Source organism: Bufo bufo, chromosome 2 (genome assembly GCF_905171765.1).
Source record: "Bufo bufo chromosome 2, aBufBuf1.1, whole genome shotgun sequence".
Taxonomy (NCBI): domain Eukaryota; kingdom Metazoa; phylum Chordata; class Amphibia; order Anura; family Bufonidae; genus Bufo; species Bufo bufo.
Window position 1 is genome coordinate 188,085,247 of NC_053390.1, and position 63,875 is coordinate 188,149,121.

The 63,875-nt window shown below is 45.3% G+C and overlaps 1 protein-coding gene across 1 annotated transcript; it reads left to right on the top strand.

Annotated features, from left to right (window-relative positions):
* The first annotated feature begins 1,759 nt into the window (after positions 1-1,759).
* LOC120988480 lies at positions 1,760-25,280 on the top strand. The gene is made up of 2 exons (XM_040415974.1): positions 1,760-1,821; positions 22,881-25,280. Exon 2 carries the CDS (start codon positions 22,889-22,891, stop codon positions 25,028-25,030), a length of 2,142 nt encoding a protein of 713 aa, XP_040271908.1. The 5' UTR covers positions 1,760-1,821; positions 22,881-22,888; the 3' UTR covers positions 25,031-25,280.
* The last annotated feature ends 38,595 nt before the right edge of the window (positions 25,281-63,875 follow it).

Consider the following 63,875-nt stretch of genomic DNA (forward strand, 5'->3'; position numbering starts at 1 on the left):
CTCATCCTCTTCTTTGTTCTTCTTGAAGGACCTGCAAAAGGACCTTCGCTGACGTCATCGCGCTGGTGACGTCAGTGCAGGTCCTGCTGAATGAAGATAGAAGGTCCTTTTGCAGGTCCTTCAAGAAGAACAAAGAAGAGGATCCTGGTTGTGCGATCAAGAGGATGAGGTGAGTTATGTTTTTATTATTTTATTTATTATTTTTTCTACAGAACACCAAACCCAAAACCGAACTTCAGTGAAAAAGGCCCGGGTTCGGGTCTGGGTACTGCAATCATTTTTTTCTCACGCACGTGCAAAACGCATTGCACTCGCGCGGAAAAAACTGAACAACGGGATGCAATCGCAGTAAAAAGTGACTGAAATTGCGTGCCTACTCACACGATTTTCCCTGAACGCACCTGCATCGCATCCTGCCCTCACCCGCGACACCCCTCTCCCACAACCGTATTTTTGCTCTGCATCTGATCCACATTTTTTGCAGATTGGATGTGAACCCATTCATTTCAATGGAGCCGCAAAAAATGCGGATGGCACACCTGTATGTTCCGCAGTCCCACAAGATAGAACATGTCCTATTCTTGTCTGTTTGGCAGAAATAAATAGGCATTGTTACAAAGGGTCTGAAAAAAAAATCGGATGCAACACAGACCGGCCCTTTGTACACCGCATCACAGATGCAGGCCTATTCACTTGAATGGGTCCACAATCCAGAACGGAGGCACAGAAGCACTACGGAGTGCTTCCGTAGGGTTTCTGTCCGTGCCTCCACACCGCAAAAAAATAGAACTTGTTCTATTTTTTGCGGTGCGGACGGATTACAGACCCATTCAAGTTGAATGCGTCTGCATCCATCTGGGCCAGCTGCACGGAGAGTGCCCACGTATTAGGCCTCATTCAGACGGCCGTAGTGTTTTGTAGTCCGCAAATGGCATATCCGCAAAACACAGATACCGGCCGTGTGCGTTACGCATTTTGCGGATCGCTCATGGCCGGCACTATGATAGAAATGGCGATTGCGGACAAGAATAGGACTTACTCTATCTTTCTTGCGGTGCCACAGAACTGAACTACATAGTGTGCTGTCCACATCTTTTGAGGCCCCATTGAAATTAATAGGTCCGCAATTTTGTGGGACGGATGCAGAACCTTTCGTACGGTCATCTGAATGAGCCCTTACTCTGTGGATTTTCCAAATGAAAACCCATGCTCAATACACACCATTAGGGTGTACCTCAGGGTGCCAGAAACACAACAGATTATTATATGTGCCTGCCAGGTCAAAATCCTCATGTAAGATATGTAGATTCTGGTGTAGATTTGGCGAAGTCTGAATAAACTAGACCGCTGGATGCATGCATCATCCATAGCATGCGTTTTCCCAAAAGAGTATAAAAAAAAACATGTGGATTGTTGTTTTTCCAATAATCTCAGGCTTTTAGGGAACAATATACGTTGTGACAAAGGGCACTGGGGTTAGGTGGGGGCTAAGAATAGAACGTTATCAGAGAATCGCAATGGTCCAGGTTTTATGCAAAATGTGAATGGGACTTGTGCCATGCGATTATGAGCGTATGAACACTGTCGCATAAAAAAACCGCACCATGTCTCCAGCGTCAGTAGTGCGGCTCCCGCGGCCTGTCACACGTTTTCTAGGCGGCCGCACCGTGCAGTCACGTGACGTCGCCACCACGCCCCCTCCGGCCGGCGCTGCCGCGCGCTCCAGTCATCTTCTCCGCTTCCTGGCAGCCAGCGGAAGGGCCCGGCCGCCGAGTGCTCCTCAGCCTTGTGTGCAGGCGTACTGCTGGCATCTGCTGCACCGTGAGTACATGTAGGTGCAGGCCTAGGCTGTAGATGAGGGGAGATGCACTACAGGCAGATATCAAGTTGTTTAATAGTTAGTGTTCACATACCTCCTCCCACCCCAGCTTTTGGAAAAGACAAAGAGGAGCAATATGTACAGTACATTTTTTTTCCATACTAGGCCACGCCTCTGATTACGCCCAAAATAATGATACAGGCCTTAAAGGGGTATTCCCATCTCAGACAATGGGGGGCATATCGCTAGGATAGGCCCCCATTGTCTGATAGGTGCGGGTCCCACACCTATAACGAGAACGGAGCGGGGAGAGCTGTGGCTGGAGGACCCAAGATTTCCCGGGGTCCGTCCACCACCAAGCGCTGCTCCCATAGAAGTGAATGTGTGGTCCAGGCTCCCATTCATTTCTATGGGGCCAGTGCTCGGCTATTTTTGGCGGCTCCAAAGAAATGAATAGAGGGCGGCTGCGCATGGGCCCTCCTTCACTTCCGGGCCCCGTTCTCAATATAGGTGCGGGTCTCAGCGGTGGGACCTGCACCTATCAGACAATGGGGGCTTATCCTAACGATATGCCCCCATTGTCTGAGATGGGAATATCCCTTTAAGGCGTGTATCATTATTCCACCTTTGTGCCAGCATATAGTGGTAATGCCCACATGGTGCCCTCTCACAGTAGTTATGCTCACATATGTACCCCCCTCACAGTAATTATACCCAGATATGTGCCCAAGAAAGACTGAATTAGTGGTTGACTTAGGCCTCTTTCACACAAGCGTGTCCGGATGCGTTGCGGCAAACCTGCGCGAGTAGGTACACAATTGCAGTCAGTTTTGACTGCAATTGCGCTCCGTTGTTCAGTTTTTATCGCGCGGGTGCAATGTGTTTTGCAGGCGCGTGATAAAAAACTGACTGTGGTACGCAGACCCGAACTTCTTCACAGAAGTTCAGGTTTGGGTTCAAGGCTGTGTAGATTGTATTATTTCCCCTTATACCATGGTTATAATAGCATTCTGAATACAGAATGCTAAGTAAAATAGCGCTGGAGGGGTTAAAAAATAAATAATAATTTAACTCACCTTAATCCACTTGTTCGCGCAGCCGGCTTCTCTTCTGTCTTCATCTGTGAGGAAAAGGACCTTTGATGACGTCACTATGCTCATCACATGGTCCATCACATGATTCATCACCATGGTCCTATTCCTCACAGAAGAAGACAGAAGAAATGCCGGCTGCGCGAACAAGTGGATTAAGGTGAGTTAAATTATTATTATTTTATTTTTTTAACCCCTCCAGCCCTATTTTACTATGCATTCTGTATTCAGAATGCTATTATTTTCCCTTATAACCATGTTATAAGGGAAAATAATAATGATCGGGTCCCCATCCCGATCGTCTCCTAGCGACCGTGCGTGAAAGTCGCACCGCATCCGCACTTCACGCAGCCCCAATTTTCACGCAGCCCCATTCACTTCTATGGGTGAAAAACGCAGAATATAGAACATGCTGCAATTTTCACGCAACGCACAAGTGATGCGTGAAAATCACCGCTCATGTGCACAGCCCCATAGAAATGAATGGGTCTGGATTCAGTGCGGGTGCAATGCCTTCACCTCACGCATTGCACCCGAGCGGAAAACTCGTCCGTGTTAAAGGGGCCTTAGGGTTCTTTTCCGGCACTGAGTTCCGTCACAGGTGCTCAATACCGGAAAGGAACGGATCAGTTTTATCCTAATGCATTCTGAATGGAGAGTATTCCATTCAGGATGCATCAGTTCAGTCCCTCTTACGTTTTTTGGCCGGAGAAAATACTGCAGCATGCTGCAGTTTTCCCTCCGGCCAAAAATCCTGAACACATGCCAAATTTCAATTGTAATGCATTAAAGCGAACCTTTCACCTCATTTTCACTTTATAAACTAGCAACAGTACCTTATAGATTATCTTGAGTGTGTTGTTATCCATATTAGTGCCGCTTTCCTGGGCTCTTTATACTTCAAAAAATCGTCTTATAAACTTCACATTCGGTGCTCCAACAGTCATGCAACCAGTCAAGGGGGTAGCCCTTCCATCTCCTCTGGCCGTACCGCCCCTGCCCTAACCCCTCCTCTATGCTCCTTAACTGACAGCCGGCTCAGTCGCCGGGACGGCGCTTCCGAAACCTGCGCATGCGCCGTCCTCCTGATTCGCCGCGCGATCCCGTCCTTCTTGCTGACAATAGTGGAGCGCGCGCACGGGAGGGAGAGCAGACAGGAGAGCAGACAGGCCGGCATCGCGTAAGGCGCATGCGCGATTCTCTTACATGATCGCGCTTTTGTCAGCAAGAAAGACGGGATCGCGCGGCGAATCAGGAGGACGGCGCATGCGCAGGTTTCGGAAGCGCCGTCCCGGCGACTGAGCCGGCGGTCAGTTAAGGAGCATAGAGGAGGGGTTAGGGCAGGGGCGGTACGGCCAGAGGAGATGGAAGGGCTACCACCTTGACTGGTTGCATGACTGTTGGAGCACCGAATGTGAAGTTTATAAGACGATTTTTTGAAGTATAAAGAGCCCAGGAAAGCGGCACTAACATGGATAACAACACACTCAAGATAATCTATAAGGTACTGTTGCTAGTTTATAAAGTGAAAATGGGGTGAAAGGTTCGCTTTAATGCCGGATCCGGCCCCAAGTGTTCCGGCAAAACGGATCCGTTCTTCCGGTCCGCGCATGCAAATCTGTGAAAAAATAAATACCGGATCCGTTTTTCCGGAGAGACGGATCCGGTATTTCAATGCATTTGTCAGACGGATCCGGATCCGTCTGACAAATGCCATCTGTTTGCGTCCGGATTGCCGGATACGGCAGACAGTTCCGGCGACGGAACTGCCTGCCGGAATCCTCTGCCGCAAGTGTGAAAACCGAAGAGGAAGCGGAAGGCCGCCCGCCAGGGTATAACACACTTATCACAAATCACTCAGTGGTGAATAAATACAGTATTGTTATATTAGTGCCAGGGGACATAGAGGGGGTGGAGGGGAAGGGAAAACTGGGTCTCTTCCTCTTAGTAAGACCTCCTCTAATGATCCCCTACGCTGGGGATCAACAAGCTCACACTAGACAGGGCGATCCCACTGCGTGTCTCCTTCTTCCTAGTGTAACCCTTGATATCCCTATGCTGCGCCCATTGACTGCCCAGCTGCGTCGGGGAAAAGCAAGTGGAGGAACTGACACCTGGCACAATAAAAGGAAACACAAAGATATAGCTACATAAAGCAATTACGCAGGTATATGATGTCCTGCCCAGGCATAGACATGTACTTATGCACAAAAGATCGAGCAGTATATATGCCTAGATATGTGCCCCCTCACAGTAGTTATACCCAGATATGTACCCCCTCACAGTAGTTATGCCCACATATGTGCCCCTTCATAGTAATTATGCCAGATATGTACCCCCTCACAGTAGTTATGCCCACATATGTGCCCCTTCATAGTAATTATGCCAGATATGTTCCCCTCACAGTACTTATGCCCAGATATGTGCCCCCTCACACTGGTTACACCAGATATGTGCCCCTTCAGAAAACAAAACCAGTAAATACTCACCTAGTTCCTCTGATGCTCTCAGCTGGCGGCCCCCCCCCCCTGCAGGATACTGTCGCACACTGCGCGGCTGTGTAGGAGGATCACACAGGCCGTTCCCATCTCCTCCAGCAGTGCGATGTGTGAGGGCTGCCTGCTGCTGAATAGTGAAGCTTCACCATTACAATATAGACACAGCGGGGCACACCTCAGGACAGCCACTGAAATCCAGGACTGTCCTGTCAGATCTGGGACGGCTGGGCGGTATGGTTTTCTTCTTCAGAGAGAAGCCTGCAGCCATGATGGTGTCAGTGACCAGAGAAGCTCCTCAACTCTCCATCGTTTGTTTGTTTACTAGGCTCCTGCAAAATGTTTAAACCGCTTGCCGTCACGGTAACGCCGATAGGTGTCCGGACGGCAGCGCTCTCAGGTCTCAGTGACGACTATTGGCGTCATCTCGTGAGACCTGAGATTTCCTGTAAACGCGCGCTCACAGGATTGCGCAGTATTCAAGTTTAACTACAGCCTACCAGCACTGATCATTGGCTGGCAGGCTGTAGATTTTTAAAAGAACCAATCAAATGGGTATATCAGACGCTATATTGCTACCTGCTCCTCTGGTGGTCGCTTTTGCTTGGATCGACCACCAGAGGACACAGGCAGCTCTGTAAGTAGCACCAATCACCACACACGCACATTACACCCCCCCCCTGTCACTTATTAACCCCTTATTAACCACTGATCACCCCATATAGACTCCCTGATCACCCCCCTGTAAGGGTCCCTTATCACTAGGGCTGCAGTAAACGATTATTTTAGTAATCGAGTATTCTATCGATTATTTTTTACGAATAATCGAGTACTCTAAAAAGAAAAAAATAATAGTTTTCCTTTTATAAATAATGTTTTCCTTTATAAAAACTCAGACCCCCTGCCATTAGTCCCCAACACCCTTTGTTCCCCACTGTGCGATCAGCCCAAGTGCATCAGTTCCCCCCAGTGCCATCAGCTCTACTATCCCCCAGTGCCATCAGCTCTACTATCCCCCAGTGCCATCAGCTCTACTATCCCCCAGTGCCATCAGCTCCACTATCCCCCAGTGCCATCAGCTCCACTATCCCCCAGTGCCATCAGCTCCACTATCCCCCAGTGCCATCAGCTCCACTATCCCCCAGTGCCATCAGCTCCACTATCCCCCAGTGCCATCAGCTCCACTATCCCCCAGTGCCATCAGCTCCACTATCCCCCAGTGCCATCAGCTCCACTATCCCCCAGTGCCATCAGCTCCACTATCCCCCAGTGCCATCAGCTCCACTATCCCCCAGTGCCATCAGCTCCACTATCCCCCAGTGCCATCAGCTCCACTATCCCCCAGTGCCATCAGCTCCACTATCCCCCAGTGCCATCAGCTCCACTATCCCCCAGTGCCATCAGCTCCACTATCCCCCAGTGCCATCAGCTCCACTATCCCCCAGTGCCATCAGCTCTCCCTCACCCCAGTGCCATCAGCTCTCCCTCACCCCAGTGCCATCAGCTCTCCCTCACCCCAGTGCCATCAGCTCTCCCTCACCCCAGTGCCATCAGCTCTCCCTCACCCCAGTGCCATCAGCTCTCCCTCACCCCAGTGCCATCAGCTCTCCCTCACCCCAGTGCCATCAGCTCTCCCTCACCCCAGTGCCATCAGCTCTCCCTCACCCCAGTGCCATCAGCTCTCCCTCACCCCAGTGCCATCAGCTCTCCCTCACCCCAGTGCCATCAGCTCTCCCTCACCCCAGTGCCATCAGCTCTCCCTCACCCCAGTGCCATCAGCTCTCCCTCACCCCAGTGCCATCAGCTCTCCCTCACCCCAGTGCCATCAGCTCTCCCTCACCCCAGTGCCATCAGCTCTCCCTCACCCCAGTGCCATCAGCTCTCCCTCACCCCAGTGCCATCAGCTCTCCCTCACCCCAGTGCCATCAGCTCTCCCTCACCCCAGTGCCATCAGCTCTCCCTCACCCCAGTGCCATCAGCTCTCCCTCACCCCAGTGCCATCAGCTCTCCCTCACCCCAGTGCCATCAGCTCTCCCTCACCCCAGTGCCATCAGCTCTCCCTCACCCCAGTGCCATCAGCTCTCCCTCACCCCAGTGCCATCTGCTCTCCCTCACCCCAGTGCCATCAGCTCTCCCTCACCCCAGTGCCATCAGCTCTCCCTCACCCCAGTGCCATCAGCTCTCCCTCACCCCAGTGCCATCAGCTCTCCCTCACCCCAGTGCCATCAGCTCTCCCTCACCCCAGTGCCATCAGCCCTCCCTCACCCCAGTGCCATCAGCTCTCCCTCACCCCAGTGCCATCAGCTCTCCCTCACCCCAGTGCCATCAGCTCTCCCTCACCCCAGTGCCATCAGCTCTCCCTCACCCCAGTGCCATCAGCTCTCCCTCACCCCAGTGCCATCAGCTCTCCCTCACCCCAGTGCCATCAGCTCTCCCTCACCCCAGTGCCATCAGCTCTCCCTCACCCCAGTGCCATCAGCTCTCCCTCACCCCAGTGCCATCAGCTCTCCCTCACCCCAGTGCCATCTGCTCTCCCTCACCCCAGTGCCATCTGCTCACCCTCACCCCAGTGCCATCTGCTCACCCTCACCCCAGTGCCATCTGCTCACCCTCACCCCAGTGCCATCTGCTCACCCTCACCCCAGTGCCATCTGCTCACCCTCACCCCAGTGCCATCTGCTCACCCTCACCCCAGTGCCATCTGCTCACCCTCACCCCAGTGCCATCTGCTCACCCTCACCCCAGTGCCATCTGCTCACCCTCACCCCAGTGCCATCTGCTCACCCTCACCCCAGTGCCATCTGCTCTCCCTCACCCCAGTGCCATCTGCTCTCCCTCACCCCAGTGCCATCTGCTCTCCCTCACCCCAGTGCCATCAGCTCTCCCTGACCCCAGTGCCATCAGCTCTCCCTGACCCCAGTGCCATCAGCTCTCCCTGACCCCAGTGCCATCAGCTCTCCCTGACCCCAGTGCCATCTGCTCTCCCTGACCCCAGTGCCATCTGCTCTCCCTGACCCCAGTGCCATCTGCTCTCCCTCACCCCAGTGCCATCTGCTCTCCCTCACCCCAGTGCCATCTGCTCTCCCTCACCCCAGTGCCATCTGCTCTCCCTCACCCCAGTGCCATCTGCTCTCCCTCACCCCAGTGCCATCTGCTCTCCCTCACCCCAGTGCCATCTGCTCTCCCTCACCCCCAGTGCCATCTGCTCTCCCTCACCCCAGTGCCATCTGCTCTCCCTCACCCCAGTGCCATCTGCTCTCCCTCACCCCAGTGCCATCTGCTCTCCCTCACCCCAGTGCCATCTGCTCTCCCTCACCCCAGTGCCATCTGCTCTCCCTCACCCCAGTGCCATCTGCTCTCCCTCACCCCAGTGCCATCTGCTCTCCCTCACCCCAGTGCCATCTGCTCTCCCTCACCCCAGTGCCATCTGCTCTCCCTCACCCCAGTGCCATCTGCTCTCCCTCACCCCAGTGCCATCTGCTCTCCCTCACCCCAGTGCCATCTGCTCTCCCTCACCCCAGTGCCATCTGCTCTCCCTCACCCCAGTGCCATCTGCTCTCCCTCACCCCAGTGCCATCTGCTCTCCCTCACCCCAGTGCCATCTGCTCTCCCTCACCCCAGTGCCATCTGCTCTCCCTCACCCCAGTGCCATCTGCTCTCCCTCACCCCAGTGCCATCTGCTCTCCCTCACCCCAGTGCCATCTGCTCTCCCTCACCCCAGTGCCATCTGCTCTCCCTCACCCCAGTGCCATCTGCTCTCCCTCACCCCAGTGCCATCTGCTCTCCCTCACCCCAGTGCCATCTGCTCTCCCTCACCCCAGTGCCATCTGCTCTCCCTCACCCCAGTGCCATCTGCTCTCCCTCACCCCAGTGCCATCTGCTCTCCCTCACCCCAGTGCCATCTGCTCTCCCTCACCCCAGTGCCATCTGCTCTCCCTCACCCCAGTGCCATCTGCTCTCCCTCACCCCAGTGCCATCTGCTCTCCCTCACCCCAGTGCCATCTGCTCTCCCTCACCCCAGTGCCATCTGCTCTCCCTCACCCCAGTGCCATCTGCTCTCCCTCACCCCAGTGCCATCTGCTCTCCCTCACCCCAGTGCCATCTGCTCTCCCTCACCCCAGTGCCATCTGCTCTCCCTCACCCCAGTGCCATCTGCTCTCCCTCACCCCAGTGCCATCTGCTCTCCCTCACCCCAGTGCCATCTGCTCTCCCTCACCCCAGTGCCATCTGCTCTCCCTCACCCCAGTGCCATCTGCTCTCCCTCACCCCAGTGCCATCTGCTCTCCCTCACCCCAGTGCCATCTGCTCTCCCTCACCCCAGTGCCATCTGCTCTCCCTCACCCCAGTGCCATCTGCTCTCCCTCACCCCAGTGCCATCTGCTCTCCCTCACCCCAGTGCCATCTGCTCTCCCTCACCCCAGTGCCATCTGCTCTCCCTCACCCCAGTGCCATCTGCTCTCCCTCACCCCAGTGCCATCTGCTCTCCCTCACCCCAGTGCCATCTGCTCTCCCTCACCCCAGTGCCATCTGCTCTCCCTCACCCCAGTGCCATCTGCTCTCCCTCACCCCAGTGCCATCTGCTCTCCCTCACCCCAGTGCCATCTGCTCTCCCTCACCCCAGTGCCATCTGCTCTCCCTCACCCCAGTGCCATCTGCTCTCCCTCACCCCAGTGCCATCTGCTCTCCCTCACCCCAGTGCCATCTGCTCTCCCTCACCCCAGTGCCATCTGCTCTCCCTCACCCCAGTGCCATCTGCTCTCCCTCACCCCAGTGCCATCTGCTCTCCCTCACCCCAGTGCCATCTGCTCACCCTCACCCCAGTGCCATCTGCTCTCCCTCACCCCAGTGCCATCTGCTCTCCCTCACCCCAGTGCCATCTGCTCTCCCTCACCCCAGTGCCATCAGCTCTCCCTCACCCCAGTGCCATCTGCTCTCCCTCACCCCAGTGCCATCTGCTCTCCCTCACCCCAGTGCCATCTGCTCTCCCTCACCCCAGTGCCATCTGCTCACCCTCACCCCTTGTGCCATCTGCTCACCCTCACCCCAGTGCCATCTGCTCACCCCAGTGCCATCTGCTCACCCTCACCCCTTGTGCCATCTGCTCACCCTCACCCCTTGTGCCATCTGCTCACCCTCACCCCTTGTGCCATCTGCTCACCCTCACCCCTTGTGCCATCTGCTCACCCTCACCCCTTGTGCCATCTGCTCACCCCTTGTGCCATCTGCTCACCCTCACCCCTTGTGCCATCTGCTCACCCTCACCCCTTGTGCCATCTGCTCACCCTCACCCCTTGTGCCATCTGCTCACCCTCACCCCTTGTGCCATCTGCTCTGCCCCCATTGTGCCATCAGCTCTGCCCCCATTGTGCCATCAGCTCTGCTGCCATGCTCCTCCTGACACCCGGATTGCACAGCGTCACTGGTTTCTATGATGCTGTGCACTCCAGGCGCCTGGCCTTAGTTGCGCCCCCACCCCCTCGGTTTCACCAACTTACCTTTCCAGCAGGGGCGCTGCCCACACTCCATCGTTCTGCGCTGCTCTGCTCCTGACGTCACACAGTGCGTCAGGTCACGGCGTGCGTACGTCAGGAGGTCAGAGCAGCGCGGGACCATGGACGTACTGGGGAGTGTCCGAAGGCCGCCTGCTGGAAAGGTAAGTATTCCAAGCGCCGCGGGAGACCACGGAGCGGGAGTAATAGCAAGCATTTCACTCCCGCTCTGTGGTCACATGACAAACGAATCTTCGATGCAAAAAATTTGCATCGAGGATTTTTTGTGTCGAATTACTCGATTTAATCGAGTAATCGTTTCAGCCCTACTTATCACCGCCAGTTAGTTAGCTACTTGTTAGGTAGTTAGCGCCCAGCCCACCACACCGCAGTCACTGATTAGTCGCTGATTAGCGTCACTCCGGTCATCACATGGTCCATCACATGACCCATCACCATGGTAAAAGATCATGTGATGACCGGAGAGACGTCACCACAGGTCCTGGAATGAATGCTCACCACAGGTCCTGTTCCGCAAAGAAGCAGACAGACGAGATGCCGGAAACGCCAGCAAGTGGATTAAGGTGAGTTAAATTATTATTATTATTTTTTTTAACCCCTCCATCCCTATTGTACTATGCATTCTGTGTTCAGAATGCTATTATTTTCCCTTATAACCATGTTATAAGGGAAAATAATAATGATCGGGTCTCCATCCCGATTGTCTCCTAGCAACCGTGCGTGAAAATCGCACCGCATCCGCACTTGCTTGCGGATGCTTGCGATTTTCACGCAACCCCATTCACTTCTATGGGGCCTGCGTTGCGTGAAAAACGCTAAATATAAGGCATGCTGCGATTTTCACGCAACGCACAAGTGATGCGTGAAAATCACCGCTCATGTGAACAGCCCCATAGAAATGAATGGGTCGGTATACAGTGCGGGTGCAATGCGTTCAACTCGCGCATTGCATCCGTGCGGAATAGTCGCCCGTGTGAAAGGGGCCATAGGCTTTACAGGGTTGCTCACAATTTAGCCCCGCCCAAAATGCCAGAACAGTAAACATACCCCACAAATTACCCCATTTCGGAAAGTAGACACCCCAAGGTATTCACTGAGGGGCATAGTGAGTCCGTGGGAGATTTATTTATTTTTTTGCCAGAAGTTAGCAGAAATGGAAACTTTATTATTTATTATTATTATTTTTTTTTTCCTCAGAAAGTGTCATTTTCCGCTAACTTGTGAAAAAAAATTAAATCATACATGAACTCACCATGCCCCTCCGCGAATACTTTGGGGTGTCTTCTTTCTAAAATGGGGTCATTTGGGGGATATTTATTAGGGGTGCCCCGAAATTCCGGCGGCCGAAAATATCGGCCGAAAATGGGCCTAATCCATTTCGGCCGATATTGGTACATATCGGCAGAAAATATGATAGCCCCGCCCCGCCGCTCCGGTATACTAATATAAGATGTCATATTCATTTATTGGTTATTAAACATGCCCCCTCAGTCCTATTACTACCTTACATCCTAATCGCATCTGTAGAATTCAGGCAGGCCAGGCGGGCGGCAGCGTAACTCTTGTCATGTGCCTGAATGAAGCCGGCGGCGCAGGCAAGTGACGTCAGTGAGAGACGCGCCGGCCGCCCGGCTTGAGCTGCCTGAATTCTACAGAAGCGATTAGGATGTAAGGTAGTAATAGGACTGAGGGGGCATGTTTAATAACCAATAAATTAATATAACATCTTATATTTGTATACTGGCGGCAGCCGTGGGGGGGGGGGGAGGCGGGGGCGATCTGTGGATGGCACAGTTATGGGCTGGGGGGGTCTGTGGATGTCACTGTTATGGGCTGGGGGGGGGGTCTGTGGATGGCACTGTTATGGGCTGGGGGGTCTGTGGATGGCACATATATAACAGTGCCACCCACAGATCCCCCCAGCCCATAACAGTGCCATCCGCAGATCCCCTCCTGTAACAGTGCCAGCCACAGATCCCCCCCCCCCCCTGTAACAGTGCCAGCCACAGATCCCCCCCGTAACAGTGTCCGTCATCCACAGATCCCCCCCGTAACAGTGTCCGTCATCCACAGATCCCCCCCCGTAACAGTGTCCGTCATCCACAGATCCCCCCCGTAACAGTGTCCGTCATCCACAGATCCCCCCCGTAACAGTGTCCGTCATCCACAGATCCCCCCCGTAACAGTGTCCGTCATCCACAGATCCCCCCCCGTAACAGTGTCCGTCATCCACAGATCCCCCCCGTAACAGTGTCCGTCATCCACAGATCCCCCCCGTAACAGTGTCCGTCATCCACAGATCCCCCCGTAACAGTGTCCGTCATCCACAGATCCCCCCCGTAACAGTGTCCGTCATCCACAGATCCCCCCCGTAACAGTGTCCGTCATCCACAGATCCCCTCCGTAACAGTGTCCGTCATCCACAGATCCCCCCCATAACAGTGTCCGTCATCCACAGATCCCCCCCATAACAGTGTCCGTCATCCACAGATCCCCCCCATAACAGTGTCCGTCATCCACAGATCCCCCCCATAACAGTGTCCGTCATCCACAGATCCCCCCATAACAGTGTCCGTCATCCACAGATCCCCCCCATAACAGTGTCCGTCATCCACAGATCCCCCCCCATAACAGTGTCCGTCATCCACAGATCCCCCCCATAACAGTGTCCGTCATCCACAGATCCCCCCCATAACATGCGAGAAAGCTGAGCAACTTTTGTTCTTGAAAAGAAACCTGCCACTTTTACTTAAATAGAAAGCAGTCCAAGTTGTGTGTAGTTATTTTATTTACATTTAAAAAAAATTGTGTAGCCCAGCAAAAATTTGTTCTTGACCTGAGGCTACGTCTGTTTACAGTTTGAGGTTGGTTTTACAACTGTTTCTTGCACTGTTGTTTTGTACAATCACTTGTGTATGAGGAAGCACCATGTTATATAATATGATTTATTAAATTCATGAAAAAGAATTATTAATAAAATCATTAAAAAAAAAGTATTTTAAAAGTATTTGGGCAAAAAGGCAGTTTCGGTCAAGGGCATCCTGAATTTTCGGTTTCGGACCAGAATTTTCATTTCGGTGCACCCCTAATATTTATACTATCCTGGCATTCTAGCACCTCAAGAAACATGACAGGTGCTCAGAAAGTCAGAGCTGCTTCAAAATGCAGAAATTCACATTTTTGTACCATAGTTTGTAAACGCTATAACTTTTGCGCAAACCAACAAATATACACTTATTGGATTTTTTTTTTTATCAAAGACATGTAGCACAATAAATTCTGACACAAACTTGTATAGAAATGTAATTATATTTGAACAATTTTACCAGAAAAAGTTAAAAATACACTTTTTTTTAGAAAATTGCGGTCTTTTTTGATTAATATCAGAAAAACGAAAAATCTCAGCAGCAATCAAATACCACCAAAAGAAAGCTGTATTTGTGAGAAGAAAAGGAGGTAAGATTCATTTGGGTGCCAAGTTGCATGACCGAGCAATAAACCGTTAGGCCTCTTTCAGACGGGCGTTGCGGGAGCACGCGCGATTTTTCCGCGCGAGTGCAAAACATTGTAATGCGTTTTGCATTCGCGTGAGAAAAATTGCGCATGTTTGGTACCCAAACCCGAACCTCTTCACAGAAGTTCGGGCTTGGGATCGATGTTCTGTAGATTGTATTATTTTCCCTTATAACATGGTTATAAGGGAAAATAATAGCATTCTGAATACAGAATGCATAGTAAATTAGCACTGGAGGGGTTAAAAAAATAAAATAAAAAATTTACCTCACTTGATAGCGCAGCCCGGCTTCTCTTCTGCCGTCTTCTTTGCTGATTGCAGGAAAAGGACCTGTGGTGACGTAACTCCGGTCATCACATGGTCCATCACCATGGTAAAAGATCATGTGATGACCAGAGTGACGTCACCACAGGACCTGTTGCTCCACACAGCTAAGATGAAGACAGAACGAGATGCCGGCTCCGCGATCAAGTGGATTAAGGTGAGTTAAATTATTTATTTATTTATTTTAACCCCTCCAGCGCTATTTTACTATGCATTCTGTATTCAGAATGCTATTATTTTCCCTTATAACCATGTTATGAGGGAAAATAATAATGATCGGGTCTCCATCCCGATCGTCTCCTAGCAACCGTGCGTGAAAATCGCACCGCATCCGCACTTGCTTGCGGATGCTTGCGATTTTCACTCAATCCCATTCACTTCTATGGGGCCTGCGTTGCGCGAAAAACGCAGAATATAGAGCATGCTGCGATTTTCACGCAATGCACAAGTGATGCGTGAAAATCACCGCTCATGTGAACAGCCCCATAGAAATGAATGGGTCGGTATTCAGTGCGGGTGCAATGCGTTCAACTCAAGTATGGCATCCGCGCGGAATACTCGCCCGTGTGAAGTCAGCCTTAAAGTTGTGAAGTGCCGATTTGTAAAAAAAAGGGCCTGGTCACTAGGGGGGTATAAACCTGTCGTCCTTAAGTGGTTAAAAAATGCTGCTCAAAGTATACGCTGCAGATTGTGTGTGGAAAGTCCGCAGCGTTTACAGGAACAGCAGATTTCATCAAGAAAATCAGCACATTGCTTGGCTTGGGGTGTGGATGTCAGCCAAGTACACTACATGTGGCCCAGAAGCGTAACTGGGGGTCCAGAATGGGGCGGAGTGGGCTCCCAACCCAGGAACACCACACTATGACCAATGCCACATAATACTGATTTACAGTTGATGTAATCGTTTACTTTTCCTATCTTCTCCATCCAGGACTTTGGGAGAAATCTTTGGCTTCCCACTTTTCCAGTATCCACCCTACCTTTCCTGCTGATGCCCCCATTTATGTGCCTGATATTGGCCCATTTGCCCCTATTACTGCACCTGCGTTCTGGCATTGTGTTCTGGAGTCCTGTAGGCCACGGTCCACTTTAGGGTGTCACCCTTCAGAACGTTATAGTCTCCATGCAGGTGGCGCCGATGTCTTGTGGGTTTTCCCTGCTCTACCACACGCATCAACTGTACCTGACTCCTACCACTGAAACCCTGGGAAGTCCTACTGGCCCTGGGGCCACTGCCCCACCTGCACACCTGCTAGACAGGCCTCTGGCCATGTATAGACACGTGCACTGCTCTAGCCAATGACTGTCTTCAGCAGTGACATGTTGCCAAGTGGCACAAAACAACTGAAGCCACTCATTCGTTGCAGCAGCATAGGTGACCATGTACATACCTGGCCGGAAGAAAAGAAGATGGAGACTGGAAAATGGATGAGCAGGGGACAGTGCACAGGACCGGATAGGTGGGGAGAAGGTAAGTATAAGGCTGGGTTCACACGGGCGTTGCGGGTGACGTGCGGGTGCGTTGCGGGAAAATGCGCGATTTTTCCCCGCGAGTGCAAAGTGTTTTAATGCATTTTGCACGTGCGTGAGAAAAATCGGCATGTTTGGTACCCAGACCCGAACTTCTTCACAGAAGTTAGGGTTTGGGTTAGGTGTTGTATAGATTTTAATATTTTCCCTTATAACCTGGTTATAAGGGAAAATAATAGCATTCTTAATACAGAATGCATAGTAAAATAGGGATGAAGGGATTAAAAAAATTATAATTATTAACCCCTCATTTTCAACTTAAGGAAAAGGCCATCTTTTGCAAGTCTGACCAGTGTCACTTTAAGTGGTGATAACTTTAAAACGCTTTGACTTATCCAGGCCATTCTGAGATAGTTTTTTCGTCACATGTACTTCATTACACTGGTAAAATGGAGTAAAAAAAATTTTATTTAAAAAAAAATTCAAAATTTACCAATAATTTGGAAAAATTTGCAAATTTTTAAGTTTCAATTTCTCTACTTCTATAATACATAGTAATACCTCCAAAAAATTTTATTATTTTACATTCCCCATATGTCTACTTCATGTTTGGATCATTTTGGGAATGACATTTTATTTTTTGGGGATGTTACAAGGCTTAGAAGTTTAGAAGCAAATCTTGACATTTTCAAAAACCCACTTTTTAAGGACCAGTTCAGGTCTGAAGTCACTTTGTGAGGCTTACATAATAGAAACCACCCAAAAATGACCCCATTCTAGAAACTACACCCCTCAAGGTATTCAAAACTGATTTTACAAACATCGTTAACCCTTTAGCTGTTCCACAAGAGTTATTGGCAAATGGAGATGAAATTTAAGAATTTCAATTTTTTGTCAAATTTTCCATTTTAATCCATTTTTTCCAGGAACAAAGCAAGGGTTAACAGCCAAACAAAACAATATTTATTGCCCCGATTCTGTAGTTTGCAGAAACACCCCATATGTGGCCGTAAACTACTGTACGGGCACACGGTAGGGCGTGGGAGGGAAAGGTGCGCCGTGTGGGTTTTGGAAGGCAGATTTTGCTGGACTGGTTTATTTACACCATGTCCCATTTGAAGTTTCCCTGATGCACCCCAAGAGTGGAAACTCCATAAAAGTGACCCCATTTTGGAAACTACGGGATAAGGTGGCAGTTTTGTTGGGACTGTTTTTAGGGTACATATGATTTTTGGTTGCTCTATATTACATTTTTGTGAGGCAAGGTTACCAAAAATAGAAATTCTGAAATTTAATCTCCATTTGCCATAAACTGTTGAGGAACACCTAAAGGGTTAATAAAGTTTGTAAAATCAGTTTTGAATACCTTGAGGGGTGTAGTTTCTTAGATGGGGTCACTATTATGGAGTTTCTACTCTAGGGGTGCATCAGGGGTTCTTCAAATGGGACATGGTGCCAAAAAAAAAGGCCACCAAAATCTGCCTCGCAGAAACCATACGGCGTTCCTTTCATTCTGCGCCCTGCCGTTTGGTCATACAGCAGTTTACAACCACATATGGGGTGTTTCTGTAAACTGCAGAATCAGGGTAATAAATATTAAATTTTGTTTGGCTGTTAACCCTTGCTTTGTTACTGGAAAAAAAACGGTTTAAAATGGAAAATTTGCCAAAAAATTGCTGTTTTTCGCACCGTTTTTATTTTATTTTTTTGACCGTGTTCATCTGAGGGGTTAGGTCATGGGGTATTTTTATAGAGCAGATTCTTACGGACGCAGCGATACCTAATATATCTACTTTTTTTAAAATTTATTTAGGTTTTACACTATATTATCCTTTTATAAACAAAAATGTAATTTTTTTTTTAGCCGATTATCTTAGGTAGGGGCTCATTTTTTGCAGAATGAGAGGACGGTTTTATTGGCACTATTTTGGGGGGCATATGACTTTTTGATCGCTTGCTATTACACTATTTGTGATGTAAGGTGACCAAAAAATACCTTTTTTGCACCGTTTTTTTTACCGTGTTCATCTGAGGGGTTAGGTCATGGGGTATTTTTTATAGAGTAGATTCTTACGGACGCGGCGTTACCTAATATGTCTACTTTTTTATTTATTTTAGTTTTACAAAATAATATTTTTGAAAAAATAATTTGTTTTTGTTTTAGTGTCTCAAGTCTGAGAACCATAGTTTTTTTTCCGATTGTCAGTGGCTAAATTGGGGAAGGGGAATATAAATTTAGTACTCCATGGAAGTGTGGTACTCCCTGAAGCAACCAATAATGCAGAGGCCCGGATGATCGGGGCACGTGTCACACTGAGTGGTGGTGTCCTTCCGTATCCCCCTCCTGTGACCCACTCTGCACCTTTTTTGGGTCTATCCTTTCTTTCTAGTATGCGAGACCACACCTTGAAAGTGTTGGCCAGGGACGATCCGGGCGCCTCCAGTTCCCGAGGTACCCCGGCCTGCTCTTTTCCGTTCAGAAAAGATCAGGTCCTTGAGGACTGCCTCATAGAACTGAAGGAATTTCCCTGTGTTGCCAGCGCTCCGGGACAGCACAAAAGAGTTGTACAAGGCAACCTGTACCAAGTAGACCGCAACTTTTTTGTACCATGCGCGGGTTTTGCGCATGGCATTATATGGCTTGAGGACTTGATCAGAGAGATCAACTCCTCCCATATACCGATTGTAGTCGACGATACAATCGGGCTTGAGGACCGTTGTCACGGTACCTCGCACATGGACAGGGGTGATGCCGTTACCGTGAATTGTGGACAGTACAAGGACATCCCTCTTGTCCTTATATCTGACCAGCAACAAGTTTCCACTGGTAAGGGCACGGGTCTCACCCCTGGGGATAGGTACCTGGAGGGGTTGGGTAGGGAGGCCGCGTTGATTTTTCCCCACGGTCCCATAAGTGGATCTGGCGGCGAGGGACTGGAACAAGGGGATACTAGTATAAAAGTTATCCACGTACAGGTGGTAACCCTTATCTAGCAGTGGGTGCATAAGGTTCCACACCAGTTTCCCGCTAACACCCAGAGTGGGGGGACATTCTGGGGGTTGAATACGGGAATCTCGCCCCTCGTACACACGAAACTTGTAGGTGTACCCTGAGGTACTCTCACAAAGTTTGTACAGCTTCACGCCATACCTCACCTGCTTAGAGGGAACATACTGGCGGAAAATGAGTCTCCCCTTGAAAGCAATGAGAGACTCATCAACCGCGACCTCCCTTCCAGGTACATAGGCCTCCAAAAATTTGGGGGGGGACATTATCTGAATAATGCAGGCATTTCCGGATGGCCTCAAACAGGGAGCGTGTCATGGCCGTACTGTAAAGTGGGGTCTGGTAGAGGACGTCCCTACTCCAGTAATGCCTGACACTAGGTTTTTTGACTAGGCCCATGTGCACCACGAGGCCCCAAAACGTCCTCATCTCGGCTGCACTGACCGGAGTCCAGCCACCGGCCCTAGCCAAAAAGGAGCCCGGGTCTTGAGCAACGAACTGTTGGGCGTACAGGTTCGTTTGCTCCACCATCAGATTTACAAAGTGGTCACTGAAAAAAAGACTAAAGTAGTCGTATTCAGTGAAGCCCACTGTGGAAATCTGGATTCCTGGTTGGCCTACAAAGTCAGGAATCGCGGGCTCAAAATGCTTTGGGGTACACCATGCAAGTTCACCGGTAGGGGGCTCCGGTGGACTTAACTAGTGGGCCAAAAAACTAGTACGAGCCCCAGAGCTGCTTGTACTAGTGTGGGCCACAGGGTCCCTAGCATGGCGGTCCCCTTGCTCCGCCTGGCGGCGTCTCCGCCGCCTTGGGGGCTCATCATCATCGCTAGATGATGAGGAAGACGCGGATGACAAAAGGAAAGTGGGGTCATCCTCGTCCTCACCGGGGCTCTCTGACTCGGAGGCAAGCTAGGCGTATGCCTCCTCGGCCGAGAACATCCGGCGGGCCATAGGGGAAGGGGAATGTTAAACTTTATTTGGTGTGTGTGGGGGCACGGGTGTTCGCGGACTTACCCTAAACCTAACAGAAAAAAAAAAAAAAGGCCCAAAAATTTGAAAAAAATGTTGATCAGCGGTGGGGTGTGCGATGCGCTAAGAGTGCCGGCCACAGTCAGCGTACGCAGAAAAAAAAAAAAATGCTTGCGCCCCAAAAAAAGTTGGTTTTTGTCTAGGGTCACACAGCTTTTCTGTGGACCCCAGAGACCAGATTTAGGGTGATGCAACCAAAAACTTTTTTTTTTTTTTTCAACTAAACTTTCCCTGAATATCCCTGCCTAACCTAACCTGTCCGTAACCTTTCCCTAAATACCTTGGTGAAGGGGTGCTGGGCACAGATTGGGGTGCTGGCTCTGGAGATCCGTGCAGCACTCCTCTCTCCTCGGCTCCCGGACATAAAAGGAGAGGAACGCTGTCACCATCACCTATCAGGATCGCAGGATGGTGATTGGTGGTGTATTATCTAGGGATCGACCGATTATCGGTTTTACCGATATTATCGGCCGATATTCAGGATTTTGACCGTTATTGGTATCGGCATCTATTTTGCCGATATTCCGATAACGTATGGGGAACACAGATCGCGCTGCTCTCAGCGCGATCCGTGTTCCCACAGCAGCACAGGAGAGAAGGAAGCAGTGTCTCCCTCCCCCTGTGATGCCGCTGCCGCCAATAAAGAGACAGATGGGAAGAGGAGGGGAGGGGCTTTGGCCACTGCGCCACCAATGATGTTAACTTACTCATTCATTCAAATTGAACAGGAGGCGGGAGCTGGCTGCAGAATCACATAGCCGGCTCTCGACCCCTATGAGCGGTAGCTGCGATCTGCGGTAGTTAACCCCTCAGGTGCCGCGGATCGCAGCTACCGCTCATAGAGGTCGGGAGCCGGCTATGTGATTCTGCAGCCAGCTCCCGCCTCCTGTATATGAATAAATGAGAAAGTTATGTTCATTGGTGGCGCAGTGTGCCCCCCAGTATTAATCATTGGTGGCGCAGTGCGCCCCCCACCCCAGTATTAAAAACATTGGTGGCGCAGTGCGCCGCCCCACCCAAGCCCCCCCAGTTTTAATCATTGGTAGTAGTGGCCACAGGGTCCCCTCCTCCTCCGATCGGAGCCCCAGCAGTGTAAGCCTGGGGCTCCGATCGGTTACCATGGCAGCCAGGACGCTATTCAGCCCTGGCTGCCATGGTAAGCTCCATGCTGCTGTGTGCACAAAGCACAGAGCAGCAGGGACAGTGTGAGATGCTATTCACCCTGATAGAGAATCTGGACACTGGATGACAAAAGTCCCGATATATATTCTCTAATGACCATAAATGATTGCAAGGGATGATGATAATGCGTGGATGTCAATCCTAATCTGTGGCCCAGCGGTATGCTCCGATAGGTCAGGATAAAAGGACAAACTCTTTCAGCCTCTTGCCGGCAATGCTACATAAGCACTCTATAATGTCCCAACAACCGTAGATGTGTCCCGCTTCCCCAGCAGGATAAACAGGTAATAATGACAGTGGCAGATATACTTTACCACACTTTGTCACATGCTGGACAGTCTGCTCGCTTCTCGTGCCGCTCTACCCAACGCGGCGTCCCACGTGGTATGGAGTCTCCAACGTGACGCCTCACGTGACTCCTCGGCTTCACAGCGGTACGGTGTCGAACGCTCAATGCGATCCTGGATTGCGTGCTCCAGCGCATCTAATTAGAAGGTAATGCACAGTAGAAAGTGACTCAAATAGTCCATAAAAGAGCAATAATAGCAGAAATAGGCGAATCCCGTGGATAGATCCCTGCAGATAGAAAAAGCTCACTGTCCCAACAGAACCAGACGCGTTTCAGGGTATACACCCCTTCCTCAGTGGACCCCTCCATTTTGTTTTCATGTGCTACATGACTGATGTCTTATGACATGACCAAGTATAGTCAAGCATAAGAATTACAGAATGGGTACAAAAACCAGTAGATGATGCAGATGTAACTAGAATAAGGATGTATACAGACCCACAGGTGATACTACACTGAGTATTTGTCCAGGGGTACCCAACCCCACTATTTGGAAGATTTAGTGAATACAGCCATCCCCAGGATGGAAAAGACCAGAAGAGCCATCTGATAGCATCAATGATTTTGTTCATATGTCGTCAGCCGATTTTGAAAAACACGGTTTTTGATGCGTTTTTTTGAGGCGGCTTTTGTTGACCAGTGGGTGTTCACTTCAATACAAACACAAAAAAACACATGGACTTACACGGAGATGTTTTTTTCTGCTTCCCATTCATTTCAATGGGAGATTCAGTGCAGATTCTGCCCAAGATAGGACATGCTGCTCTTTTTTTCCATGTGCTGCTTCCCATTGAAAACAACGGGAGGCTGCTTTGAGGCAGAAACACTCCAAAATCTTCAACCAAAGCACACACAAGTCTGCACTATTTGCCACGGTTTTGGTGCAACAAATCCACACAACAGGTCAATTTCCACAGCTAAGAAAAGTGCACATGAGCTTTGCCTGATCTCATCCATTTTGCTGGTTCTGTATTAGGCTGCATTTTTTTTCCTGCACAGAATTTGCGAGTAACCCTTAATGTATGGGCGCTTTAATCTGTATGTATAATGTGGGCTGATGATTTCTAACTTTTTCTTTCTCTTTCAGAGTCGGTCATGCCTTCTTGTATCGTCAGTGGCTGTATTAATAAGACTACCAAGAAGAATTTCATTGAGGGTGGATTCACAATGCACACATTCCCGTCTAGTCTCTCCAGGATAAAGCTGTGGCTCACAAGTATCGAAAAGAATAACCATCAGTATTTCGAAAACATTGATGCTCTGGCTGAGAACATTTTCTGTAAAAAGAATAACAGCTCTTTTCGCATTTGCTCAGACCATTTTTTGTCAGAATGCTACGCTCCAGGACACAGTAAGCGAAGAGCTCTGAGACCGGACGCAATACCCACACGTTTCTGCGCACCACTTAACTTGACCTCTTTCCATGACTCTCCCCCTCCACAACAATCCCCTTTCATGGTGGATGCCATCACACAGACCGATCCGTATACAAATACTGAGGACAAAGGTGCGCAGTGGCCGGAATTTGAGTTCAATGTTGAAAGGCCGGCTTGGAAGATTGAGCATGACCATGGGTACCACACATCTACTGCTAGCTCCTATGTAAGTACCAAAGATAACCCTATGATTTACGGCTTACAACAGTCAACTCAGCCAAAACAACCAGGGGTCCCGAAATCCGCTCGCTGCCCAGCACTAACAGAGGGCCACACACCTCATTCATCTGTGTATTCGGATAGGGACAGGAGTATGCATCAAGAATCTGCTGACGAGAACTGTGTAAAGGAACGCAAATTTATTGTCTTCGAGTCATGCCTTGACGTTCTGTTTGCAAATGTTAAATGTAAAATTGAACACTGTTACGCCCCAGTTGTTCATACCCAAAAACATGTTCTGGGCTCTTACTTGTCTGTGACTGGTCAGTGCCGTAAAGGGCACCTCTTCCACGTATGGCACAGTCAGCCCACCAGAGGTGAATCTGCTCTTGGAAATGTCTTGAGCTCGGCTGCTGTGTTATTTAGTGGATCAAATTTTTCCAAAGTACGGGACATGTGTGAGTTGTTGGGACTGCAGTTCATATCACGCAGTTTATATGACCTATATCAGCGAAAGTATCTCTTTCCCACGGTGAACGTTCACTGGCAGCAGGAACGGTTGAGACTCAACGTAGCTTCTTTAGGTACTCAACTATGTCTTGTAGGTAACGGAAAATGCGGTACTTATGAGGACGGTTCCAAGTATGGGATCTACACTTTCCTTGATGTTGCTACCAAAAGAATTGTAGACTTTGAAACTATTCAGGGAACTAAAGAGAACTCCTCTGCAGCTTTGAAACAGAAAGCATTTGTAAAGTGCTTAAAAAGGATACTACAGAACCGGTTTGAGGTGAAATCAGTGGTCACAGACTACCAACCAAAAATAAGAAAGACTTGTGAGCAGTACTACAGGATCCATCATAAGTATGATGTTTGGCAGTACACAGAGAGCCTAGAGAAACGTCTTCAAGCTGCAAGCAAGAAGGAAAATTGTTCTGTAATAGCAGAATGGATTCCTAGCATAAAGAAACACTTGTGGTGGTGCTGCGCTACTAGCAAAAGAAATGGCGAGGTGCTCCGAGAACTGTGGCAATCTCTGCTAATGCATGTGACCGATCAACATGAATGGGATCACGGTGAAATGTGCAATGCGTGTGCACACAGACCATTAACAAAACTTGAACGTCGTTGCCAACCCTGGATGAAAGAAAACTCCCAGCCATATCTTGCACTGTACGATGTGGTTATGAATCCCACAGTCCTAAAAGACCTTGATCATCTCTCTCAGTTTTTGCATGCTGGAGAACTAGAGGTTTATCACCATTTTGTATCAAAATACAGGCCCAAAAAGGTTCATTTAAAAATGGATGCATTGGAAGCTCGCCTTAAGCTCGCAGCACTGGCGCACAATGCAAATGTTCCCAGACAATGTGCAAAGGCCAAGTCTATATGGCATAGAAAAGCTGCTATTGGAACACACAGTGTGGTTTCCACACAGAGAAAAACATGCGGCTTAAAAAAACTCCAGGGGCCATCTACTAATTCACACTTATTACCCTTGATGACTGATGTCTTAAAGTTCTTTGATTGCCGCCTTACAAATGATCTTTCCTTGTGGACGTGCGTAAAGATAAAGAAGTCTGGCACTTCTACAAATAAAAGTCTCGTCTATCACACAGAGTTTATCGAGTTTAAGAAATAGTAAAACTTGCAGGATGACAGGCTGAACTGGATGGACAGATGTCTTTTTTCGGCCTTAACTATGTTACTATGTTACTAAAAGAGTTTCGGAAAGAAAAATAGAAATAAGTAAAAGATGTGCGCAAGGAAACTGCCCAACCACGGATCACAATAATTTCAGACTAGACCTGGAAAAGAGTCACGGCCACCTGAGAAGAGTCATGGTTATTCATGGATTCCTGCTCTCCTGCCCACCTGCTGATGACGGACAGTCTTCTGCCTAGTTTTCTCCCTTTCTCTCTAGGAGATAACTGCCAATCATCAGCAGATGGAGGGGGAGAGCAGGAGATTATGAATAACCATGACTCTTCTCAGGTAGATTTGACTCTTTTCAAGGCCTGTGCTGCAATGATTATGATGCTGGTTCTCAGCAACCACTAACTTTTAGCTTTAATGTCTGTCACTAACTTATGCTGCCCTCAGTGAGGTCAGCATAAAGTTGATAAAAGGTTCCCTTTAAGCCTTTTTTTCTGATCACTTGAGCATTCCTCTTATAATTTTGCACATTTTGTACATTAAGATCAGTAGTTAAAGGGGTTATCCAAGACTATAAAATGTCCCCCCATTTGCCGGACCCCTCACAATAAATATACTTACCTGGCTCCCCGCACCACTGCTGCTTCTCCCCGAGCGTGGGTGAAAACATCCGGTGTCGGGGGGAGCAGCCAATGGCAGGTGGTGACGGGGATGAGCCTCCCTAGCGTCACCTGTGATGCTGGGGAATCTCGTCCCCGCCTGCCATTGGCTGCTTTTCCCCGACACGGATGTTTTCATCTGTGTGGGGAGCCAAGTTAGTATATTCATTGTGAGCGGCCCGGCATATGGGGGGGTCATTTTATAGTCTTGGATAACCCCTTTAAATGCCTCGTTGAGAACAAGGATTGTATTGTCTGGAGAGCTGCCTCTGTCTCTGGTATTCGCTGGTAGTGTTGAGCGAACTTGTGTTTTAAGTTCGGCGTTCCTCTGGGTTTGGGTTATCTAAGAATCCCGTTATGGTCCATGGTAGCGGAATCCATAACGGTATTCTTCGATAACCCGAACTTAGAACACAAGTTCGCTCAACACTGGGACTGGTCTATTTCTGACTGAGTCAAATTCCATTCTAGAATAACTAGATATGTGAAGATAATCTGTCACTAGCGAGCTCCCTATCAAACTGTTTGCATAGACACTTAGGGGGAGATTTATCTAAGCTGGTGTAAAGGAAAACTGGCTTAGTTGCTAATGGCAATCAGAGTCCACCTTTCATATTAAATGGAGTTCTGATACTCTTAATATGCAAAGTAAGCCTTTGGTGCACTGAGGGCATCACCATTGCTGTTTTTGCACCCAACAACTCATTTATGTGGCCATCCCCTCCCTGGCTGATTCGCCAGTGCCTGCCCCGTCAATCAAAGCAGCGAGGGAGGGGCTGGGCACAGAAAGGAGTGGAGCTTGGGTGCAACATGAGCAATGGTGATGCCCTCATTGCACCAAAGTCCTAATTTGCATATATCAGAACTCAGGAATGGAGCCTTGGATCAACAAAGGAAACCCAGCGTTTTAATCAGGTGAACTACAGCTATGTGTCTATGCAAGCAGCTGGATAGAGAGGTCGCTGATGACAGAATCCCTTTAAGTAAGCTAATGTTACATTCCCACACTTGAATGAAGTAGAGTATAATATAGGCAACTGATTAAAGCTATATATATGATTATTTTTAGTTTTAAAAGACATTACAGAACAAAATGAGCTATGAGCACTGTCTCTGACTCTATCATTGTACATATGACTGTATGGGCACATTCTTTTTATTACCTAAAGGGGTTGTCTCACTTCAGCAAATGGCATTTATCATGTAGATAGCTTTAATACAAGGCACTTACTAATGTATTGTGATTGATCATATTGTCTCCTTTGCTGGCTTGATTCATTTTTCCATCACATTATACGCTGTTCATTTCCAGGGGTTATGACCACCCTGTAATCTATCAGCTGTGGTCGTGCTTGTACACTAAGGAAAAAGCGCCATCCTCTCTGGTAGCCAGGACTGTGGGACCACACATAGGCTAGTGCTTTTTCCTATAGGGTGCAAACACGGCCACCACTGATGGATTACGGGGTGGTTGTAACCATGGAAATTAGCAGTGTATAATGTGATGGAAAAATGAATCCAGCCAGCAAAGGATGCAATATGGATAATTACATTAGTAAGTGCCTTGTATTAACTTTCCTACATGATAAAAGCCATTTGCTGAAGTGAGAAAATTATTTTAAATTCTAAAATGAAAATGCTCACTACAAAAGTTCATGGATGTACTTTGTCACTATTGAGAAACAGTGCAATCTGCAGGCAGCATGTTATAGGGCAGTATAAGCTGAGCAGATTCTTATTTAGTTTTATGGATAACGATTCTTTAAAATTTGCAATTTGTTAATTTAAATCTCAGCATTTACTATACTATATAATAGTATATAGTCATGTGGACAGTCTTACTTTCTGACTGATAGCTAACCGTATGGTTCGTCAAGCAGAGCTAGCTGTCCGTCACTGAGCAGTAGTGCCTTCATGACTCCTTAGTACAGAACAAACGTTTTACTGAACCATCAGTCTGCTCATCTCCTCCTGCTCTATAACATGCTGGCTGCAGGTGACACTGCATTTTCATGGTGACAGTACCTCCTGATCCATGGCTCAGAAAAAAATTGCTGGGAGCAAGTTCAGCGTATTTGTAATTTATTTAATTTCCTATTAAATTCATACTGTACCTATGTCCTTTTGTCCCATCATTGCTGGGGCACGGTTAAAGGGTCACTAACTTTTCATATGTCATAGAGACATATCAAAAAGTTTAGATCGACAGAGGTCGGAGCGCTCGAAACCCCAACCTTTCCCTAGAACAAGAGGAGAGAAGCACATACATAACGCCCTCTTTCTATGGGCCAGTCTCAATTATGTCCTCTGTAGCGAGGAGAGAGAAAGCTCAATCCATGTGCTTCTCTCCCCTCGTTTTAGAGATAGGTTGGGGTCTTGGGGGCGCTGAGACCCCCACAGATCTAAACTTTTGCTACGTCTCTATGAAAAGTTAGTGACTCTTCAATTTTCATGCATCTCACAAAGCATGGCTGCTACAGTAAAGGGGTTGTCTGGAATTATTATTGTAGCCAGTATATTGAGCATAAGGGAGCTCATACTTTCTCTCTGAAGTGCCTGTCAGAGCTGAACACTGCTGTTGGTACTTAGTCTTTACATCCGTTCCCTCCTAACCCGAGCAGTTTATGTAACAGATAGGAAGAGCTTCTGTGTAGTGTACAGATGTCCTGAACACTGTACAGACTGAGCACTGCAGCACTGACGACATATGGCAGTGCCCAGGTCTGTGAGATGCTGCAGAGACTTTTTTTTAAACACATTTAAAGGAAACCTGTCATCACTTTCTAAGCCTATTTATCCACTCACTTTTCTATAAATACGTTTTAATACATTAATAATGATATTAAAATCAATTCTGAACGAACTATCAGTTCAGAGAAAAACCTAAAATACATGTTCCCGCCATATATGTAAATGCACCTTAGATGAGTCCTGTCTCCTCCATGCTTCGGAGAGGAGTCCAGCGTTCTCTGACTCTTGGAGTGCAGCCATGCCCACAAACGAATAAGACACACTCTCTACGATTGCTCATCTCCGCCCTTTCTCTTCAGAGTCTCGCAGCTGCGCAGTATACGTTATATGATCAATAGTAGTGTTGATCGCGAATATTCTAATCGGGAATTTTTATCGCGAATATCGGCACTTCGTAATCACGAATATTCTAGATTTTTTTTTCATCAGTGAGTGAGGTGACTGGTTCTGCACATGCGCAGGATTTGGGACGTGATTGAGGGAGGAGGGTAGGATCTTTAGAATGGGAGGTGGGGTTAGGAATGGGAAGTGATGAGGTAAGCATTTAATTTACATAACTTGAAAAAAGCAAAAGTGGACTGTAAAAGAAGTACTTGGAGGTGTTTAAAAAATAAAAACCTAGGATGATGGGCAGGGGGGGGGGGGGGAGAGAACTATCTCAGGATGCCGATGATTTCAGATCACTCCCCAATAGTAGTAACAACGAAAATGGGGTACGATAGGAAGAAAACAAGAAGTTTTAGACTAAATCCCCATTGGATCAAATTGGTTAAGGATCAGGAAAGTATAACAAAGGAGATCCAAGAGTTTTGGCTATTGAATGCTCCGTCCGCACCTATGCATTTTGTATGGGACTCTTTTAAAGCGTTTTTGCGCGGAGCATACATAGCCAAAATTAATAGGAAAAAAAAAAAAAATATGCGGCAAAAGAACTAGCCCTGAATGGAAGGGTTCGGTCTTTACAGGGAGAAATGCTTAAGAACACGAACTTAGCTGTTACAATCACAGTTTGAAGAAGCGAGGTTGGAGTATAAAAACGACTTATTAGAAAAAGCACAACATAGGGTCTTCTTTACAGGAGCTAAACATTTTTCTCAAGCAGGGAAACCAGGAAACCTTTTATCATTCTTGATCCAAAACCAAAAAAGTATAAATAGAATAAAAAATATTAGACTGGACAATGGGGTGGTCACTACATGTCCAGAGGAGATTGAGCGGGAGTTCGTTAAGTATTACAAAACCTTATAAACTAACAACAAAAATCAGCAGGATGGAGATGTTGAAATGTTCTTAGAGAACATCAACCTTCCTAAATTAACAGAGGAGGAATGTAAAATATTAAACCGACCTATAGATCTAAAGGAACTATTTGAGGCTGTTAAGTCTATTCGGGGAAATTCTTCACCAGGGACTGATGGACTTCCGTTTGAGATCTATCGGAGGAACGGATTTACAATCTTGCCAATGCTATTACAGGTCTTAAATAAAACCTATCAGACTCTTGAACTTCCTCCATCTTTATCTGAAGCTGTGATCACACTTATTTTGAAAAAGGGTAAGGATGAAAGAGAGATTGGGCTGTATCGCCCGATATCTCTGTTAAATACAGATTATAAAATCTGTGCAAAAATACTTGCCAATAGATTAAAGGGAGTTATAGACAGGTTAATTCACCCAGATCAGGTTTATACCCAAGAGATTAGTACAAACTAGTATACGTAGAGTTTTTTTAAATATGCAGGCAGGGGAGGCTCCCGCTCCATCCTGTCATTAGACGCTGATAAGGTGTTTGACAGGGTGGAGGGGGAATATCTCTGGAAAATAATGCATAGGATGAATTTGGGCCAATACTTTATTAAGTGGGTCCAAATTTTATATAATCACCCCAAAGCTAGGTTCAACATCAATGGGGTATGGTCTGAGCAAATAGAGTTGCATAGAGGAACAAGACAGGGATGTCCTCTTTCCCCTTTGCTGTTTGCATTATTTATAGAACCATTGGCAGCTAAAATTAGATCAGATTAAAGGTTTTGGTATGAAGGGGATATCTGATAAGGTAAGTATGTACGCAGATGACATCTTAATTTTTCTGGAGAATTCAACATTACAGCTACCTCACCTTATGGAACTGATAAATAAGTTTAGCGTCATCTCGGGATATAAAATCAATGGGGCCAAATCAGTATTACTACCGCTTGATCAGGCAACCTCCCCGAACTCCCTAGAAATTAGGGTATTGAAACCTTTGGAATCTTTTGAATATCAGGGTGTAAAGCTAAGTGCAATCTTCTTTGACTTTACTAAGTTAAACTTCTCTCCCTTGCTGATTAAATATAAAAGCAAAATAAGTGTTTGGCAGAAGTTATCGATAGGTCAGGCAGACAGAATTGCCCTAATAAAAATGGTGCTGCTTCCCCAGGTTTTGTATATTTTGGCGGCATGTCCAGTTTGGATAGAGGATTATTTCTTTAACCATCTGGAACTGCTGCTAAATGACTTAATCTGTGAAAGAAAAAGGGTGAAACTAAAACAAAAATATCTTTGGTTAGCGGAAGAGGATGGAGGGCTATCGGTCCCCTTTTTTCAGGGATACTATTTGGCCACTTAAGTTCAGTGGTTAAAATCCGGATAAAAAAACTATAAACCAATATCTAGAAAGGGGTTTTATTGGCCCAAAATATAACATATTCAGTATATTGGAGACGGGATTTATAAAAAAAAAAAAGGTAAAACTTGCCCAATATGCCAAATGGTCGACTTGGCTTGGGGAAAAATCAAAAGAATACTAGGAATTTTGAACACGTTATATATTTTACACCTTTGTGGTGTAATAGTAATATTAGGGAATTTCAATTAATCGCGGAATATAATTTTTGGGAAAAGTATGGTATTATTTACGTGTCATAGCTAGTTAAGAATGGGGAAATAAGAGCACTAAAAGAGTTATGTCCCGGAGCAAATTTAGACTCAATGAGTTGGTTTCGGTATCGCCAATTACAACACGCCTTTAAAGCTACACAAAATAAGGAATATTATATCACAGCAAAAAATGAGTTTATAGATTCTTATCAAAATACGACAACAAGGGTGACTTTCTCAAGTGTACTGGATAATAAGGAAGGGGCTGGGAAAAATAGTAAAGTTTAAAAGTGATGAAAAATGGGCGAAGGATATAGGATCAAACACATTAGAATGGGGGAATATATACCGTATATGCCGGCGTATAAGACGACCCCCAACTTTTACACTGAAAATATAGAGTTTGGGATATACTCGCCGTATAAGACTACCCCTTTTTCAACACACAGCAGTACATTACTGCATCCCACCACCATCCCTGGGTACCTCTGCCATCCCTGCATCCCACCACCATCCCTAGATACCACTGCCATCCCTGCATCCCACCACCATCCCTAGGTACCACCGCCATCCCATGGTATCACCACCATCCCTGCATCCCACCACCTTCCTTGTCCTCCCTCCCTGCCTCCCAGACCCTAAACATGTGCCACCTTTACCCTGAACATGTTTTTGTTATGTTATTCTTCACATTCACATATGCACATCTGCGCCGCACTTATATACGCCGCACGGAGATCTCGCACATGCGCAGGAGCGAGATGCGAGCGGCCGTGAGGATCCCGTGTATCCACGCTCGCCGCATGAAATCTCGCACATGCGTAGGAGCGAGATGCGAGCGGCCGGGAGGATGGCGGTACAAGGAGCATACAAGGTACAGAGCAGGGGGGAGGCATACAAGGTACAGAGCAGGGGGCGGTATACAAGGTACAGCGCAGGGGGGGCATATGCTGTGGGTTACATCGCAGCTCTCAGCTGCTGGGGATACAAGGCAATAGCCCGGGCTCTCTCTGTTGATAATTCGGGCGTCCCGGCACTGCAGCGCCCGCCATACCCGGCGTATAAGACGACCCCTGACTTTTGAGAAGATTTTCATGTGTTAAAAAGTAGTCTTATACGCAGGAATATACAGTATATATATATAGCAACGATTTCTAGTAATTTCAGGATTATTTATTTTAATATTATTCATAGAACATACTTGACCCCAATATTGCTAAGTAAGATTTATAAAGAACTGTTGGAAATGTAAAGAATCCACTGATTATATACATATGATATGGAGTTGTTCAAATGTGCAATCTTATTGGAAAGAGGTTTTTCGTCCTTTAAGTGTAGAGTCCTCGGTATCCCTTCCACTTGAATTGGAGGTGGCGGTGTTGGGCTGTATCCCTCCATCAGTCTGGGGAAAAAGAAGAAAAAAGAGTCTGGACAAGAGGACTTATGGTGGCGAGAGTTATCATCGCAAGAGAGTGGGGTTCTGACAGAGCGCCTAATATTATGGAGTGGAAAAACTTATTGGTAAAGATTGAGAGGTTTGAGGAATATGCTATAAGTAGATAATGACAACTAGCTGCTGTCGAGCAGTGCCGTTGACCGGTGGGGTGAGGGAGGAGAGAGAGAGATGAAGATAACACATATCCCTTTGGGGGAGCATCTATGGTGCCTACCGAAATAACCACTTGGGGGGGTGGCTCTGTCTAGGGTGGGGGGTAATCTAGCTTAGACAGATAATATGAGGCCTGAGTTAAATGTGCTGTGGAGCTAAAATATGTTATACAATTGGCTACACTGAATGTCTTAGTAAATTGTGTACTGTGGAACTCAAACTTTTTGTGTTGTTAAACCTATTTTTAATGTTGCATTATGAAAATAAAAATAAAAGTTTTATATAAAAAAAAAAACGGTGACAAGTTCCCTTTAACCCCTTAAGGACACGGCCATATTTCACCTTAAGGACCAGGCCATTTTTTGCAAATCTGACCAGTGTCAGTTTATGTGTGGATAACTTTAAAACGCTTTTACTTATCCAGGCCATTCTGAGATTGTTTTTTCGTCACATAATGTACTTCATGACACTGGTAAAATGGAGTCAAAAAAATTCATTTTTATTTATAAAAAAAAATACCAAATTTACCTAAAATTGGAAAAAATTTGCAAATTTCCAAGTTTCAATTTCTCTACTTCTATAATACATAGTAATACCTCCAAAAATAGTTATTAATTTACATTCCCCATATGTCTACTTTATGTTTGGATCATTTTGGGAATGCCATTTTATTTTTTGGGGATGTTACAAGGCTTAGAAGTTTAGAAGCAAATCTTGAAATTTTTCAGAAAATTTCTAAAACCCACTTTTTCAAGACCAGTTCAGGTCTGAAGTCACTTTGTGAGGCTTACATAATGAAAACCACCCAAAAATGACCCCATTTTACAAACTACACCCCTCAAGGTATTCAAAACTGATTTTACAAACTTTGTTAACCCTTTAGGTGTTCCACAAGAATTCATGGAAAATAGAGATTAACATTTTAAAATTTCACTTTTTTGGCAGATTTTCCATTTGAATCAATTTTTTCCAGTTACAAAGCAATGGTTAACAGCCAAACAAAACTCAATATTTATGGCCCTGATTCTGTAGTTTACAGAAACACCCCATATGTGGTTGTAAACTGCTGTACGGGCACACAGCAGGGCACAGAAGGAAAGGAATGCCATACGGTTTTTGGAAGGCAGATTTTGCTGGACTGTTTTTTTTTACACCATGTCCCACTTGAAGCCCACCTAATGCACCCCTAGAGTAGAAACTCCAAAAAAGCGACCCCATTTTGGAAACTATGGGATAGGGTGGCAGTTTTGTTGGTACTATTTTAGGGTACATATGATTTTTGGTTGCTCTATATTGCTCTAGGGTAACAAGATATAGCTGTTTTGGCATCGTTTTTATTTTTTGTTATTTACAACATTCATTTGACAGGTTAGATCATGTGGTATTTTTACTTTTTTTTATCTATGTAAGTTTTACACAATTATTTCATTTTTGAAACAAAAAAAATCATGTTTTAGTGTCTCCATAGTCCGAGAACCTTAGTTTTCATGGTTCAGTTTTTGGGCGATTCTTAGGTAGGGTATGATTTTTGCGGGATGAGATGACTGTTAGATTCGCACTATTTTGGGGTGCGTATGACTTTTTGATCGCCTGCTATTACACTTTTTGTGATTTTTTTTATTTTATTTTACACTATCCACCTGAGGGGTTAGGTCATGTGATATTTTTATATAGCAGGTTCTTACGGACGCGGTGATACCTAATATGTGTAGTGCATTTATTTAAAAAAAATTTAATCAGTGATAAATGTGTTTTTTTATCTTTACTTTCTTTTCACTTTTTATTTTACCCAGACCCACTTGGTTCTTGAAGATCCAGTGGGTCTGATGTCTGTATACAGTCATGTGAAAAAATTAGGACACCCTTTGAAAGCATGTGGTTTTTTGTAACATTTTTAATAAATGGTTATTTCATCTCCGTTTCAACAATACAGAGAGATTAAAGTAATCCAACTAAACAAAGAAAACTGAAGAAAAGTCTTTTCAAGATCTTCTGTAAATGTCATTCTACAAAAATGCCTATTCTAACTGAGGAAAAAGATAGGACACCCTCACATGTATTCCCTCTTAAATTGGCTCAGATCTCACACAGGTATATCACACCAGGTGCACATAATTAGTAGATCGTTACTCTGCATGTTGAATGAGGCTTGCCCTATTTAAACCTCAGACATTTAGTTTGGTGTGCTCCTGACTGTTGAAGTGAGAGTGAGCACCATGGTGAGAGCAAAAGAACTGTCAGAGGACTTCAGAAAAAAGATTGTAGCAGCCTATGAGTCTGGGAAGGGATTTAAAAAGATCTCAAAAGATTTTGAAATCAGCCATTCCACTGTCCGGAAGATAGTCTACAAGTGGAGGGCTTTCAAAACAACTGCCAACATGCCCAGGACTGGTCGCCCCAGCAAGTTCACCCCAAGAGCAGACCGCAAGATGCTAAAAGAGGTATCTAAAAACCCTAAAGTGTCATCTCGAGAACTACAGCAGGCTCTGGCTACTGTTGATGTAGAAGTACATGCCTCTACAATCAGAAAGAGACTGTACAAGTTTAACTTGCATGGGAGGTGTGCAAGGAGGAAACCTTTGCTTTCCAAGAGAAACATCGAGGCCAGACTGACATTTGCCAGCGATAAAGTTGACAAAGACCAGGACTTCTGGAATAATGTTCTTTGGACAGATGAGTCCAAAATTGAATTATTTGGACACAACAGCAGAGGACATGTTTGGCGTAAACCAAACAGCATTCCAAGAAAAGAACCTCATACCAACTGTGAAGCATGGAGGTGGAAGTGTCATGGTTTGGGGCTGCTTTGCTGCAGCAGGACCTGGTCAGCTCACCATCATAGAATCCACGATGAATTCTACTGTGTATCAGAAGGTGCTTGAAGAACATGTGAGACCATCAGTTAGAAAATTAAAGCTGAAGCGGAACTGGACCATGCAACATGACAATGACCCAAAACATACTAGTAAATCAACCAAAGATTGGCTGAAAAAGAAGAAATGGAGAGTCCTGGAATGGCCAAGTCAAAGTCCAGATTTGAATCCCATTGAGATGCTGTGGGGTGACTTGAAAAGGGCTGTACGTGCAAGAAACCCCTCAAACATCTCACAGCTGAAAAAGTTCTGCATTGAGGAGTGGGGTAAAATTTCCTCAGACCGATGTCGAAGACTGGTAGATGGCTACAAGAACCGTCTCACTGCAGTTATTTCAGCCAAAGGAGGTAACACTCGCTATTAGGGGCAAGGGTGTCCTATCTTTTTCCTCAGTTAGAATAGGCATTTTTGTAGAATGACATTTACAGAAGATCTTGAAAAGACTTTTCTTCAGTTTTCTTTGTTTAGTCGGATTACTTTAATCTCTCTGTATTGTTGAAACGGAGATGAAATAACCATTTATTAAAAATGTTACAAAAAACCACATGCTTTCAAAGGGTGTCCTAATTTTTTCACAAGACTGTAATACAGTACAGTACACTATATAGTGTACTGTACTGTATTTTCACTTTACAAAGTCTGATCAGACTTCTGCCTTTAGCAGAAGTCTGATCAGCACCAGGTACGTCATGTGTCCCCAACAGGTTAAAAGCTCTTTTTTTTTTTTTTTTCATTGATAAAAAGGGCAAATTTTTTGTGTCTTTTCTTGCTTCTATCAACCATAACTTTTTTTCCCCAGGGCTGTAGCTGTTTTAGGCCTTGTTTCCTTGTTTTTATTATTTTTTTTTTTTTTATTTACAAGTTGTCTTTTATTAGGCCTCACTATGATGGCATTAAATTTATATACGTTTTTAATACCAGGGAATGCACAGACAGCAATTCCACCACTGTTTTGTTAAAATGAATAGAGGGCAAGACGAGTATAGGGATATATAATAGGTATACGGTTTTTGTTTTTTTAATATTTGATGAAATAAAATACAATAAAAAAAAAACTGCATTCATGTTTTAATCATTTCTTATTTTATTCCTTGTTTTCAGCCATTTCAGATAGGCAGAGACTGATTGTATTAAATTAGATCATTGGTAGGAAGTTCTGAAAATGTCTGCCCACATGATCACCGCTTTTATCTGTTCTCCAGTTAAATTTTTTGTGGGCTGGACATTTATATAAGCCAGAAGAGCTCAATAGGCCATAAGAAATTTCTATGTTCTTATAGAGCTAGATGTTGCCTTACTTGTGTGATTTGGCAGGAAGACATTAAAGGGGTTTTCCTAGTTCTAAATATCGATAATCTATCCTCAAGATAGGTCATCAATATCAGATCGATGGGGGTCCAACACCCAGCACCCAAACCAAGCAGCTGTTCTCTACATTTGCCAGAAGAAGAAAACTCTATCCACATTTAATCAGCGCTCATTTATCAGGTTATTGGCGGCACATTTCCACAGGTATAAGGAACCATTGTTCCCTATAAACGCCCCTTTTTTTGGGGGGGGGCGGGGTTTTGGAGGAAAGCGAACTGGTAAGGTTTATCGGTTTTAATTAGTGGCACCAATTAATATTGTAACTTGAGGCATCACTGTAATTGGTTCCATCCAGGATGACCAGTGTATGTTGAGTAATTCGTTCCAAAGCTCCAAAATGTCATCCAAGATGAGAGAAAATGAAGATTTAAGGCTACTTTCACACTAGCGTTTTAATATTTTCCGGTATTGAGATCCATCATAGGGTCTCAATACCGGAAAAAAACGCTTCCGTTTTGTCCCCATTCATTTTTAATGGGGACAAAACGTAACTGAACAGAACGGAATGCTCCAAAATGCATTGCGTTCCGTTCTCATACCGGAGAGTAAGCTGTGGTTTGCCTTCCATACCCAATGCAAGTCAATGGGTATGGATCCGTTTTCTCTGACACAATAGAAAACGGATCCATCCCCCATTGACTTTCAATAGCGTTCCTGACTGATCCGTCTTGGCCATGTTAAAGATAATACAACCGGATCCGTTCATAACGGATGCAGACGGTTGTATTATCAGTAACGGAAGCATTTTTGCTAAACCCTGCCGGATCCAGCAAAAACGTTAGTGTGAAAGTAGCCTAAGAAAAATAGGCATATACAGTTGTGTTCAAAATAATAGCACTGTTTAAAAAAAATGAATAAAGCTCAAAATCCTTCTAATAGCTTCTATTTCTATTCTATTCCAAATCAAAACATGAAGAAAAATATATGAAATTTGTGTTATTCCTCTAAAAAAATTTTATAAAACTGAATATTACTGTTCAAAAAAATTTGCAGTGTTTGTATTCTTTACAAACTCTAATATTCACTATATAAACTGAAAAATGTTTGAAGATTTTGCTTTCCTTTGAATCATTTAACTAATATTTAGTTGTATAACCACTTTTTCTGAGAACTGCTGTACATCTGTGTTGCATGGAGTCAACCAACGTCTGGCACCTGTGAACAGGTATTCCAGCCCAGGATGATTGGACTACATTCCACAGCTCTTCACTAGTTCTTGGTTTTGCCTCAGAAACTGCATTTTTGATGTCACCCCACAAGTTTTCTATTGGATTAAGATCCGGGGATTGGGCTGGCCACTCCATAACATCTATCTTGTTAGTCTGGAACCAAGATGCTGCACGTTTACCGGTGTGTTTGTGGTCATTGTCTTGTTGGAACACCCATTTCAAGGGCATTTCCTCTTCAGCATAAGACAGCATAACCTCTTCAAGTATTCTGATGTACAGTATTCAAACTGATCCATGATCCCTGGTATGTGATAAATAGGCCCAACACCTTAGTATGAGAAACATCCCCATATCATGATGCTTGCACCACCATGCTTCACTGTCTTCACAGTGTACTGTGGCTTGAATTCAGTGTTTGGGGGTCGTCTGACAAACTGTCTCCGGCCACTAGACCCAAAAAGAACAATCTTACTTTCATCAGTCCACAAAATGTCTCTTTAGGCCCATCAATGTGCTCTTTGGCAAATTATAACCTCTTCAGCACATGTGTTTTTTTCAACAGTGGGACTTTGCGGGGGCTTCTTGCAGATAGCTTGGCTTCACATAGGCGTCTTCTAATTGTAACAGTACTCACAGGTAACTTTAGACCTTCTTTGATCTTCCTGGAGCTGATTGTTGGCTGAGTCCTTGCCATTTTGGCTATTCTTCTATCCATTCGAATGGTAGTTTTTTGCTTTCTTCCACATCTTTCAGGTTTTGGTTGCCATTTTAAAGCATTTGCAATCATGTTAGCTGAGCAGCCTATCTTTTTCTGCACGTTTTTATATGTTTTCCCCTCTCCAATCAACTTTTTAATTAAGGTACGCTGTTCTTCTGAACAATGTCTGAGGCTGGGTTCAGACCTGAGCGTTTTTGATATGCGCGTTTTAGTCGCGCGTTTTTGTGAGCGTTTTTGCCCATAGCCAACGCGCGTTTTACGCGCGTTTGTATGATGGACAGCAGTGTTGACCTATGAAAATCTGGCCCTGGCTATATGAAGAAAGGTGTCTAATGATAGAGATATGCAGCTGTGGAATTTCATGGGTTTTGGGAGAGTGGATTGTTTGCAGTCATGGATTTTTCCCAAAGGCGACCAATTGCGGCAATTGTTGCAGCAATACATCTTGGACGTTTGCGGCGAAGGAGAGAGAGCAGGCGACGCTTCTGGGTCCATCCTGTCATTGCCAATCGAACTGAAAGGGGACAGTTTTGGGCACTGTACGTGGGCCTCCGGGCCCATGAGGACAAATTTTTTTCATACACGCGGATGTCCATCACCAGGTTTGGACATATACAATACTTATAGTAGTGTGGTTGCAATTGTGAAGGTACCAGTTGTAGTATTTTGTGAATGTTAACCCTCGCCATTTGGGTTTGGAACAGCTTTGATGAGCTCCTGGGGTTGTTGGCCACCCATTTAGAACGTGAGGACACCTTCATGCGGGACAGTATCCCACCCGCGGAAAGACTGATTATTACTTTGCGGTAAGTAGACTCTAATAATAGTGGCCTTATAAAAGCATTAGCATTGTGTGGTGCCTGGATATTAGTGTGGCCTTTGTTTTTGGCCACGGTTGCTTGTGACGATTGTTTGTTTTAACGGGTGGTGGATTTGATGTGTATGCTTTGGAAATTAGACATATAGATACCATACTTACCTAGTTTACGCACATTTGACCATACGGACCCACTCCCTTCAAAATAAGAGTCACTCAAACTTGGCAAATGGATTTAATTTAGGAAAATGGTACCAAACATGGTCCAGTTCCACAAATAATGCAGATAGTGTGTTTGAACATAAGCAACAAAACAGTTTGGCTAACGAGCCTCAAATTCGTCGGCAAGTTTCAACCGCCACAAAAAAAACACAAACAAACCCGACCCCCCAAATCAAGATCCAACAAATTTATAAATTGTGGTAATGGGGAAAACTCAAATGTGGCTCCGGATCCCGCATGGCCTCTCTGAGTCCACCCGAATGCTGGCCAGATAGCATTGGAGCGGTAGTGGAGGGGTTGTTGGCCATGCTGGTGGAGGGATAGCTGTAAGAGGAGTGGGGTTGTGTGTGCCATGTGTCGTGAGGGTGTGGGATGTTAGTTTGGGGGTATGTTTGAGAGGTGTATGTGTGAGTGGGTAGTGGATGTTGTGGTGGATGTTGGGGGGCATTGCTGGCCTGTGTGATGTCTGATCCTGGGATGAAGCTGTCAAGCACCCGAGTTAATGTTGCCCTAGCTTCGCTGATGCGATTTCGGGGGACTTGCAGCATTTTCTCCTCCAAACTTAAGAGGAAAAGGCCATCACACGACAGTTTGGGGGCAGGATGGGCAAGCGCATCCAGGCAAGCTATCAGCCGGTCCTCCTGGCGTGATGGTCGACTCCGTTTTTGCCGGGGAACCCTGATGTTTTCCGCCTCAGCAACAGGTGGTGCAGGCTGTGTGGGGGTTTGGAATGTAGGGGTGGGATCGGGTGGTGGAGGACTTAGTGGCCCCGTTGATGCACAGGCCTCACTGTGTCGGTTGCCCTCACCGGCTTCCTCCTCCTGCTGTTGTGGCTGGGACCAGCTACTATCGGTGCTGTGAACATGAAAATATACATAAGTATGTGCAAGATTAGAAAGTGAATGCATGTCATACCACACCCTCTCCTGCATGTGTATGCACTGGACTCACCTACGCATTTCTGTGCATGCGATCAGAAATGACATTTGTTCGGCGTGCACATAGGTCGACCGTGCACCTGGAGAAGCTCCACTCCTCTGCTCCCTCTCCTTTCGGCGATGGCGAACAAAAGCATCTTTTAGGCTCTTCCACTTGCTTTTCAACAGGTTGACTATATGTAATAAAAATGCATCATACTTAATTTAATATACATTTTAACTACCTTTTTTTACAGCTATCTAGCTACTGGACACTCTTTGATCAGTCTTCACTACACCTTCCTGATTGGGAAATCCACAGCCAGTGTAATCGTGAAGGAAACCTGCATCGCCATTTGGCATGTCCTACATGCTGCTGTCATGGGCCAACCAAACAAGGAGGAGTGGCTGAAAATTTCGGAAACTTTTCAGCTAACATGCAATTTCCCAAACTGTGTAGGAGCAATTGACGGCAAACACATCCGCGCTCTGAAGCCAATGAAGAGTGGCAGTCAGTTCTTTAATTATAAAAAATACTTTTCTATCGTTCTTTTTGCAGTATGTGATGCTAACTATTGTTTCCGTTACATCGATCTGGGTTCCTATGGCAGCAGCTCGGACTCTGCTGTTTTTGCCCATTCAGACTTTGGCCAAATGCTCAATAATAATTCCCTTGACCTTCCCGGGAACACCACACTGCCTGGCACCACTTCTCCGTCTATGCCATTTGTTTTTGTTGGGGATGAGGCATTTGCTCTAGGTGAGCATCTTATGAGGCCATACTCCAGCCGTGGTCTCTCCATTGTGCGCCGTGTTTTTAATTATCGTCTGACAAGAGCACGCAGGGTAGTGGAATGTGCATTCGGTATCTTAGCCAACAAATGGCGAGTTCTGCATTCACCCATAAATCTTAAATTGGAGACCGCCATCTCGGCTGTGAAGGCAGCATGTGCTCTTCACAATTTTGTCAGAGAAAGGGATGGCTTCAATTTTGAGCATTCTTTGAGCCATTCCATGGAGAGTACTATTCGCAGCGGTGTTCGTGGGACCACACATGGTGCCGCTATTCGGGACCACTTCACGGCATATTTCATGTCACCACAGGGGGAGTTACCTTGGCAAATGCAAGCCATATAATGTTAAAATATGTTGGTTTATCACCCAGCAAAGACTGATTCGTTTTCAGTTATTATTCCATTTTAGTTTGTTGGATTAGTGTAATGCCTGCATTAAAAAATTTGAAGAGTGAATGTGTGCAATGGCCTTTTTTTACCTATATAGTGGCCCTTGTAGAAGCCCCAATAGTGGCCACCAATACTCCGACATTAACAAGGGAAAACAATGTGGGCGGAATTAGGGGTCCCATTTATGGGCCCAATACTCGGCCATTAACCAGGGAAATCAATGTGGGCGGAATTAGGGGTCCCATTTATGTGGCCAATACTGGGACTGAACACATACACTCACCTATAATGTGCCAGTGCTGCAATAGCCCACAAGCACAATAATGTGTAACCGGCGACAATATCCATATCCAATTTAAACCACCAATCCCAACCACAAATGTAGGCCACAATTTGAATTTCCAATACATTTCCAGATTGGAACAGCACCATCTGGCGTGCAAATTGAGCATACTGCCCCACTACATTGTGCCAGAATGTAGGTGACGGGAAACATTGACTGCCCATATACTAGAACAGGGAGGGTGAAGCTGCAGCCCTCCAGCTGTAGCAAAACTACAACTCCATGCATGCCTGGACAGGCTACAGCAAGTCAAATACAGCACAGCATATTGGGAGTTGTAGTTAGACCACAGCTGGAGGGCTGCAGGTAGAGCTGGGCTGGACTATTACATATATAGTTTTTACACCAGTGCACACAAGGAGTTCCTTTTTACACTCAGAACACACATGTCAATACCTTGCCCTTCTTTTGCAGTTTTTGATAAACTCATCCACTGTGGCCAGATGGTACGGCCAATGTCCTCCCATGCCTGTTTCCTGCTGACCCTGTTTTTGAAATTGGCATCCTGGATGTCATACAGGCAGCGTTTGGAACGTACAAGCCTGATCACAGTCTCACTATCACAGCCTGCTTCCTCCATGTTGCTCAGGCTGCACATTAGCCTCTCACTAGGGGGTGTGTCCTTTTATGGCCTGTTGCTGTGTGCCAAACGCGCGTTCGTAGGCGCGTTTGTATGGTCAGAAACGCTCAAAATAGCATATATGCGCGTTCCTATGCTATCCTATGGGCGAAAACACGCGACAAACGCGCTGTAAAACGCCCCAAAGAAGCTCAAGTACTTGTTTGAGCGTAGGGCGTTTTACAGCGCGTTTTTCAGCGCTGTAAAACGCTCAAGTGAGAACCAGGGCCATAGGGAAGCATTGGTTTTCATGTGTTGAGCGTTTTACAGCGCTGAAAAACGCGCTGTAAAACGCTCAAGTGTGAACCCAGCCTGAAACTACACCTTTTCCTCAAAATTTCAGAGAGAAATGCACTGTAACCAGCATGTACAACATTTGCTGCCTTCCTTCCTTAAATAAGGGCAATAATTACCACCTGTATTTCAAAGAATGAATGACCTCACTTATTGAACTCCACACTGCTATTATTTTGAACTTGCCCCTTTCAATAAGTAATTGAATTATAGAGAATCAGCAGTATGCATGTCATGACTGTTGGGTTTCTATTACTCTACTACACCTGCTAGTAAATTATTTGAAATATCATTTCTACCAAAAACAGTGATTGATCAGGTTAGTGATGTCTGACTGCTATTATTTTGAACACAACTGTAACTAAGACTGATAAAACAAGTCATTACAGATAACAGTCAGGAATAGCGGCTAACTAGCAACTAATACAACTATTTTACCAGAGAAGTGGCCTTGATTGGTTGGGTCTGAGTCTGAGGCATTGTATGTTGAGTCTGGTTTCAACTTAGATGGGTCAGAAAAGAACATTGTATGTTGAAAATATTGGTTCCTGAGGACATTGAATCTTGAGTGATCATTGTACCAGCAATAAAAAAATGAATACAGCGACAGATGGGAGCGGATGAGCGAATGCATACGACTCTATAGCCTAGCAATGTAAAAACAAACAAGGAAGGAAATAAGTGTCCAATAGCGGCAGTGATGCTGGGGTTTTAAATCACTTCATTATTGTTTTAGAGGATTAAATAAAAGTTACTTTTTAGGCCATCATATAGTAGTGGCAATTGAAAGAAGTGGTAATCAGTGGCTCATAGAGAAATTTGGAACACTGTGTATGTCACAGTGGGCCAGCATTCGTCAGGGACAAGAGTTGGAACACCATGTGAGTCACAATATGCCAGCATCCTCCAAAGACAATGGATAGAACGCTGCATGTGTCACATTGGCCATCATCCTCCACAGACATTGGACAGATCACTATTGTGGCGAAACCAACCTCGCCACTGGGTTTTGGAGGGGCCTGGCTACCAGCCTCTTGCCCCAGGATTATGGGCCCTCTCATCAGCCAGGCTTCCTTTGTTCACAAAGGACTTGTACTAACTTGAACCCCTGGTCTAATTTGTGCCATTTTGGGATGTTAAATGACTATGTGTATTGAAAAGGGTGGGACATTGTATACGCTGAGTAGTGAGGTCTGTTCCATTGTCTCTCTGTGTGTATTGGCGATGTCCTTTGTCCTGAGAGATAATTGAATTACGTCTCTGTTGTCTCTAGGACAGAAGACATTGTGTATTCTCCTGCCTGTGATGATTGCATCAACCCAGAGTGAGGTAATTGGATCACGGGCAAAGGGGAGGATTTTGTGTGGGAGTGTCTGAGTGTATTGTACGTGGTTATTGGCTGTTTTTACAAAAACCTTGTTGGAAAATGTGTATAAATCAATGCTGTGTGTTCAAATAAAGAGTTCCTGTTTTACCCTTCATCATGTTGAGGCTGGTGTTTGGGTAACTGATCGACACTGGGGGATTGTTATACGCTGAAGATTTGCTATACTCCCCTGTCATAACTAATAGCTCTTGTAAGAGCTGTTCCTGCTCTCGGGATTTGGGAGAGGTTCACCCATGGGAGCCTGGAGCCTTGTCGTAGGTCCAGGGTGGGTAGGAGACAGTGAGACCTCAACCAAGCTTCGGCGGTTTGTGGGGTCTGCATCGCTTACGGTGTCGAGTGGAGTGCTTGGGGACCTCTAGGAGCAGCTATCAACGGAGGTACCCGGTCGGGGTGCTAGGAGATTTGTTACAACTATGCTCGTCACAATGGACCAGCATACTCCAGGGACAATGAAAGGATCACTGCGTATGTCACGATAGGCCAGCGTCCTCCAAAGAAAATAGACAGAACTTCACTTATGTCACAATGGATGCAACACTACAAATGTCACAATTGCCCAGCATCTTCCAAGAACAATGGAAGAATGACTTAGTGCGTCACAATGGGCACCCAGTCATAATGGATGGAACACTGTGCGTGCAACAGTGGGCCGGCATTCTCAAAAGACAATAGTTGGAACACTGCGAGTGTCACATTGGGCCAGCATCTTCCTGTGACAATGGATAAAACACTGTGTCGGTCACAATGGGCCATCATGCTCCAGAGAAATTAGTCGGAAATCCTCTCATGCCACAATAGGCCAGCATTCTACCAAGACAATGGACAGAACATTGCGTGTGTTCAATCGGTCCATCCTCCCGTCACAATGGATGCAACACTGCATATGTCACAATGGGCCACCACCCTGCAGGGATAATGGCTGGAACACTGTGTGTCGCAATGGTCCAGCATTCTCCAGGGAAAATGTTTGGAACGCTGCACATGTTGCAATGGGCCAGCATACTCCATAGATAGAACATCGCATGTGCAACAATTGTCCAGCATCTTTTATGAACAAATGACAGAACACTGTGCGTGTCACATTGGGCCAGCATCTTCCTGTGACAATGGATAAAACAGTGTCGGTCACAATAGGCCAACATGCTCCAGAGAAATTAGTCGAACTCCTCTCATGTCACAATGGGCCAGCATCCTACCAAGACAATGGACAGAACATTATACCTTGACAGCAATGCGACCCTGATTGCCTATATTCCTGTATTTACTTAAACGGTTGCAAGAAAAAGTATGTGAACCCTTTGGAATGATCTGGATTTCTGCACAAATTGGTCATAAAATGTGACCTGATTTTCATCTAAGTCACAACAATAGACAATCACAGTCTGCTTAAACTAATAACACACACAGAATTAAATGTTACCATGTTTTTATTGAACACACCATGTAAACATTCACAGTGCATGTGGAAAAAGTATGTGAACCCTTGGATTTAATAACTAGTTGAACCTCCTTTGGCAGCAATAACTTCAACCAAACGTTTCCTGTAGTTGCAGATCAGACGTGCACAACGGTCAGGAGTAATTCTTGACCATTCCTCTTTAAAGAACTGTTTCAGTTCAACAATATTCTTGGGATGTCTGGTGTGAATCGCTTTCTTGAGGTCATGCCACAGCATCTTGTTGGCTGGTGCAGATGATGCAGAGAATAATCAGACATATATGGATGGCTGTAGTTTACTAGGATTCATTTGTATTGAAGAGACATACAGCAGAGAGCATGGTGCTCATGTTAGCACAGGAGATATAGAAGAACAACAACCATATATAACAGGAAAATGCAATAACAGATAGTCAACACATAGAACATTATGATAGAGTATTTGTGTATAGTGACGTCTAGTGGTCAGACTCAATACTTCAAATACATAGGCATACAGGGAAATAAACCAAGCAATGTATAACATAGCATGAAACAATGTTCAGTCTCCAACACATCTCAATCGGGTTGAGGTCAGGACTCTGACTGGGCCACCCCAGAAGGCATATTTTCTTCTGTTTAAGCCATTCTGTTGTTGATTTACTTCTATGCTTTGGGTCTTTGTCCTGTTGCAACACCCATCTTCTGTTGAAGCTTCAGCTGGTGGACAGTTGGCCTTAAGTGCTCCTGCAAAATGTCTTGATAAACTTGGGAATTCATTCGATGATAGCAATCTGTCCAGGCCCTGACGCAGCATAGCAGCCCCAAACCATGATGCCCCCACCACCATACTTCACAGTTAGGATGAGGTTTTGATGTTGGTGTGCTGTGCCTCTTTTTCTCCACACATAGTGTTGTGTGTTTCTTCCAAACAACTCAACTTTGGTTTCATCTGTCCACAGAATATTTTGCCAGTACTGATGTGGAACATCCAGGTGCTCTTGTGCAAACTGTAAACGTGTAGCAATGTTTTTTTTTTACAGTAGTGACTTCCTCTGTGGTATCCTCCCATGAAATCCATTCTTGCTTAGTGTTTTACGTATCGTAGATTCGCTAACAGGGATGTTAGCATATGCCAGAGACTTTTGTAAGTCTTTAGCCGACACTCTAGGATTCTTCTTCACCTCATTAAGCAGTCTGCGCTGTGCTCTTGCAGTCATCTTTACAGGACGGCCACTCCTAGGGAGAGTAGCAGCAGTGCTGAACTTTCTCCATTTATAGACAATTTGTCTTACCGTGGACTGATGAACAGCAAGGCTTTTGGAGATACTTTTATAACCCTTTCCAGCTTTATGCAAGTCAACAATTCTTAATCGTAGGTCTTCTGAGAGCTCTTTTGTGCAAGGCATCATTCACATCAGGCAATGCTTCTTGTGAAAAGCAAACCCAGAACTGGTGTGTGTTTTTTATAGGGCAGGGCAGCTGTAACCAACACCTCCAATCTCATATCATTGATTGGACTCCAGTTGGATGACACCTCACTCCAATTAGCTCTTGGAGATGTCATTAGTCTAGAGATTCACATACTTTTTCCACCTGCACTGTGAATGTTTACATGGTGTGTTCAATAAAAACATGGTAACATTTAATTATTTGTGTATTAGTTTAAGCAGACTGATTGTCTATTGTTGTGACTTAGATGAAGATCAGATCACATTTTATGACCAATTTGTGCAGAAATCCATATCATTCCAAAGGGTTCACATACTTTTTCTTGCAACTGTTAGTCACCCTCTGTATGTAGATCTAGGTCTTTCTGGTATTTTTAACTCCAGCTTGTCAATTGGTCTTTCTGATATCTAAAATGTCTTTACATATTGAGTTTTTTTTCTCTTTAACGGCGTATTCATTCATATTCATTCAGATACGTTCTATTAACTGATTTCAGCCCCATAGGTGTTTCTCCTGTCCTATATACATAGGACTATTCTATTTAGATATATGTAACATTATGTAAATATTACTTTCTCACCACTATCATGATAATACTAAATGTATTTTTTTTCTCTGTTTATCATAGTCTGATGAAGGCCAGATTGTGGCTGAAATGTCACATGTATTTGATTTACTGCACTTCTAATTAAATGAAATCTATTATATCGCACAAACTGGAGTTTACTTTCTTCCAGAACACTGTGCGTGTCACATTGGGCCAGCATCTTCCTGTGACAATAAATGCAATACTGCACATGTCACAATAGACAAACATTCTCCAGGGATAATGGAACACTGTGTGTGTCACAATGGTCCAGCATCTTCCAAGGACAACTGATGGAACACTGTGCAGGTTACAATGGGCCAGCATCCTCCAGAGAAAATGGACTGAACACTGCGTGTCATAATGGGCATACATTCTGCAGGGACAATGGACAGAACATATATATATATATATATATATCACAATTGGACAGCATAGTGTTGGGCGATTTACTGGTTTATATGATATACCGCAGTAATAAGAAACAACTGTATTGCGTTATTTTGTGACATCATGCCAGCTTCTGTCATAAGGCAGGGGATGGGCAGTTTTCGGCTGGGCATGGGAGATTTTGGCTCCTGTCCCTGCCGTTCAACCTGATAGGCCAAAAGGCCTGAAGCCTATGAGGCAGTAGGACAGCACAGGAGGTTTCAATGACCTCATTGTGACCTTTTTTGCTGTGTCACGCACAGCGCAATGACGTAGGCACATGACCACATCATCACGCCACCCACAACCCGACGCAGGATGTCATCTTGACCGCCTGAGCCGGGAAGCGTCAACTAAGGCCCTGTGGCCTGAAGACAGAAGAAGCCTGTGGGTGAGTATAATGTATGTTTTTTTAAATAGATCTATGTATGGCACTACTGGGGGAAGTATCTGGTTGTAGGAGGAGGGGCATTATATATTGGGGTCATTTTACCAGAGGGTGGGAGAGTATTATACCTGGTGACATTATACTGGGGAGAGAGCATATATAAAAGGGGGCACTATAGGGAGGAATTATTATAGGGCACTATGACTAATGGGGTTGCTATTGGGGGTACTGAAGGGGGCACTATTACTATTGAGGGCAGTCTGTGAGTTATTGCGGGAGCTATTTGCATGGCATTATTATCTCTGTAGTATAGTGTTTGGGGGCTTTGGGGAGAACAGTATTAGGGTTAGCAGTAGGATGATGATTTTGGGGCACCAGGAGGGGGGGGGGAATGATGGAAAACTGAAGAATCTAAGAGGTCTGCGTGTTAAACTCTGCGGCTGTAAGAAATCTTCATAGCGGTCTGATCTCTAAATGGAGTAGATGAGGAAAGAGAATATCTACCTCAAAGTAGACATAGTAACATAGTTTACAAGGAAGAAAAAAGACATCTGTCCATCCAGTTCGGCCTGTTATCCTGCAAGTTGATCCAGAGGAAGGCAAAAAAAAAACACTGTGAGGTAGAAGCCAATTTTCCCCACTTAAAGGGTAACTGTCATATTTTTATTTTATTTGCTAGTTTATTAGAGCTAGGCATGTATACCTGTTAGTCTGTAAATGATAGCCAATATATCTGTAATTAGCTTATAATAAAAGCTTTCATTAATGTCCTCTGTCCCTTTCCATTGCTCCCTTAAAAGACTGTTGCTAGGGCTTATCTGTCTCCCAACTTAATGTAAATAGAAGACAGAGGGGCGGTCCTTCACACTGCATGCCTGCATTAGGCTTCAGAGTGAGGAGGCGTGTCTCTCAGTAATACAATCTGATTGGCTGGAAGGGAGCTGCTGGCTACAGCAAGTGTGTATGGGAAGTGAGGGAAAGCAGTTTTGGCCTCAGAAAACTGGCAGAGGAGCCATCTTGAGAAGGTCCTCATATTATAAATGTTTAACCACCTCAGCCCCATTAGCTTAAACACCCTTAATGACCAGGCCACTTTTTACATTTCTGACCTACACTACTTTAACGGTTTATTGCTCGGTCATGCAACTTACCACCCAAATGAATTTTACCTCCTTTTCTTCTCACTAATAGAGCTTTTATTTGGTGGTATTTCATTGCTGCTGACATTTTTACTTTTTTTGTTATTAATCGAAATTTAACAATTTTTTTGCAATAAAATGACATTTTTCACTTTCAGTTGTAAAATTTAGCAAAAAAAACGACATCCATATATAAATTTTGCTCTAAATTTATTGTTCTACATGTCTTTGATAAAAAAAAAAATGTTTGGGTAAAAAAAAAAAATGGTTTGGGTAAAAGTTATAGCGTTTAAAAACTATGGTACAAAAATGTGAATTTCCGCTTTTTGAAGCAGCTCTGACTTTCTGAGCACCTGTCATGTTTCCTGAGGTTCTACAATGCCCAGACAGTACAAACACCCCACAAATGACCCCATTTCGGAAAGTAGACACCCTAAGGTATTCGCTGATGGGCATAGTGAGTTCATAGAACTATTTATTTTTTGTCACAAGTTAGCGGAAAATGATGATTTATTCTTATTTTTTTCTTACAAAGTCTCATATTCCACTAACTTGTGACAAAAAATAAAAACTTTTATGAACTCACTATGCCCATCAGCGAATACCTTGGGGTGTCGTCTTTCCAAAATGGGGTCACTTGTGGGGTAGTTATACTGCCCTGGCATTCTAGGGGCCCAAATGTGTGGTAAGTAGTTTGAAATCAAAATCTGTAAAAAATGGCCGGTGAAATCCAAAAGGTGCTCTTTGGAATGTGGGCCCCTTTGCCCACCTAGGCTGCAAAAAAGTGTCACACATCTGGTATCTCCATACTCAGGAGAAGTTGGGCAATGTGTTTTGGGGTGTCATTTTACATATACCCATGCTGGTGAGAGAAATATCTTGGCAAAAGACAACTTTTCCAATTTTTTTTATACAAAGTTGGCATTTGACCAAGATATTTATCTCACCCAGCATGGGTATATGTAAAATGACACCCTAAAACACATTGCCCAACTTCTCCTGAGTACGGAGATACCACATGTGTGGCACTTTTTTTGCAGCCTAGGTGGGCAAAGGGGCCCACATTCCAAAGAGCACCTTTTGGATTTCACCGGCCATTTTTTACAGATTTTGATTTCAAACTACTTGCCACACATTTGGGCCCCTAGAATGCCAGGGCAGTATAACTACCCCACAAGTGACCCCATTTTGGAAAGAAGACACCCCAAGGTATTCTGTGAGGGGCATGGCGAGTTCCTAGAATTTAAAAATTTTGTCACAAGTTAGCGGAAAATGATTTTTTTTTTATTTATTTATTTTCTTACAAAGTCTCATATTCCACTAACTTGTGACAAAAAATAAAAACTTCCATGAACTCACTATGCCCATCAGCGAATACCTTGGGGTGTCTTCCTTCCAAAATGGGGTCACTTGTGGGGTAGTTATACTGCCCTGGGATTCTAGGGGCCCTAATGTGTGGTAAGTAGTTTGAAATCAAAATCTGTAAAAAATGGCCGGTGAAATCCGAAAGGTGCTCTTTGGAATGTGGGCCCCTTTGCCCACCTAAGCTGCAAAAATACATCTGGTATCCCCGTACTCAGGAGAAGTTGGGCAATGTGTTTTGGGGTGTCTTTTTACATATACCCATGCTGGGTGAGAGAAATATCTTGGCAAAAGACAACTTTTCCCATTTTTTTATACAAAGTTGGCATTTGACCGAGATATTTATCTCACCCAGCATGGGTATATGTAAAATGACACCCCAAAACACATTGCCCAACTTCTCCTGAGTACGGCGATACCAGATGTGTGACACTTTTTTGCAGCCTAGATGCGCAAAGGGCCCACATTCCTTTTATGAGCGCAATTTTAGACATTTGGAACCCAGACTTCTTCTCACGCTTTAGGGCCCCTAGAATGCCAGGGCAGTATAAATACCCCACATGTGACCCCATTTTGGAAAGAAGACACCCCAAGGTATTCAATGAGGGGCATGGCGAGTTCATAGAATTATTTTTTTTTGGCACAAGTTAGCGGAAATTTATTTATTTTATTTTTTTCTCACAAAGTCTCCCTTTCCGCTAACTTGAAACAAAAATTTCAATCTTTCATGGACTCATTATGCCCCTCAGCGAATACCTTGGGGTGTCTTCTTTCCAAAATGGGGTCATTTGTGGGGTATTTATACTGCCCTGGCATTCTAGGGGCCCTAAAGCGTGAGAAGAAGTCTGGAATATAAATGTCTAAAAAATTTTACGCATTTGGATTCCGTGAGGGGTATGGTGAGTTCATGTGAGATTTTATTTTTTGACACAAGTTAGTGGAATATGAGACTTTGTAAGAAAAAAAAAAATAATATTTCCCCTAACTTGGGCCAAAAAAATGTCTGAATGGAGCCTTACAGGGGGGTGATCAGGGAGTCTATATGGGGTGATCACCCCCCTGTCATTGATCACCCACCTATAAGGCTCCATTCAGATGTCCGTATGCGTTTTGCGGATCCGATCCATGTATCAGTGGATCCGTAAAAATCATACAGACATCTGAATGCAGCCTTACAGGGGGGTGATCAATGACAGGAGGGTGATCAGGGAGTCTATATGGGGTGATCACCCCCTGTCATTGATCACCCCCCCTGTAAGGCTGCATTCAGATGTCCGTATGCGTTTTGCGGATCCGATCCATGTATCAGTGGATCCGTAAAAATCATACGGACATCTGAATGCAGCCTTACAGGGGGGTGATCAATGACAGGGGGGTGATCAGGGAGTCTATATGGGGTGATCACCCCCGTCATTGATCACCCCCCTGTAAGTCTGCATTCAGATGTCCGTATGCGTTTTGCGGATCCGATCCATGTATCAGTGGATCCGTAAAAATCATACGGACGTCTGAATGAAGCCTTACAGGGGGGTGATCAATGACAGGGGGGTGATCAATAACAGTGGGGAGATCAGGGAGTCTATATGCGGTGAATAAGGGGTTAATAAGTGACGTGCGGTGCGGTGCAGTGCAGTGCAGTATATTGCTGAGCTACCTGTGTCCTCTGGTGGTCGATCCAAACAAAAGGGACCACCAGAGGACCAGGTATATTAGATGCTGTTATCAAAACAGCATCTAATATACCTGTTAGGGGTTAAAAAAATCGCATATCCAGCCTGCCAGCGAACGATCGCCGCTGGCAGGCTGGAGATCCACTCTCTTACCTTCCGATCCTGTGAACGCGCGCGTTCACAGGAAATCTAGCGTCTCGCGAGATGACGCACGGATGCGTCCAGGAGGAATGAATCAACCACCTTCCGGACGCATCCATGCGTTAGGCGGTCGGGAGGTGGTTAAACAGACGTAACTAAGGGAAAAACTCAAGGAAAACAGTGGTATGTGAAGAAACTAAAGATTGCTTTATGCATGATGCTCCTGCAGCAGTAACATATGCTAAAAAAAAATTTTTTTTATGAAAACATGACAGTTACCCTTTAAGGGGAAAAAAAATTCCTTCCCGACTCCATTCATACAATCAGAATAACTTCCTGGATTAACGACCCCTCTATACTAGCTATAGCCTGTAATATTATTACACTCCAGAAATACATCCAGGCCCCTCTTGAACTCTTTTAGTGAACTCATCATCACCTCCTCCTCAGGCTGAGAGTTCCATAGTTTCACTGCTCTTATCATAAAGAATCGTGGGAATATTTTTTATATCGCCCAACCCTAGACCAGCATCCTCCAAAGAAAATAGACAGAACTCCATTCATGTCACAATGAGCCACCATCCTCCAGGGATAATGGCCAGAACACTGCATATCTCACAATGGGCCAGCATCCTCCAGGGAGAATGGATGGAACACTGCGTGTGTCACAATGAGCGATCAACGTCCTGTGACAATTGATGGAACACTGCATATGTCACAATGGTCTAGCATCCTCAGACGACAATGGATGGATTACTATGTCACAATGGGCAGGCATCTTTCTATGACAATGGAAAGAACACTGCATGTGTCACAATAGTCCAGAATTCTACAATGAAAGAAACACTGAATGTATGACAATGGGCCAGCATCCTCCAGGGACAATGGACGGATCACTGCATATGTTATAATGAGATAGCATCCTCCAAGGATAATGGATGGCGCACTGCAAGTGTCACAATGGGCTAATGCTAATCCTCCAGAGACATTGAGGGAGATTTATCTAAATTGGTAGAAAGGAAAACTGGCTTAGTTGCCCATAGCAACCAATCAGATTGATCCTTTCACTTTCCAAAGGTGCTCTGAAAACTGAAAGGTGAAATCTGATGGGCAACTCATTCAGTTTTCCTTTGCACCCGTTTGCTAAATGCACTGCGCATGTCACAATGGGTGAGCATCCTCCAGGGAGAATGGATGGAGCACAGTGCATCTCAACAAGTCATAAGAACATATGCTCCAGTATTGTTATTATCTGGTGGATGCAAGTAGTTACTAAAGCAAGACATGTCAGGAGAGAGGTCCTCTTTAATAAACTATTTATATGGTTTCTATCTGTATATTAGACCGCAGCTTCATTATTTGGTGCAATTTGGACCTTAAAAAATTCTACACTGCTCAAAAAAAATAAAGGGAACATTTAAACAACACAATGTAACTCCAAATCAATCACACTTCTGTGAAATCAAACTGTCCACTTAGGAAGCAACACTGAGTGACAATCAATTTCACATGCTGTTGTGCAAATGGGATAGACAACAGGTGGAAATTATAAGCAATTAGCAAGACACCCCCAATAAAGGAGTGGTTCTGCAGGTGGTGACCACAGGCCACTTCTCAGTTCCTATGCTTCCTGGCTAATGTTTTGGTCACTTTTGAATGCTGCCGGTGCTTTCACTCTAGTGGTAGCATGAGACAGAGTCTACAACCCACACAAGTGGGCTCATGTAGTGCAGCTTATCCAGGATGGCACATCAATGCGAGCTGTGGCAAGAAGGTTTGCTGTGTCTGTCAGCGTAGTGTCCAGAGCATGGAGGCGCTACCAGGAGACAGGCCAGTACATCAGGAGATGTGGACGAGGCCGTAGGAGGGCAACAACCCAGCAGCAGGACCGCTACCTCCGCCTTTGTGCAAGGAGGAACAGGAGGAGCACTGCCAGAGCCCTGCAAAATGACCTCCAGCAGGCCACAAATGTGCATGTGTCTGCTCAAACGGTCAGAAACAGACTCCATGAGGGTGATATGAGGGCCCGACGTCCACAGGTGGGGGTTGTGCTTACAGCCCAACACCGTGCAGGACGTTTGGCATTTGCCAGAGAACACCAAGATTGGCAAATTAGCCACTGGCGCCCTGTGCTCTTCACAGATGAAAGCAGGTTCACACTGAGCACATGTGACAGACGTGACAGAGTCTGGAGACGCCGTTGAGAATGTTCTACCTGCAACATCCTCCAGCATGACCGGTTTGGCATTGGGTCAGTAATGGTGTGGGGTGGCATTTCTTTGGAGGGCCGCACAGCCTTCCATGTGCTCGCCAGAGGTAGCCTGACTGCCATTAGGTACCGAGATGAGATCCTCAGACTCCTTGTGAGACCATATGCTGGTGCGGTTGGCCCTGGGTTCCTCCTAATGCAAGACAATGCTAGACCTCATGTGGGTGGAGTGTGTCAGCAGTTCCTGCAAGACGAAGGCATTGATGCTATGGACTGGCACGCCCGTTCCCCAGACCTGAATCCAATTGAGCACATCTGGGACATCATGTCTCGCTCTATCCACCAACGTCACGTTGCACCACAGACTGTCCAGGAGTTGGCAGATGCTTTAGTCCAGGTCTGGGAGGAGATCCCTCAGGAGACCGTCCGCCACCTCATCAGGAGCATGCACAAGCGTTGTAGGGAGGTCATACAGGCACGTGGAGGCCACACGCACTACTGAGCCTCATTTTGACATGCTTTAAGGACATTACATTAAAGTTGGATCAGCCTGTAGTGTGTTTTTCCACTTTAATTTTGAGTGTGACTCCAAATCCAGACCTCCATGGGTTGAAAAATTTGATTTCCATTTTTTTATTTTTGTGTGATTTTGTTGTCAGCACATTCAATTATGTAAAGTATTTCAGAAGATTATTTAATTAACTCAGATCTAGGATGTTATTTTTGTGTTCCCTTTATTTTTTTAAGCAGTGTATAATGAGGTGATTTAAGGGCTCTTTCACACCTGCGTTCTTTTCTTCCGGCATAGAGTTCCATCGTCGGGGCTCTATGCCGGAAGAATCCTGATCAGGATTATCCCAATGCATTCTGAATGGAGTGAAATCCGTTCAGGATGCATCAGGATGTCTTCAGTTCCGGAACGGAACGTTTTTTGGCTGGAGAAAATACCGCAGCATGCTGCGCTTTTTGCTCCGGCCAAAAATCCGGAACACTTGCCGCAATGCCGGATCCGGAATTAATGCCCATTGAAAGGCATTGATCCGGATCCGGCCTTAAGCTAAACGTCGTTTCGGCGCATTGCCGGAGCCGACATTTAGCTTTTTCTGAATGGTTACCATGGCTGCCGGGACGCTAAAGTCCTGGCAGCCATGGTAAAGTGTAGCGGGGAGCGGGGGAGCAGTGTACTTACCGTCCGTGCGGCTCCCGGGGCGCTCCAGAGTGACGTCAGGGCGCCCCAAGCGCATGGATCATGTGATCGCATTGGACACGTCATCCATGCGCATGGGGCGCTCTGACGTCATTCTGGAGCGCCCCGGGAGCCGCGCTGACTGTAAGTATACCGCTCCCTGCTCCTACTATGGCAACCAGGACTTTAATAGCGTCCTGGGTGCCATAGTAACACTGAAAGCATTTTGAAGACGGTTCCGTCTTCAAATGCTTTCAGTACACTTGCGTTTTTCCGGATCCGGAGTGTAATTCCGGCAAGTGGAGTGCACGCCGGATCCGGACAACGCAAGTGTGAAAGAGGCCTAAGTGCTTATATTTAAAAGGGATATTGAAGCGCTGCAGTTCTGAAAGTGTCAGGTCCCCGCTGCACCTCACTTCCTGCTACTTTCTTGAAATGGCTGTATGACTAGCTGCATCCATAGCCCGCCTCAGCCGGTAATTAAATCTTTCACAAATTGAGCAACAAGTGTCCCTCTTTGACCATGCAAAAAGTGGTGTAATGGATTAGACCTGTTTCACACTGGCGTTAATGGTTCCAGCAAGGGAACAGGCTGCCAGATCCGTAATTACCGTGTGCAGGCAGAGGTCAGTCTGGCCCTATTCACTATAATGGGAACCAGTAGAGATCTGGCCGCAGCATGGCAAATATGCCGAGAGGTGGGCGGACAAAAACCGCTGCACGCAGTGGTATTTGTCTGGCCGCCTCTCTGCATACTTGCCAAGGCCGGCGTCAGCACCCAGCATACCGGGCAAGTGACAGGGCCCACAGCACAGCTGCTAGAAGCAATGAGCGCTTCCATCAATACAGATGGAAGCGGTCATTTGCTGGAGTGTTAGGAGCTACGGTCCTGTCACTCACCGCTCAGCTCCCCACGCTCCTTCAGGCCAGCCACGCACAGAATGGTGAAGCAGGAAGACTTCTTCCCGCTCCACCATTCAGCCTGCAGGCACAGATCGCGCAGACAGCCGGTGTGGGCGGAGCCTGCAGCCCAGTCATCTGCATAAGCTCCACCCACACAGTGCTGCAGTGCAATCTGTGCCTGAAGGGAAGAGAGGACTGTGAGCTTCAGGAACGGGACAAGGTGAGTAGTTACTTTGTTTTTAATACAGAGGGGGCACAGAGGACTTTATTACTATGGAGGGGCACAGAGGACTTTATTACTATGGAAGCAATAATGAAATAAACTTAGGCACTCCTTAGGAATTGCGTGAAGTATCGTGTTAATCTTTATTTGGTTTTCATATGCAAGGCAACTTATTCGTGTACATGTGACGTTTCGCTTCTACACGGAACTTTTTCAAACACTAGTTGCTATAGGAATAGAGGATGGAAAGGTGGTTTGAGGAAGGTGACTAATCACCATATGGTCTCCTAGGGTGTGTTTACAATTGGTGGTTTACATTTCCTGCCCACACAGTATTTAACCCTTTCAGGACCAAGCCATTTTTCACTTTTCTGCCCAGGCCATTTTTAGCAAATCTGACATGTCACTTTATGTGGTAATAGCTTTAAAACGCTTTTACTTATCCAGGCCATTCTGAGACCGTTTTCTCGTCACATATTGTACTTTATGACAGTGGTAAAAATGAATCCAAGAATTTAATTTTTTATTTAAAAAATAATACCAAATTTACCAAAAATTTAGAAAAATTAGCAAATTTCAATTTCTCTACTTTCTACTACTCCAAAAAGAGTTATTAGTTTACATTTCCCATATGTCTAATTCATGTTTGGATCATTTTGTGAATGCCATTTTATTTTTTGGGGACGTTACAAGGCTTAGAAGTTTAGAAGCAAATCTTGAATTTTTTCAGAAAATTTCCAAAACCCACTTTTTAAGGACCAGCTCTGAAGTCACTTTGTGAGGCTTACATAATAGAAACCACCCAAAAATGATCCCATTTTAGAACCTACACCCCTCAAGGTATTCAAAACTGATTTTACTAACTTTGTTAACCCTTTAGGTGTTCCACAAGAATTAATAGAAAATGGAGATGAAATTTCAGAAGTTCACTTTTTTGGCAGATTTTCCATTTTAATAAAAAAAATTCTACTAACAAAGCAGCCAAACAAAATTCAATATTTATTGCCCTGATTCTGTAGTTTTCAGAAACACCCCATATGTAGTTGTAAACTGCTGTACGGGCACACGGTTTTTGGAAGGCAGAATTCACTGGGATAATTTTAAGCTGCCATGTCACATTTGAAGACCCTTGATGCATCCCTAGAGTAGAAACTCCAAAAAAAGACCCAATTTTGGAAACTACAAGATAAGGTGGCAGTTTTGTTGGTGTTATTTTATGGTAAATATTATTTTTGGTTGCTCTATATTACACTTTTTGTGAGTCAAGATAACAAAAAATAGCTGTTTTGGCACCGATTTTATTTTGTTATTTACAATGTTCATCTGACAGGTTAGATCATGTGACATTTTTATAGGGCAGGTTGTTACGGACACCCCGATACCTAATATGTATACTTTTATTTATTTATTTAGGTTTTACACAATAACCGCATTTTAGAATTTAAAAAAATCATGTTTCAGTGTCTTCATATTCTGAGAGCCCTAGTTTGTTTTATTTTTTGGGCGATTGTCTTAGGTAGGGTCTCATGTTTTGCGGCATGAGATGATGGTTCGATTGGTACTATTTTGGGGTGCGTATGACATTTTGATCACTTGGTATTAGACATTTTGTGATGTAAGGTGACAAAAAATTGCTTTTTTTTGGCACCGTTTTTATTTTTTACGGTGTTCATCTGAGGGGTTAGGTCATGTGATATTTTTTATAGAGCAGGTCGTTACGGATGTGGAAATAACTAATATGTATAGTTTTTTTTATTTATGTAAGTTTTACACAATGATATCATTTTTTAAACAAAATAAATAATATGGGTAAGTGTCTCCATAGTCTGAGAGCCGTAGTTTTTTCAGTTTTTGGGTTATTGTCTTAGGTAGGGTATAATTTTTGCGGGATGAGATGATGTTTGATTGGCACTATTTTGGGGTGCATATGACTTTTTGATCACTTGCTCTTACACTTTTTGTGATGTAAGGTGACAAAAAATTGCTTTTTTGACAACTTTTTTTTTTTTTTACGGTGTTCACCTGAGGGGATAGATCATGTAATATTTTTATAGAGGAGGTAGTTACGGGCGTGGCAATACCTAATATGTATATATTTTTTTATTTATGTAAGTTTTACTCAATTACAGTTGTGTTTAAAATAATAGCAGTCAGACATCACTAGCCTGATCAATCACTGTTTTTGGTAGAAATGATATTTCTACATCTAATAATTTACTAGCAGGTGTAGTAGAGTAATAGAAACCCAACAGACCCAATAGTCATGACATGCATGCTACTGATTCTCTGTAATTCAATCACTTATTGAAAGGGGCATGTTCAAAATAATAGCAGTGTGGAGTTCAATGAGTGAGGTCAATTATTCTTTGAAAAACAGGTGGCAATTATTGCCCTTATTTAAGGAAGGAAGGCAGCAGATGTTGTACATCCTGGTTACAGTGCATTTCTCTATGAAATTCTGAGGAAAGGGGTCATTACAGACATTGTTCAGAAGAACAGCGTACCTTGATTAAAAAGTTGATTGGAGAGGGGAAAACATATAAAGTGCATAAAATGATAGGCTGCTCAGCTAAAATTATTGCAAATGTATTAAAATGGCAAACAAATCCTGAAAGATGTGGAAGAAAGCAAAAAACTACCATTCTAATGGATAGAAGAATAGCCAAAATGGCAAGGACTCAGCCAACAATCAGCTCCAGGAAGATCAAAGAAGGTCTAAAGTTACCTGTGAGTACTGTTACAATTAGAAGACGCCTATGTGAAGCCAAGCTATCTGCATGAAGCCCCCGCAAAGTCCCACTGTTGAAAAAAAGACATGTGCTTAAGAGGTTACAATTTGCCAAAGAGCACATTGATGGGCCTAAAGAGACATTTTGTGGACTGATGAAAGTAAGATTGTTCTTTTTGGGTCTAGTGGCCAGAGACAGTTTGTCAGATGACCCCCAAACACTGAATTCAAGCCACAGTACACTGTGAAGACAGAGAAAGCATGGTGGCACTAGCATCATGATATGGGGATGTTTCTTATACTAAGGTGTTGGGCCTATTTATCACATACCAGGGATCATGGATCAGTTTGAATACATCAGAATACTTGAAGAGGTTATGCTGCCTTATGCCGAAGAGGAAATGCCCTTGAAATGGGTGTTCCAACAAGATAACGACCCCAAACACACCGTTAAACGTGCAACATCTTGGTTCCAGACCAACAAGATTGACGTTATGGAGTGGCCAGCCCAATCCCCGGATCTTAATCCAATAGAAAATGTGTGGGGTAACATCAAAAATGCAGTTTCTGAGGCAAAACCAAGAAATAGAGAAGAACTGTGGAATGTAGTCCAATCATCCTGGGCTGGAATACCTGTTCACAGGTGCCAGACGTTGGTTGACTCCATGCAACACAGATGTACAGCAGTTCTCAGAAACAGAGGTTATACAACTACATTTAGTAAAGTGATTCAAAGGAAAGCAAAATCTTCAAACATTTTTCAGTTTATATAGTGAATATTCGAGTTTATAAAGAAGAATACAAACACTGCTATTTTTTTTGAACAGTCTAAGGCTACTTTCACACTAGCGTTTTTCTTTTCCGGCGCTGAGTTCCGTCCTAAGGGCTCAAATCCGGAAAAGAACTGATCAATTTTATCCTAATGCATTCTGAATGGAGAGCAATCCGTTTAGGATGCATCAGGATGTCTTCAGTTCAGTCTTTTTGACTGATCAGGCTTTTCAGAAAACCGTAGCATGTTGTATTTTTACCTCCGGCCAAAAATCCGGAACACTTTGACTTAAACCCGAAAAATGTTAAACCCGAAAAATTTGAAAAAAAAGTTAAAGTCCATAAATGGCTGATACGTTTTTTCCAATGCATTTTTTCATTGTGATCAAAATCCTGATCAGGATTCAAATGTAATCCGCTTTCACACGTTTTTCCAGATCCGGCGGGCAGTTCCTGTGTCGGAATTGAACGCCGGATTCAAACAACGCTAGTGTGAAAGTAGCCTAATATTCACTTTTCCTAATTTTTTTTTAGAGGAACAACACTAATTTGATATATTTTTTCTTCATGTTTTGATTTGGAATAGAATGTGTAGTGTTCCCAATGCATTTGTGTGTATGGAAATAAAAGAAGGATTTTGAGCTTTATTCACTTTGCTATTATTTTGAACACAACTGTATATCGTTTTTTAACCGCCTCCGGACCGCCTAACGCAGGATCGCGTTCCGGAGGCGGCAGCGCTGCGCAGAGTCACACATATACGCGTCATCTCGCGAGACGCGAGATTTCGCTCAAAGCTGGCCCGCGCATCGCGGGCCGGCAAAAGTTAAAGGACAATTTCGTCACCAGCCTGCCAGCAACGATCATTGGCTGGCAGGCTGGCGATTTTCAAAAAAACGAATCACAAGCCATATAACAGATCATATTAGTAAATATGATCTGTTATATGGCTTGTCTGCTCCTCTGCTGGTCCTTTTCGTCGGTTGGATCCAGCAGAGGAGCAGACTGAACTGTGAGTAGCACCAACACTACACCTTAGCCCCAGATCACCCACCTGCACCCCAATTAACCCTTTGATCACCCCTGTCAATCACTAGTGAAAGGAAAAAAGTGATCAGTGTAAACTGTCACTTTCTTTTTTCACTAGTATTGGCTGTTAGGTTTTAGGGATAGTTTAGGCCCCTTGGTTAGGTAGTTAGCGTCAGTTAGCGCCCACCCCACCGCACCGCAGTCCCTTATTCGCTGTTTAGCTTATCGCTAATCAGCATTTGTACTTTTATAGTATCTGTAAGTGATCAAAACTGACCACGGTCAGATCTAGAATAGTATTAGTGTCACTTTAGTTTGCCCTCCACCCAAAACGCAGTGTTTGCCCGATCAGGCCTGATCGGTCGCCCACACGTGCGTTCACCCACGCCCGCCCCACCGCAGTGACAAAAAATTTATTTATTTTTGATCACTGCACATTCACTTTACAAGCGCTGCGGTGATAAAAAAATCAGTTTTGATATTTTTTATCAACCGCAGCGGCCTCCGGTACTTCGCTAGCCTCCCCTTTGTAAGACAGGCTTGCTTTTTTTCTTGGGTAGTCTCAGGGAATACCCTAAATTTAGTTGCCCAAATGTCACAGTGGGTATTCTTCTGAAGAGGCCTACAGGATTCTGACCCAGTCGGATGAGGAATGGGAACCCTCAACTGACGAATCTAGCGGGTCAGAATACGAACCTGTAGAAAGCAGTGGCTCTCTGACCCAAAGTTCGGACGAGGAGGCTGAGGTCCCTGATAGCACCAGGCGTACCCGGCCCCGTGTCGCTAGACCACAGGTTACGCAGGATCCGCTTCAAGAGCAGCAGAGTGGGGCTGGCGCTGCCGGATCACGTGGTGAGGCATACACCAGCAGCGCAGCCCTCCCTGGACCTAGTACCAGCACTGCCGTACAACATGGTGACGTGGCGAGCACCAGAAGGGCAGTTGAAGCTGGTACGGTGGCACGTGCAATAGTTACCCCGTCGCAGCCACCGCACAGACAGGCCCGTAGAGCCCCTAGAATCCCTGAGGTGCTGGCAAACCCTGACTGGCAGTCACCAACTTCAGCCGCACCATTAGTTCTCCCTTTCACCGCCCAGTCTGGAGTTCGGGTTGAGACGGCTCAGATCGGTTCGGCCCTGGGATTTTTTGAGCTGTTCTTGACTGCGGAGCTCTTGGACTTAGTCGTGGCAGAGACAAATCGGTATGCCACACAATTTATATCCGCCAACCCGGGAAGCTATTATGCCCAGCCTTTCCGGTGGAAACCAGTCCAAGTTTCCGAAATTAAAATTTTTCTGGGCCTTCTCCTCAACATGGGTCTAACTAAAAAGCATGAATTGCGGTCATATTGGTCATCGAACCCGATTCATCACATGCCCATGTTCTCTGCTGCTATGTCCAGGGCACGAT

Bases quoted from the DNA above. Each gene is read 5' to 3' on its own strand.
- LOC120988480 (XM_040415974.1), top strand. From the start codon at position 22,889: ATGCCTTCTTGTATCGTCAGTGGCTGTATTAATAAGACTACCAAGAAG.